This window comes from Sphaeramia orbicularis, chromosome 21 (genome assembly GCF_902148855.1).
Source record: "Sphaeramia orbicularis chromosome 21, fSphaOr1.1, whole genome shotgun sequence".
NCBI classification, from domain to species: domain Eukaryota; kingdom Metazoa; phylum Chordata; class Actinopteri; order Kurtiformes; family Apogonidae; genus Sphaeramia; species Sphaeramia orbicularis.
In genome coordinates this window covers 9,845,596-9,917,684 of record NC_043977.1, presented here as the reverse complement: position 1 = coordinate 9,917,684, position 72,089 = coordinate 9,845,596, and the positions used below count along the sequence as shown (strand labels likewise).

Sequence of the window (72,089 nt, the reverse complement as noted above, 5' to 3'; positions counted from 1 at the left end):
AGGCATGTCTTCTTTCACTTCTGTGGGCGTGGGTTTCACGTCTGACTTCTCATCTTCAGAGTCTGAGTCAGAGTCGGAGTCGGAGTCGGAGTCGCTGGATGAGGAAGAAGATGAGGCATCAACCGCAGGATCAGTGGGTTCAGTAGAAGCAGCTTTGATTCCATCATCTGAGGTGGAGGCAAGAACTGGAGCATCTTCTACAGCAGCTGGAGGGGCTTCAACCACAGGGGCTTCAGCTACAACTAAGTCCTGTGGTGCAGGTTCTGCCGGAGGTTCAGCTGCAGCTGCCGGAGGTTCGGCTGCGGCTGCAGCAGCTGGAGGTTCGGCTGCGGCTGCAGCAGCTAGAGGTTCGGCTGCAGCAGCTGGAGGTTCAGCTGCAGCTGCTGGAGGTTCGGCTGCGGCTGCTGGAGGTTCGGCTGCGGCTGCAGCTGCTGGAGGTTCGGCTGCAGCTGCTGGAGGTTCGGCTGCAGCTGCTGGAGGTTCGGCTGCAGCTGCTGGAGGTTCTGCTGCAGCTGCTGGAGGTTCGGCTGGAGCTGCAGGTGGTGGAGGTTCGGCTGCAGCTGCTAGAGGTTCGGGTGCAGCTGCTGGAAGTTCGGCTGCAGCTGCTGGAAGTTCGGCTGCAGCTGCTGGAAGTTCGGCTGCAGCTGCTGGAAGTTCGGCTGCAGCTGCTGGAGGTTCGGCTGTAGCTACTGGAGGTTCGGCTGCAGCTGCTGGAGGTTCAGCTGCAGCTACTAGAGCTTCTGCAGCTGCTTCAGCTTTAGCTGTGATGGGTGGTGCTGCGGCTGCAGCTGCGACTGTTTCTGCAGCAGAACCTAGAGACTGTGATGGGAAAACTCCAGGGTCTAAGAGTTTAACTGGAAAGGCAACTGTGGTCTTGTAGGCGAGCAGGTTCGCTCTGTCATCTGGAGGAGAATGGTAACAAGAGCAGTTAAACACATTTACACTGAAATGACATGAAATAAACTGAAAATCACTGAAACTTGACCCAGAACAGGGCTGCACCTTAACCATCACCACATTCTTCTACACCAAAAACCTTAAAAATACTAGAGAACAAACTTCTGTATTATTTTTCCAAATAATCATTTTCTTTGCTACATGTTCCTACAAGAGAAAGACTGAAGGCTATAGATTTAATGTTGATCTGAACTTGAAGATTCAAGCCCCGTGAACGTCTCAAACAAAAATGAGCATCAAATCTACAACAGTTTTTCCAACAAAAAGTCTCAAATGACAGTTGAAAAAAGCTCAGTTCTGATCTTACACTTCCACAGTTTGATCAACTGATCTGAACTACAACTCCCACCTCAGTAACACAGGAAATAAAACATGGCCAGATAAAATACACTCATGACTGAACTTTGAGCTTTTTAATCAGATTATCTGGTTAAATTCAGCCTAATTCAGTATAATATTACGGTGCAGTTTCTCCATTCCCTCACCACACTTGCCGTTGCCATGGTTACTGATGATGCACACTTCCTACAGCTCACATCCTTGACATTAACACTCTCATTTGTCTTCCCTCTGTTCATTGTAGAGACAACAAAACCCTCTGCTCAGTGAAGATACACAATGACTCCACCACTGCAGCGATGAAGAGCTTAACGTGGAGAATAAAAACTTATCAAGGCTGAAGGAAAAAATACTGCAGGGCTACAGCTTATATGAGCAGCCGCAAAAAAACAGAAAATAACGTTATGAGAAAACAATGTACATTTATCATTTACCAAACTTTAACACAATAAATAGCACAAACTCATTTAAACACTAACAATCTGACTGGAACCAGGATCAAGGCACTTTTTACACTGAAAGGAAAGTTTCATATTAGCATTAAAATGTAACACAAAGGAGAAAAACAATAGAATCACAACCAGCTGACAGATCTGAACGCTTCATGAGGGGAATCATCCTTACTTTTGCTTGCAGCCTTTGTCTTTTTCTTTGCCGGGGGCTGTTCGGCCTGAGTGCAGAATGATGCAGCAGAACGGTTCCTCAGGACGCCCAGGCTCTCCAGCCGGAGACACTGCAGGAAACCACCAGAACGGTGAGGAAACCCCCCAAAAAACCCCCCAAAAAAACCACTAAACTCCAACCAAACCAGTGATGAGAAAGATTCAGATTTCTTGATTGTCATTTAAACATTACATCATAGATGCACTGCAAAACAAAATGACGTTGCATTGGCCACAATAAAAACACATAGATAAAACACTATGAATACAGTAAACAGGATAAATAATCTGAATTTAGTAAACGAACAAATGTGGATTAAAAAAACACAAAGACCCCTTCTGAAAGCAACACAACCAAATTAATGAGCATGAATATTCTCCCCAAAGCAGAGATGAACTAACTAAGACTTGTGATTCACTCTATAAAATTCTATAATGATCATTATTGTTTGTGATCAATGGCTCTAATTATCATGATATAAATGTATATTGTCATAACTAATGAAAAGAATAGAATGTCATTATTATTCCTGTAATTAACACAAAATTAAGTGTCATTCAGTCTGAGCGTCAAATAAAATCTACTATAAAATACAAATAAAAGCATTTGTAATTCTATAGTAGGTTTTATATTGTTACTGATAGGTAGAATTTTTTTGTTGTGGCATTTTATTTTCTTTATGTTGTCAGTAGTTTTTAGTGTTCTACTTAAAGTGTTCTATCTCTAGATTTCTGTAATGTTCTCCAGTGTTGGTCATGGTTTCACCAGAAACATGAGTTTGAAACCACAGATAATCACCTCTGAATTTTTCATCTCAATGGGTGAGAGGACATTCAGTCAAAATGAACTAAATAAGATCTACGTCACCGGATCAGAGACTAATATGTCATAGAAATTATTTCAGTCACAAAAACTGTCTGGTTTTGTCAACTTTCACTCAGAAGCAAAAACCACCCTATAAACCTAAAGAAATGATTATTTTACTTGAGCTGTGATAATTAATAGGCTAATATTGACTGATAATATAATTTTTGACCATAATAACAAACGTAAAGGTGGTTGAATAAACACAATCTGTGCTGTTATGAGAAGGTAAGGTCACCACAGCTCACAGAAATTCATCCCTTTTTTATCCATCCAACAAATTTGAGACCACGTCCATTTACACTAAAAATAGAAGATGTATAATATCTAAATATATTCCATATTTTTGCAGAATGTAAAGAAAACCTGCACAAGAACGTGTTTTCCTGTCCTTTGAGATTTGATCCATTATTTACTTTTTGTAGAATAGAATAGAATAGAATAGAATAGAATAGAATAGAATAGAATAGAATAGAATTTACAGTCATGGTGAATGTCTGGATGAATGTGAAGTAAATGAAATTATTATGACATAAAATCAGATTAAGGTGGATTTTCTAACATTAATATGACATTGGCTGTTGAGGAGCTGATAGATGTAACCAGGGTACCAGGGTCTCAGTCAAAAAATCTCACAGATTTTATACAAAAATCTGAACTAGGATTTATCTTTGCTGTCTGATCTGATAGAATTTATTTATTTTTATTTAACCTTTATTTATACAGTTCATCTCGTTGAAACACAAACTCTGATTTACAATAGACACCTGTTTGAACAGAAATAAAACATTTATTTACAACAAATATCCTTTGTGTTGAAAGCCAGTCGAATCTTTAGTGTCCTTTTACATTTTATTCTCTTAGTGTCAAAGTTGGAAATGATTCATTCACATTAAACGCAAAACATGGTCCAAGGTCCAAACTGTGACCTGTTTCACCTAATATGTGAGTTTATTTTTAAGTTAAAAAGACTCACTCACGTCTACATCCCATCATTAATAATATAATCTCAACAACATAATCTTCACTCCATATTAGTTTTATCTAGACCTGTTCTGTTATTATGAATTGAATCTGTGGTTCCAAAATGTTTGAGAACCTCTGCTTTAGCTTTAGCATTAGCTTTAGCTCTATGTTTTTAGGATTAACCTTCTAAAAACACGAGAAGGCACAGTAAGGGTTAACTTCTGCTGACATTTTATCAACTAACCAGTCTTTTAAGAACCTTCCTCGTGCGTTTTAAAGGTCGACAATAACCTGTGACCGCACAGGAACCTTTAAGGTCGGATCCACCTGTTCGGTTCCTTCGGTTCTAACTTATTTGAATCAAATAAGACTAATGAACATGACACAGCATCTGTAACTGAGCATTAATGAGCACACATGTGTGTTAAATAATGGTTAAAGGGTTTAGTATTCATATAAGTCGTATTTAAAAGGTTTAAAGTTAAGGAAGCGACGTGTCTGTCCTTCTTAAGGTGGAATGACCGTCAGTACGGACCGTCCGACCTCCGGGAGGGACACGGTTCACCCGTTTTACCTCACAGACCTTCATTCCGGGTCAATATGAGGATGAGGAGTCTGAATAAAACACATTTTACTGGTTTCTGGAGCTTTTACCTTGAGAGAACCCAGACGCCCTAACCGCAGCAAGGAGGTCGCCATGTCGTGTTCCGGTGTTATGGTCCGACCGGAAACAACGACGGAGAGGAAGAGTTCCACCGCGACACGAAAAAAACAAAACAAAACAAAAAGCGGAAAATATACAGAAACCAACAAAAACCCAGAACTAAAACCTACGTTTACAAAACAAACATATATAAGGCGTGCATAATCAAAAGGGCTGCTGCTGATTTACACCTTTTCATTAATTACTTAACATCAGTCATCAGTTTCATTATTCCTTTAAAAAAATGGCAGTACATATGTCTGAACTAATAAAGAAAAAAACATTTAGTCCTTGTATTAATAGATTAATTTTAAACCAGTCTAATAAACCTGTGGATTCATTCAGTTTTGTGTTGTGACCTGTAAAATCCTCTAGATGGCGCCGTGTGTTCACTTCTTTAACCAGGTTAAAGTTCACTGAAATTAAAGGAATGAGATGAAAGTACTTTCACTGCAGAGGTTTTCGTTTATTAACATTTTATGAAATTATAGACTTTTCACTAGATTATCTTGACTTGATTTCTTCAGGTTGACACTAGATTTATTTTTTCAGTGTCAAAGATAATCAATGGATTTTATGTTTTTGTCCATGAACACCAGACAAACCATGATTTAAGTTTAGTTTTGTTCACTGAAACTATATCAAATAAATGTACGTAATTGCCCTACAAATGCCATGCTGCTGTTTCTACTGTTTACTACTTTTAAAAATTGTTTTGTTACTGTTTTTTCAGTTCATAGAAGTCCAGTCAACGAGAGGATAAATGCTGCATTTTGATATTATATTACTATTTAAGAACTACATAATGCTCAAATATATGATATAAATAACATAATAAAGCCACTTATTTTGTAATTATGCATCATTTAACTCTTTCTTCTTTTAAATATACAAATTCTTATTCTTTCTTTAGTTTCATGTACAAAAATAAATAAATGAATAAATAAACAGTTAAGCCCTGTGTTTTTGTTTTTTGTTTTTCCTTAGGCGTTTTGAAGTGAAGTCATTGAGGAAAATGGAAAAACATGAATAAAAATGGATTAAATGACATAATCTTTTTGACTATAGTGGCAATTTTGTATAACTCAATTCGCATTAAATACCTGTCACATCCATAATGGTGAAAAAACTACAAAATACAAAATTATTAATCTGTATTCATTTCTGCGTGATCCATGTACCATCACATTATCCAACAAATCTGTCCAAAACATGTTCAGTAATTCTCTGACAGTTTTATTTTACATATTTAGGATTTTATGTTTTATAAAGGATACATGTAATGAATAAATGTACCTGTAGAAGGCGCTAAACACATTAGTTTTATAGATTAAAAGTTTAATTCTGTCTGAATGTTGTTCAGTCTCATGTTCCTACAATATTTTGTGATTTCTCTTTGAATCCAGGTCAGTAACATTATAAATAACACTAGAGTTATTCGGGTGTCTGTGTAGTGGTGCGTTCACGGTCACTTCCTGATGTCAATCTTTATATAGTCCATTCTGCTCATTTGTAAACGGGTGGAGGTTTGGCTCAGTGGCTACTTCCTCATATTGTCCAATGATCTCACCCTGTCGGTCCGCGGGCCTTGGGTACGATACCACGGGCGCTGCCCTCCACCTTTTAATTCTTTTTGCTCCCCCCAGGTTTAGTGGATCTGAAACTCTAAAACCTCTTAATCTTATTACATTTTACAAACACATGCATGTGTCTATTGTGTATATGGATTTAAGTCAGTTTTTAAATGGTATTGAAATGTTTGATATTTGTAGTAAACTGAATATTCATCAAACCTTCAAAACTAATGTTATCGACTGAATAAGAGCAGATTTTGAATGAAATATATGTAGAAATGTCCTGTTCCACTGACAACAGGTTGGAGAACAGGTTCATTTTATATACACAACGTGGTCAAAGACTTTTTTAAAAATTAAATAAAAATAAACAATAAAAATAAATAATAAAAATTAAGTCAAATACAAAAATTATTTTAAAAAATTTGGAGAAAAAAAAAAAGCAAAACAACATAAAGCAAAATGTCCAAAAGATAAAAATAACAATACCAATATTTAAAAAAAAAAAACAACCTAAAACTAAGTTCAATTAAAAAAAAAAAAGGAAAAACTGACAAAACAAAAACAAATCCCACACCCTACTTCAGCCTTTAGCTTTGTTTACACCATGAATAGAATAGATAGAATGCCCTTTATTGTCATTGTACTGAATGTACAACGAGATTGGAGAATAAACAGAATAAACTGTAGCCTCATTTTAATTATCTAATGTGATGTCACAGCATGGTTTAATTGACTGTTGACATTTATATGTGTTTGGACAAAATAAATCTATTAGTTATTGCATAATACAAAACAATAGGAACAGGAAAATGCCTCTGAAAAATCATAAAAACCTGGATGTTTCCAAAAGTTTGTTATATAAATTAAAACTAATTTTATCCATATGATTAAGTGTCTTGGAGTTTTGACCATGTTTCTGGAAAATAAAACCTCAACAGAGAAACAAGCACCTCAAATAAGCATAAAAAAAGTGAGTTCATCTGCCACTTTTCTCGCAGAATAATATTATTTTGTTGTATTTTCTCACATTTCAAGTTTATTTAATCTATTTCTTCCCTGGATCTATTATGGATATAAAGATACAAAACTGTTAGTTTTATTTTGAATTTTTCCTCTTTATTCTCCATTTCCTCTTATTTTTTTTTGCATATGCCTTTCTTTTGAAGTATGATCTAACCTCAAACTTTACTTTGATCAAAGTTTTAAATGTTTCCAGATTAATTTTATGAGTTTTACCCAGAAACATACGTTATATTTTCATCTTTCTTTAAAAACCAATATTACTACTACAGTTATGTACGGTAATTTACCATCAGCTGTAAATAATCTGCTAATTTAGAATCATTCGTTGTATAAAATGTAGCTAAGTTTCTGAAACTGAAAATCTGTCCGTATACAAGATGACAAATGTCTTGTTTCTTTCTCGTAAACATTTCTAAACTATATTCTAAATACTAAAACTCTAGTATTATGTTCATTCATCCTGACGTCATTGACAGATAAAGACAAAGTCATGATGGATATATTCGACCTTGACTTTATTCAGTTTCTCCATATTCAGCTTATTTCACAGCTCTAGACGCCAAAAAACCTACATCTAACTAAGCTTCAGCTCAGTGTCATTTACAGCTAAAAGAAAAGCTCTAGAGGTCAGAGGTCAAAGGTCATAGCGGCAACTGGAAGCAGACAAGGAAGCAAAGATGTACAAGGATGAGGCGACGGTAGAAAAGGTCAAAGTGCTGACGTTCACTTCTGGGAAACCTCGTCGAACTTGGGCTCTGGAATCGAAAAACACAATTCACTCATTATAGATGATCCTTCACTTTGGATTAGACTGAATTTTATTGATCCCTCAGGAAATTAATGTTCCAGTAGCAGCACAACAATTAATGTACACATAAAAAAAAGTAATTATGTTATAATATGCACAGTGCATCTGTGAAGAAGGAGAAGAAGAAGACTCATCTTTCATTCATTCATTCATTCATTCATTGTGGTAGCTGTTTCCTGTTGGTTCTTCCAGTTTTACCTGTGAATGTGAACTCTGGGAACGATGCCAGGTCTCCTCCTCCGTACAGTCTCTGTAGTTTGGCGATCTCCTCGGCCAAAGCCTTCTGATACTCTGGACCGGCATCCACCAGAGCACCGGTCGCCCTGAAACAAACACAGGCGTCACAAAAAGAAAACAAAACGATGTCCTGGAGTTTAAAATCAAACCTAGACAGACACAAATCAAACCAAACTATGAAACAAACGTTGACCGCTGGTTTATCTGCAGATCAATTATCATATATTATCAATATTATCATCATATTATTATAAAAACACAGTTTGGATGTGACCAATCAACTGAAGAAAACACCTGGAAGTTTTAGTATCTTCATGTGACTGATGTTTTGTCTGAGAACATTAGTTTTTAGCTGTAGATTGATTGATATAAAAAAAGAAAAGAAAAAAAGAATAATACAAAAAAAGAAAGAAATCAAGAAAATTGACAAAATAAATTAAATAAAATTAAGAAAAATACAAAAAAATAATCCAGAACCTGATAAAAACGTACAATATATTCAATGAAATTAACATAATATTAACTAGTCAAATAAACAATAAACAAAAAAATGCTCAAAATAAGGAAAAAAAAAATAGCAAGGAAATGAAAGAAAAACAAAATAATCAAAAGCATGAAGAAAAATTGAACAAAATCATCAATTTAATGAAAAAAAAAATTTAAGTTAAAAAAAAAACATAATACGTGATAGATTTAAACTTTTTTTTTTTCCAGTTCATTCACTGTATTGTACAGGTTATTACATCTTATTATTCTATGTATAAACTGTTTATTCGGATATTGATACTGTTTTTATTGATAATTCTTTCTGTACGGTGTCCTTGTGGGCCCAAAAAGGTGCCTTTAAATAAAATATGTTTTTATTTTATTAGTATTAGTTTTAATCTGGAAGATTGTTTTTGCTGGATAATTTTTTTTTAAAGAGAAACCCTACTCATACTCCTACTACACCAGCTGTATGAGATACAAACAGCTTTGGTGGGAAATAACTTAATTCATATAGCACCTTTAAAAACTGAGTTTACAAAGTGCTTTGACAGACAAAGTAGAAGGGTACAACAGCAGGGTACAACTGAAAAAAACAAGATGCAAGAAATGAAACACTTACTGGCTTTTTGAGGAGTATTCACGTATGGAGTCTAAGAAAAGCTTCTGAATGGGGTCCATTTGTCCTGAGAGGGAGCAAAGACACATGAATTAACTCCCCTTAAAGACAATATATTCAGTCCATGCCTTTGGGTGTGAGCTGCCCATGAGAAGAACGAATAAACCCCATCATGCACCAGGCTGGTGGACGGTCGGCTCATGCTAAACTACACATTTACGCTGCTGCTGTAAAGTAATAAAGGCTGCAACCAGTCGAATAAAGGAAAGTCCAATCCACACTGATGCAGACACGGTCCATTAATTCAAGTCAAACACAGCAGCCACAGTGCAGTACATGTCACCCAGCGCTTCAGTGAAAGAACAGGAAAGAAGGTTAACAATTACACATTATCCATCAGAAAATACATGTGGGTGCATTACTTTTACCGTGCAAACCCCTAAACAAGACAAAAAAACAAGAGGAAAGAGGTTTGGTGTAAAATAATAAGATGACAGAGGTTTTTCTCCTTCACCAGTGAGATCTGCAGCTCTAACTTTACCTTTACTGTAAGAAACACCAGGAATAAAAAAGAAAAAAAACAAAACAAAACAGAGCAATAAAAAAATGAAACCATAACCGAGCTGAGGATTAATCACCATGTGAGGAAAGAAGGCTGGAAATAAAACTGTGGATCGGAAACATTATGGCATTAAGGTGATAACAAAAACAGAAAAATTAAATAAAAAGATGAGGAGAAGAGATGACTGTGACATATGCACGATAAAAGAAATGAGTGCAATTAGTGAACAGGAAGAAATTAGTGAGAAAAGAAATGTACAAACAGGCTGAAATGCAATGGAGTCGACACATGCATCATGAGGACAGAGGCGGTACAGACACGAAACGGTGACTGAAAGTACGGTCGTTTTCTGTGCTTTAGTTTAAAAAAAAAAAAAAAAAATCATACACAGACCAACGGCAGCAATGAATCCAACCTCAATCAGCTACAATAACATGTCATAAAATCTACAGGTAGAACATTCACAGCACCACCACAGTTATTTCCAAAGTTCATTTGCTATATACAAAAGAAAACAATGTTTCATGAAGTTTACCGTCACTTAACTACAATACGCAGCTTGTTAGCATCGCTTAGCTACATTAGCAAATGTTTCATATAGTTTACAGTTTATTACATGACCATAAAGTCTATTAAATCAGATTACTATATCAAATAAACATAGTAGATTTTGCTTAAACTTAGCTAAACCAGTCTATGTTTCATGAAGTTAACCATCATCTAGAATTCAGATGGTTAGCATCCTTACATACATTAGCCAAGATGTGTCATGAAGGTTGCTTTACTTAATTACAATAGCTGATTTGTTAGCACATTTTTACAAAGCAGTAAATTTAGACTTAAATCCATGTAGTTTTAGTTACTTAATTGTTTTTTTTTTTAACTGTGACATATATTTATAGTTTACTTGCTATACCAGATAAATGACAGATTTAAACTTAGCCACGTTAATTAATTTGACATCTCTGTTTGGTCTATCAGCTCACATGCTTATTCAGGTAGCTAGCCTACAACTAGTGCCACTGTACACAATTGTGCTAACATTTAGCAAGTAGCTAAAAATGGAAGTGTTTATCTTCTCTTGTGTTTCCAGTCCCTTAGCGTTAGCTTAGTGAGTTTCACCCTTCACTTATACCTGAGCTTTATTAGACAGTTGAGGAACTCTAAAACAAAGACAGTTAAGCTAAAGAAGGTAAAACATACACTAACAGTACTGTCCGTAGGGTGAATTCATTGCTGATCAGTCTTTTTGTGGGATTTGTTGAAAAAAATCCACAGCACAGAAAACTGACCAAAGTGATCAAAACTACAGCTACTTGAAACAGGAGCCGTGGCGTCGTGATGGGATACAAATGCATGACTACGGCAGTGCTAAGAAGAAGCTGCACAGAGATAAAACAAAAAGGAGTGTTTGTGTTTGTGATGTCCGTATCTTTACAGTTTACCCTTAAAATTCATCACAAACGACTACGGTCAGTTCAAATAAAAGGTGATGACATGACTGCTGGTAGACTGGAGGGTCCACAGAGGAAAGAGAAGGGTTGAGGGGAGGGGGGAGTGTGTACCCTCAGGAGACTCCACCGGGGCGTCCATCTGAAGCTCCTCTCCTGCAGCTTCAGCCACGACTGGAGCAGGATCCACCAGCTCCTCTGCAGGGGGGGCAACTTCAGCTGCAGTTTCAACAGGAGCCGCTTCAGCTTCAACAGGGGCCGCTTCAGCTTCAACAGGGGCCGCTTCAGCTTCAACAGGGGCCGCTTCAACCACAGGCTCAGCAGCAGCTTCAACAGGGGCAGCTTCAGCTTCAACAGGGGCCGCTTCAGCTTCTACAGGGGCCGCTTCAACCACAGGCTCAGCAGCAGCTTCAACAGGGGCAGCTTCAGCTTCAACAGGGGCCGCTTCAGCTTCTACAGGGGCTGCTTCAACCACAGGCTCAGCAGCAGCTTCAACAGGGGCAGCTTCAGCTACAGGCTCAGCAGCAGCTTCAACAGCAGGTGCAGCTTCAGGTGTCACCTCAGCAGGTGGTTCTGGTGCAGCTTCTACAATAGCTTCTACAACAGCTTCAGCTGCAGCTTCAACTACTGGTGCAGCTTCTGCAACAGCTTCGACAACAGCTTCAGCTACAGCCACAGTTTCGGCCACTGGTGCAGCTTCAACAACAGCTTCAGCGGCAGCTTCAACTACCGGTGCAGCTTCCGCAACAGCTTCAACAACGGCTTCAGTGGCAGCTTCAACTACTGGCGCAGCTTCCGCAACAGCTTCTACAACGGCTTCAGCTGCAGCTTCAACTACCGGCGCAGCTTCTGCAACAGCTTCTACAACAGCTTCAGTTGCAGCTTCAACCACTGGTGTGGCTTCTGCAGCAGCTTCAGCTGCCGGTGCAGCTTCAGCAGGCGGCGCAGCTGGTTCTGGCACAGCTTCAACAACAGGAGGTGCTTCAGCTGCCGGAGTTGCTTCAGGGATGGCCTCAGCAGCAGGTGTGGCCTCTACCACGGGTGTTGCAGCTTCTACCACAGGTTCAGCTGAAGCAGAGGGTGTGGGTTCTGAGGCTGGCTTTGCTGCAGCTTCAGCTGCTGCAGCAGCGACAGCTGAAGAAACTTTTGTGGGAGGTTCAAGTGTCTTGTGCTGGACAAGTTTCTCTATATCGAAGTACGTTTTAGGCTGGGTTTGTTCTGGTTCGGAGAAGGGTAAGCAGACAAGATGGATTATTTTTTCAAAGACATACTGTGTGTTTACGGCTGAAATATGAATCAAACACCACATTTACCAAAACCCAAACATGATGAGTTGAAAAGCCAAAGATATCCTGGAGTGTGAGATCAGGTATATATTATAAAAAGTATGTATGAAAGGGCTTTGACTTAGCTAAAAAATGCAGGGTTTTTGTTTTAAAGAAAAGAAATAAAAACCTCCTGACAACAACTTTAACATTAACAATTACCAAGTTATTTTAACAACGTAATACCATAATCACACTGACACAGGTGTGACATTATCTTCAAAACCTGTGGAAAGAAAGTCAGGAGTGAAAATGGTCCGACGTGCAAAGGAACTGCATATTTATTAAAAGTATGTCTACTCATACTGGTTATAACATAAAGTTGCTACACAGACATTGAATGATCTGTTATTGTATTTTTTCTTCATTTAACCGTTGGCTGTATTTTCTTAATTCCTTGCTCCTTTCATCTTTCATTAGTCTGTGGATCACCGTTTCTGAAGAAGTATTTGTATTTGGTCACTGCTGCTTTAGGTGTTGGTAACACTGGCTTTTTTTTAGACTTAGAGGTGCCCAGGAAGCCTTGGTGATCTGATCCTCAACTGCCTAAACTGGTTCTAGGAACATCACCTTCCTGGTGGAAAAGATTTTGCCTGAGTTGGTGCGAGAGGTTGAGCGATACCGATTAGATCTAGCCGGGTTCACCTCTATGCTCTGCAGTGGCTTTGGAACCAGTCTCCCACAGAGGGTTTGAACTCTTTTCTATTCTGAAGTTGTCTGGAGGGTGAGAGGTGCAGAGCAGGCGTGGGTAGTACTTGTAGTACCTCAGGTTATGGAACTTGACTCAAACAAGTACTAGGAAACAGTCAGGTGACTCAGGAGGGAGAAGCAGGACTCCACGGGTATTGGAAGGACTACTTTGAGGATCTTCTAAACCCCGTCCTCACACCTTTTGTGGATGAAGCAGAGCCCTGGGCAGGCTTGCCCATCATTCAGGCTGAGGTCTCCAAGGTAACTGGACAACTCCTTGGTGGCCGGGCCCTAGGGGTGGATGAAATCTGTCTTCAGTTTCTTAAAGTTCTAGATGTTGTGGGGTTCTCTTGGTTGACATACCTCTTCAACATCACATGGAGGACAGGGACAGTACCACCGGATTGGCAGACCATGGCTGTGGTTCCCCTGTTTAAGAAGGGGGACTGGAGCGTGTGTTCCAACTAACTCCTTGGGAAGGCCTACACCAGGGTACTGGAGAGGAGAGTTAGACCGACAGTCCAACCCTGGACTCAGGAGGATTAACATGGTTTTTGACCCAGTCATGGAACACTGGAACATGGAGCACTCCTTACCCTCTACAGGGTACTAGAGGGTTCATGGGAGTTTGCTCATCTGATCCACTGGTGTTTTGTGGATTTGGAGAAGGCATTTGACCATGTCCCCTATCCTGTGGGGGGTGCTTTGGGAGTATAAGGTCCATGACCCAATGCTATGGGCCATTAGGTCCCTGTATCACTGAAGTCAGATGTTGGTTCGCATTGCCGGTAGGAAGACAGATTCAGTTGCACTGTCAATTCGCTAACATTAGCTGACTAGCTAATAACAGCTAATGGTAGCTAGTAATTTATTGACAGTTTGCAAGTTCAGACTGAGAGGTTATAACAAATAAAGTTATTGCATTTCATTTTATCTTTAGTAAATCTATTGCTGTATCAATTATTTCTACGCTAGTTTCTGGAACCACATAACACTTTTCAATGTCCTTTGACTGAAGGACAGTAAAGTTGAATAAAAAATGTAGACAATCCTGTACTTCAATGGCATTACAGACCATTTTAAACACTCTTTACAAAAAAAAAAAAAAGGATTTAATATGAAATCCTGTTTCACCATAAACTGCACGATTTTACCACAATGATAGAGAATAAGTTTCATTTTGTGCAGAACAAACTGGGGTTCTGTTATGGATCAGGATGTGAGACTAGTAAAGGACAAGGGGTGAAAGTCACTAAGCTAACGCTACTGCTAATGTAATGGAAAACAGAGTTAACTGCTTAATGTTCTGTTAAACGCCAACAAGTCATTTAAGCTAATGATTAACATCATACCACTGACTGTGACAATAGTTATATAAACTACATTTAATGAATAAAAACATTAATTTGAAGGGTAGCTAGCGAGATAGCCTAATTAACTAGCCATGTCACTGCTAACATTAGCACAGCTAGCTGTTATTATAGCTGGAATCTTTATGCATTATTTTGGCAAAGGAATTAAGCAATAGTAGTTATGCTTATGGGTCAGTTTGTAATTACTAATGTAGAATTCCTGATAGAACATCATTGTAGACAGTCGTGTGTTGTGACTTCACAACCTCAATACAACCGTCTGTCAAGAAAATAAACTGCTTTAAAAGTAAACAGATGCTGAGTGTCCAACTTCCACCGTGATTAAGATTTTGGCCTCTTCTGTCCAACAGTATGATCTGATATTTTATTTGAGGTTGTGAGTACATGCAGCTGAAATGGGTTTCCTCTGCAGGGTGGTCGGGCTCAGCCTTAGAGACAGGGTGAGGAGCTCCGACATCTGGGAGGAACTCCGAGTAGAGCCGCTGCTCCTCCACATTGAGAGGAGCCAGTTGAAGTGGTTCAGGCCTCTAGTGAAGATGCCTCCTGAACGCCTCCCTGGGGAAGTGTTTCAGGCATGTCCGTCCGGGAGGAGACCTCGGGGCCGATTCAGGACACGCTGGAGGGATATCTCTGACCCGGCCTGGAAACACCTTGGGCTTCCCCCAGAGGAGCTGGTGGAAGTGGCTAGGGGGAGGGCTGTGTGGGCTCCTCTGCTGAGACTGCTGCCCCCGCAACCCAGGGATAAGCGGAACAGTTCGAATATCATTATTTGTGTGTTTTTTATATGATTTTTAGCTTCAGTACATTCTACGTTTTAGAAGAAAAATAAAACAAACAGCAATCTGTAAGTTGTTTAATAACTTGATCTGCTGATGTTTCATTATCAGTGTCTGGACAATGATGCTTATATGATGCATATAACATCTGTCAAAGCTGTAAGTTACATTCTGATTGGTTCTACAACACATGCAATGTCAAAGATCCTCCTATAGGGAAACACCTTAAACAGAGAAACAGGCTTTAAGAGTCTGGTGTTTATGATAAAACAAAGGTTTTAACTCTTTAGTCTCTGTGTTCCACTGTGGCCCGGTGTGTTTTTCTAGCCTTGTGTCACAGTTCAAGTATGATCCACCTCAGGTTCAGCTCATGTATGATCCACCTCAGGTTCAGTTCATGTATGATCCACCTCAAGTTCAGTTGATCTATCATAAAAGCAGCAGTGATAGTCTGAACCTACCTGGCGTGTTCTTCTTTGTGGACTTCTTGGATCCCCCAGATTTGGAGCTGAAGGTGGCGGCTGTAGACGTTCTGCTCAGAGAAACCCAGCTCTCAGCCTGCAAACACTGACAGAACAAAACACCTCAAACAGAGGCTGAAGACACCATCACACGATGGAAATGAAGAAAAACAACCAGGTTCAGTGAGTTTCCCTTAAGTCGATGTGCGAGTCTGTACTCGTACCGTCAGCGGTGTAAGAGGTTAACACAGTCCGACTTTAATCTAGTCTTAAAAATAACTCCACGTAAACACAGGTGAGTTTTTGTGCATAAACAGGTCAGTAGAAACAGGCCTTTTATATAAATTTCCACTTTCTACCACATTTCATGTATTTATTCCATGTATTTCACAGTACTTTTTCTACTAGAGCTGCAGACATTAACTCATCAGTCCAGTTTACTTCTTTTCTCTGTCATGATGATAAACTGCTTCTTTCAATTACATGTGACATTATCTGAATATAATCTTATCTTGTATATATCCTATATTACCTGCATATATCCTTATTTGTTGTACATACATCTCATCTGCAGTATAGAGGTAGCTTTTGTATATCTCCATACTTTTAGTAGTACTTTAGAAGTATATGTATATTTAATATTTTATTCAGTAGCTTTTTGCACATGCCTACATTTTTCTTTAGTATTTTGTGTGATATTTTTATAGTCTTTTTTGCACTAAGTGCTTTTGCTACTAAACTGATTCTCATTGTTCCTGTGACGATAAAGATCTATTCTATTCTATTCTATTCTATTCTATTCTATTCTATTCTATTCTAGTTTTAAACACATCACTACACTCTGGGAAAAGAACTATAGTATAATAAGAGTACTAACACTATTTTACATAATTCTTTTGTAATGCATATTGGTACTTTTAACATAACTGAGTATTTGTACACGAATGTATTGGTACTTTTACTCTAACAGGAATATTTTTTATAGTACAACATGGATCCTTTTACTGCAACAGAATAATTTTAGAACATTGAAATACTACTTCAGCTACTTTATGGAACTCTTATAACACATTATTGATACTTGTATTGTAAGACAGTTTTTTGATTTGTACTTTTTGTGAAGTAAAGGGCCTGTTTGCTCGTTTCTACCCTTCCAATGAGCTCCATTCTGTCCTCAAACACTAAACTAAGCAGAATGTGGTGGACATGAATGATGTTCTTGTGTCAAAGTGACATTCCTCTGGTGTCAGGCCTGTGTCTGCCTTAAGCCTCACACATGCACTTCAACCAAACTGTGTGATTCAGCTCATATCACTCACTGTTATAAACTCATCATAGGTTCAGAATAAACAGTGAAATAACTCATAAATAACAGATTGATGTTGATATTGTACATGTTTTAGATTGTTTTACCTTGACACAATAACCCAGTCGTCCTATCCTCAGCAGGGAAGCCGCCATGTTTCTGTGCAGCTAAAGCTGCAAAGCAAAACAAATGACACAGACACTAGTAAATCAACATAATAATAATATTAAGAACAGCATCAGTCGACATATTTAATCTGCAGTAGATTATTTTATATGGAACAGCACAGGGAAACAGTGCATGAAAATACAGGATGAAGATGAACCGATAAACATCGTGCACATACAGTGGCAAATAAGTTAAACACGTGTCGGTGGTTTGACCCGTTACCTTGTGGTGAATAAGGCTCCGTGTGTAACTCCTGCTCGGTTCTGCTCGGTTCTGCGGGAGCTCCTTACAGCTGCGTGGACATGGCTCAGTCCAGTTTAGCACCTTTTATGTAACGCATGGACTCACAGTTCACGCCCCCTGCGTGACTAAAGCCCTGTGCGTGGGGAATCCGACTGTCTTCACAAGCCACTAATCTGCTCTATATTCCGTATTTGTGCGAAGAACATGATAAAATGAATGAATGAATGAATGAATGCCTGACTGAATGAACTTTACTGTGAATATGGACTCATTAACTCGACTTTTTGTACAAATTCGACACGTTTCAGTGGGTTTTAAAGTTGTGTATTTCACCTGTTATATATTGTATTTATTTGTTTGAGTAAATATTCGCGTTTCGAAGGTTAAATGTTCGTATTTTGTGCATAAATCTCCGTTTTTCTCCTCACAGACAGCTGTGTGTACATTCTGTACTTTTTCGAGGGGGCGTGCTCTCCGATGTGCAACGAGCGGCGTCACATGGCCGGCGGAAACAGCCGAAGTGTTGTTTTGGTTTTCGTTCTTTATTTTTCGTCATTCGTTCATTCATTTTCATATTTCCTATTATTTGCTTTATTTTATTTGTGTATTTTAGTTCAATGGTCATATGAATATTTATTGCTTTAGCTGTTGAACATTTAATATTTAAGTTTCAATTCCATTAAAATATTAAAATAAATTAATAAAATTCCTCCATATTCTTTAAAACTGGTACTGACTTGTCTCATATCTCAAATGTCTGTTTTTTTTTCTATTCAAATTTAATAGCGATTAGATGAATAAATAAAGTTTTCTCAAAAAAAAAAAAAAAAAAAAAGAGTGTCGTCTGGTCAGTCACGTCATTTCTCGCGAGATAAGCGGCTCCCACGTGTGTCCGGTCCCATATGATCCAAACATCAGACATGTCTGCCTCCGTGGGTTTCTGTTCACGCTGGTTCATCTCCACCTGCGACCGGTGGCTCGTGGCCGTTGACAGTAAACAGGACAGGTGAGTTTAACCCTTAAAACACGGAGGGTCGGACGGCACGTGACCCGATTCACGATCAGTTCATCAGTTGTGATGGATCACATGGATCGAACATCAGACTGAGCAGATAATGAAATAATAACATACTGATAAATACTGAGAAACGAGTTTAAAAAAAAAGAAACATATCAACGAAATATAATGATTTAATGTCTCAGATCTGAATCAATTCATGTTTTTATTCAATTTGAGTTTGATAATGTTAGAAAATGAACTTATGGATGTTTTTATCAGCAATGTTAATAAATGATCAAATATTTAAAATTTTACCTCATACTTACTTTCTTGTTCTTCTGGTTCATTTGGGATCATTTTTGTTGCGGTTTTAGCAAATTTTTGTAAATTTGTTTTGCTCATTTGGTTGATTTAATGAATCTTTTTGATATGATTAATTTTTCATTTTGTCCAGTTTTTGTTAAGCTGATAGCTTTTTGATTATTCTTTTTATTTTGACAATTATTGACCATTTTATGTGTTTGTTCTCTTAATTGATTGTATATTTTTTTCTCTTTGTTGTTGATTAAATATTTATTATTTATTTATTTAATTTTATGTGATTATGTATTCTTGTCTAATATTAAAAATAAGTTACAAACTACTGTATAATATAAAGCTGGAACCAGACTTATATCAATATTTCTGCATATTTTGGTTCTTGAGCTTCACAATAAACTTTCTTTGCCTTCACAGAGTGTTTTAAGGCCACTTGTCTATTATGTGTTTAATATTTAGAACATGATGAATATTTCAAGCTGAAGATGTAGTTGGCCTCAGAAATAAAAGTGATGGGAGAATTGTTCATTTAGTTTGTATAACTTTAAGAAAAGCAATGAAATGTATAAAATGAATCACAGATAAACAATAAATGTATTGATCTGTGATTAAACCTCTGTCCTGTCATTTAATAATGTTCTTTTTTTCTTGTATATTTTTTTTCTTGTTTTGTCTTTTTTCTTGTCTGTGTCATGGATCACTCTGATAATATATTTACCAGAGTGTAAATGAAAAAAAAAAAAAAAATTAAATTCTAAAATACTGACCTTAGTAAAGTGCATTGTTTTACTTCTTTTTTCTTCAGAGAACCATTTGTGTTCGACTGCAGCACAGCAGAGAAGAAACCAAAGAACCCATCGACTGACGGGTAAAAACACCCAGGATGAAGCAGGATGACGACATTTGTGTAGAAGCATATGAGTCTGAACGTTGTTTGTGTCGTCAGTGATGAAGGCGGAGCCGAGGAAACAAGAAGTGACAGAATCCTGGCGTTCGCTGTGTCTCCATGTGGAAACCTGGTGGCCCTGACCGACGACAGCAAACGTCTCATTCTGTTCCGATGTGAGGCGTCGTCATGGCGATGCATCAGCGTCAGGTAAGGTCACCTGAGCGACCAATGAATGAGCTGCTCTGAAACAGCTGATGGATCAAACATGGAGATCAATAAGACAGTGTGGACAAAAGTATTGGGACACTCATGCTCTGTGAACTCAGAAGTTTCAGTGCCAACAGGATCATAAAGTCAGAGAACAAAGAATTCACACAGAAACACTCAGAGGTTTTTCAGACGATGTGGCAGCACAGATTTATATGAAAACCCATCGATCAGAAATGTCAGGTCCTACAGTTTCCTGATGATTAACTGTCCCAATACTTTTGTCCATGTGTGAGTCTAAGGATCCTTTATGTTTTGAATCCACAATGAACATTATTTTGTTAATTTTCTTTCTTGTTTTCTTAATTTAATGAATATTTTTTGTTCATTTTGTTTTTTCCTTTTCATTTTTGTTCATTTAATAAATTTTGGTTTATTTTTTCATTTTATTGATTATATTAATTTCCTGTTCATTTTGTTGATTTAATGCATTTTTTTTGTTCATTTGATATTTTTTGGTTCATTCTTTTCATTTTGTTGATTATTCTATTAGTTTTTACTGTGTATAGTCTGAGGGTTTGTATACAATGGAGGGACATTTTGCTGGGATCTGGCATCTCATTAACCTCATTCACCTCCTTAAACGGTGGATTTCCATGTTGTGCAGGTTTGTGGTGAGGAGATGCACCTCTCTGGCGTTCAGTCAGGCCGAGGATCAGCTCCTGGCGGCCGATAAATCTGGAGATGTTTACTCGTTCTCGGTGTTGAATCCAGATCAGGACGGCGAGTTGAAGATGGGTCACCTGTCCATGGTGTTGGCGGTGGTGAGAAAACCAAAGCACTGATGGAACCGGCTGAACAGACGGAAAAACCAATCAAATCTACTTCATAATGTTTTCAGTTCAGGCCTCAGTTTCATCCACATCTGGGAAACATTTAACAAACATCTGAAAGTATGTACAGATGCATAGAACATGTTTCATAGGTTGAAGATAATAATTCTAACCATTTTTTAAGGATGTGAAACAGAAAAAGTCACCGTTCGTCTCCACAACTGTGACTCCAGTGATTTTCTGTAAAATTTTTACGTGTATTCATCCTTCACCCTTTGCATCTTCTATTCGTCATCATCTTGTTGCATCTTTCATATTTTCTTCTTGAATCCAATGAACCTGATGACTCCTGTTTTTAACGTCAGACGCTGTCATTGGACGATCGCTTCATCATCACCTCGGACCGAGACGAGAAGATCCGCGTGAGTTGCCTTCGGTCGCCGTACAACATCCAGTCCTTCTGTCTGGGACACAAACAGTGAGTCCAGGACCCGCTTCATGTTCAGACTAATGTTAGACCTGGACCTGGACTGACCCGGTCTCTTCTGTCCCAGGTTCATCAGTGCTCTGTTGGTTCCTCCAGGTCATTCTCAGCGTCTCGTGTCCGGATCAGGGGTAAATCTACAACAATGGGATCATTTTGGTTCAGTTTTCTACATTTGATGAATTTCTTTGGTTTATTTTCAAAATTTTTGACTATTTTATTCATTTGTTTGTTTTTGTTTATTTTTTGCTCATTTTTATTAGCTTACCGGCCGACAGGCCGTAAGCCATTGTCATCATCCGGCGTCTGTCGTCGTTGTCTGTCGTCCGTTACAAAACTTTCAATCGTCTTCTTCTCCGAAACCACAATTCCAATTGACTTCAAACTTGGTATACAGCTTCTGTATGATGATGTCAACAAAAGTTAGTGAAATTATTTGGATCCGGATCTGATTCTGGATTTGGTGCCACTTTGAAAAATTTCGCCATTATAAGAGATAGGAAGTGGATTGATACAATAACTCAGTAAATATAAATGATATCCAGTGTAAATTTCTACAGTCCAGCCCTGATGGGGAGATGACCAAAACATAATGTCCACATGCTGATCAGGATCTTCTTCTGGATCCGGGACGTTATGGAAAATTTAACATGGGCTCTTATGGGGAAAACATTTCAATCATCTTCTTCTCCGAAACTACAGTTCTGATTGACTTCAAACTTGGTATACAGCTTCTCTATGATGATGTCAACACAAGGTATTGAAATTATTTCTATCTGGATCCGATTCTGGATTTGGTGCGACTTTGAAAAATGTTCCCATTGTAAGAGATAAGAAGTGGATTGAATCAGTAAGTATCAATGATATCAAGCTGGAATTTGAATTTTTTACAGATCTGATTGGAATATGACCAAAACATGGGCTATTTCTGTAATATAATAAATACACATAACTGGGTGATAATAAATGGCATCTGGATACATTTCCCAAAGCTTTTAATTTGGCCGGTAAGCTACAGGGCCATTGGTCCTATTTTTGTTCATGTAATGAATATTTTTTATTCATTATATGTTTAATTTGTCATTTTCATTCAGTTTTTGGTCATTTGATAGACTTAGACTTTTGTTTTATTATTTTCATTTTCCTATTTCATTCAATTTTTTGTTTATTTATCCTCATTTTTTCACTTGATAGATTTGTTTTACTTTTTGGGTTCATTTTAATTTATTTTGTATCATTCATTTTTGTTTGTTTTTAGTAATTTAAATAATTTTTGTTAATTTTGTTCTTTCTTTCCTTTTTATTTTTTCGTTTTGGTGATTTCATGGATTTTTTTTGTTAATTTTTTGATAATTCTGTTCATTTTGTGTTCATTTTTTGCAACTTTTCTTAATTTAATAACTATTTATTATTCTGTCTTTCTTGTTTTTGTTCCATTTTTGTTTATTTGCTAAATTTTGATTTATCTTTTTCATTTTGGTGATTATTTTATTAATTTTGTGCACATGTAGTTGGTTTAATGCATATTTTTTTACTGCTTATAAAGTAATTTTCTACATAATCTTATAAAATGCAGGGACATTTTGCGTTTGTTGACTGTTGTGATTTGGTGACATTTTAAACTCCACCCCCTGATCTGTAAACATCTACGCCCCCTCCCTGACCGATGACTGACCTGAGGTCTGTTGTTCAGGACGGGACACTGAGGCTGTGGGAGTTTGAGTCTGGCCGTCACCTGCAGAGCGTCGACCTTCGAGACCTGATGGATCCAGAGAAAACAGACAACGACAATGAGAAGGAGAAGGTAAGACAACACAACAACAACAGGAAATAACCCCCCCCCCCCCCCCCATCATCCTTCCAGTGTCTGATCCACTGAGGGGTGTGTTTGATTTCAGAGGCTGACTGTTGGTCGGATCAACATCTCACCTGATGCTCAACTCATTGCCGTCGTCTGTGACAAGTAAGAGTTGAGGAGGAGTAGGATGTCATAGGTGTGAGGTCAGAGGTCACAGGTGTGGGGTCACAGGTGTGGGGTCAGAGGTGTGGGGTCAGAGGTCACAGGTGTGGGGTCAGAGGTCACTGTGTTGACCACCTGTACAGTGTATTTACTGGTGTCCTGTCTGTCCTCAGAGTCTCATTGGTCCAGTTCTTCAGTCTGGACCAGGACCAGCTCAGTCCTCATAGCAGACTGACCCCACCCCACCAACCCCTGGATGTGACCTTTGACCCCGAGGGCCGGCTGTGGGTGCTGATGGACTCTGACCACTCCCCGTTACAGATCTACACCCACAGATGTGGGTCGTGGCAGGTACATACATTAATGAGTTTCAGGTTGATTAATTTAATTAAAATGAGTGATTTTAGTTGAGTTTGTCTTTAGTTTGAATTTTGCAGGTTTTATGAGTTAAAGCCTCGATTTATAGAAACTGAAAAAGGTTGAACAGAAATCAGCCTTTAAACATAGATGTAATGATTTAATTTGATTATAATTATTGTTTTTGAGTGGTATCACTTCTCATTGTTTACTTAATTTTTTATTTGTGTGTTTGTTTGTTTGTTTGTTTGTTTGGTGTTTCTTTAATCGTTTTATATCAATCAATCAATCAATCAATCAACCTTTATTTATAAAGCGCTTTTCATGCACAGATGCAACACAAAGTGCTTTACAGAATTAAAAACAATTACACAATAAAAACAGAATAACAATTACAATATCATTTGTTTGTTTCTTTATTTGTGTGTTTGTTTATTTATCCCAGTGTGACACTGATAGTCCTGACCTGACCAGAGTGAGCGCTGCCTTCAGGATCCACTGGGATAAACTGGACGGTGAGTTATTATAAACACACATCTCATGTGACCTTTGACCTCTTGGCACCAGGGGGAGAAATAACTTGCAGAATCACATGACTGGTTGCCGCTGACGACAGGTTTTGATGTAAATGTGAGAAGACAAAACGAATCCAATTTTTATGCAGTAAACCGAAAAAAAAGAAAGAAAACGTTTTTGTGGGTTTTTTTGTGTCAAAAAATAGGGTTTGTTTACATTACAAACATGTCATTTAAAGGGTTAAAAATATAACAGTTATTGAGTATTTGGTGTTTTTGTTTATGAATCAAGCTGATGAAATACAAAAGAAATGTAAAAAAAAGTTAAAAACAAACTGTATGAAAAACAGTCTGACATTTCTACGACACTGTGCACATTGTACTCTTTAGTTGTTTAACAGGACCTCTGATATCAGAGGGATAATTCAACCTTTTTCAGTTTCTATAATTAACTCATAAACTAAAGACAAACTGGAATAAAACGAGTCATTTAATCTGAATAAAAGCTTAAAACCTGTTAATTAAACTAAACTGAAAAACTCAATACGGAACAAATATAGAACAAATTGAACCATAACAGAAGGGTTAGTCATCAGTCATCAGTCCATCTGTTGTGTTTTTCTGACCGTCGTTATGTTTCCTCTGATGGTTGTGATTGGTTGTGTTGCAGCCTCCGTCCGGACCGCCAGTCGCTTCGATCACCTGTACGTGGTCAACTACGACAATGTGTCAGAGTATATGAAGAAGAAGCAGCAGCGACTGGATCAGCAGAGTCAGAAGAGGAACCTGGACCAGAAAAGACGACCGGACGCCAAGAAGATGAAGACGCCGACGGCCAACTCCTGAAACAGAAAACGGACCAATCAGAGTCAGACAGGACGGAAACATGTCAAAAAACATGTAAAGAATCACACAGAGATTTAGTTTGAGTTTTATGTTTGTATCATTTCACATATTTTTATTAATAAACTGATCTGATGTCAGTCTGAAGTCTGTGTCTTCATGCAGTTCATATAAACACTGAGGTAACATTTATGATTAAGGACATGTTTTAGTTCTGTTGGACAGTAGAGGAAAAAGGGTAAAAATACACAATCGCAAATATTTGAGTAGTAGTAGTACTATTAGTAGTAGTAGGGTTAGAGGTGGTAGTAGTAGTACTAGTGGTAGTAGTAGTACTAGTGTTGGTGGTGGTAGTAGTAGTAGTGTTGTTCTTCCCTCTGATCCGTGTGTTTCACTGTTAATATTTATGATTAATGACATATTTCAGTTCTGTGTTCATATGAAGAGTCAGTAGTACAGTACAGTAGTGGAACTAGAAGCACTCGGAGAGCGCAGACCTCCGCCAAGGCTGATCGGTGCCCCCCCCCCCCCCCCCCCCCCCCCCCGTGGGCCCCCCTACCCCCGATCACCACCAAAATTTAATCATTTCTTCCTTATCCCATTTCCAACAAACCCTGAAAATTTCATCCAAATCTGTCCATAACTTTTTGAGTTATGTTGCACACTAATGGACAGACAAACAAACAAACAGACAGACAGACAAACAAACAAACAAACAAACCCTGGCAAAAACATAACCTCGTTGGCGGAGGTAATGAAGTTTTCAAACACCCTTAAAATTTGACACCATCTCAATTATCCTAAAATATTTGTGTAAAAATGTTTATGTTTCTAAATGTGTGGCTGCATCAGACAGACAAACAAATGCAAAAGATTTTTACCTCCGCCAAGGAGGTTATGTTTTTGCCGGGGTTTGTTTGTCTGTCTGTCTGTCTGTCTGTCCGTTAGTGTGCAACATAACTCAAAAAGTTATGGACAGATTTTGATGAAATTTTCAGGGTTTGTTGGAAATGGGATAAGGAAGAAATGATTAAATTTTGGTGGTGATCGGGGGTGGGGGGGCCCACGGGGGGGGGGGGCACTGATCAGCCTTGGTGGAGGTCTGCGCTCTCCGAGTGCTTCTAGTTTGGGTTATTATTAACAAGAAAAAAAACAACTAAATCACTGTCAGTTTCATTGTGTCATGTCCTGGGTGTGATTCCTTATCCATTCAACATCCAGTTTTGAGCTCGATAGAACTGAGCATGTGCAAAAGGGAACAAGTGATTGGAGAATGGCACAATACTGGACACAGTTCAATGACTTTAGATGGAACAAAACCTTTTTTCACTACTGTATGTTAGAGTGGTGCAGGATTTGTATAAGAAGAGTATGACAGTAGTGAGGTGTGCATCAGGGATCAGCTCTGAGGCCCTTCATGTTTACCATAGTGATGCACAGATGAGGTTCAGCAGGAATCTCCATGGACTGAGATGTTTGTGGAGGAAAACCTGGAGAGGTGGAGATATGGACTGGAAAGAAGAGAAATGAAAGTCAGGAAAAGTAAGAAGTATTAGGAGTAGTAGTAGGAAGTAGTGAATGTAGTAGTTTGAGGAGGAGGAGTAAGAATAGTAGTAGTAGGATTAGGGAGGTTGTAGTGGTAGTAGTGACATACTTTAGTTCAGTTTATGTCAAAACATTTTGTTTGTTTTTCTCTTTTCTCCTTCCATTTCATTTTAAAATGTCTAATTTTGATCAGTTTCTGTCACTGAGGAAAAAAAGCAGAAAATAATTCAGATTAAGAACCTGAAAACAGAATGTCCACTTATTTCTACTCAAAACAATGATGATTAATTAATAGTTGATGACTGATCAATTAATCCTTAATTTGTCTGAAAATAAGGAGTTTTTTAAATGAAAATATTAGATTAGATTAAATCTCTTAATGGGAGGATGTGAACCATCACCTGAAGATCCTGAAACCTGGACCTGGATTTGGAAAATGTAGATGTTTCTTCCATTAAAGGAGTTAAATGTCCTCTTTAATCTGCATTTTAAGACTCACTGGTTCATTATTTCACATCAGATTAAGTTCAAGTTTGTACTGAACATCCATGAAACACTGAGGATTATTGATGACGTCCATCAGTTAAAGACAGAATCCAGGACCTGAAATACGACGTCCAGACTCAGACCTAAGCTGGATCTGCTGATGCTCAGGTTGTTCAGAGACAAATAGTCCAGACACGTTGTGTAATTAAAGTAATCATTTTATTTTTTGTAGAAAGAACAAAAGTCACTAAAAATCTGTACAAGCTGTAAAAAAAACAACCACATGTCAAAAACAAAGTCCTAAGTTGTTCTGGGTGAAGTGTGCTGTACAAATGCAGACGTTCCCTGAAGAGGTTTTAGATTGTCCATGTGGTCCTCCAGTCCATCAGGAGTTTGTCTAAAGCTGCTCTGTCACGTCACAAAGCTCCACCCCCTCCGCTCGCTGCCAGAGGAAGCTCCGCCCTGACCCGAAGCGGACGCCGCGACCCGCCCAGACCAGATTATCAACGTCACACTGCTTCACTGTGGTGATCTACGCTCAACTGGTGCTGGAAGACAAACCACAGGATGCAGAATCAGAGACCAGGTCTGAGGATCCAGGTCTGAGGCCTCTGGATCCAGATCTGGATCAGATTGACATGTCTGCAGTGAATGAGGAGTTGAGCTGATGAGTAGTACCAGTATCCAGGTGAGCATATTATGTACACTTTGCAGTCCATGTTATAAAAGGTCAGTAAATAGGATTTTATTCATCTTTTTTCTTATATCCTTCAAATAATGATAATCTATTGTTTTTAAATAATTTCCTGAATGTTGTAAAAATAAAAACTACAATAAACACACAAAAACTACATTTTGTGAAGAATAATAAAATCATTTTATAAATTGTCATTGATTCTTTAACCTTCCGGTATTGGGGTGAGCATATTATGCACACTTTGCACTTCATGTTATAAAAGGTCATATTATTATTTTTAGTTGTTTTAGGTTACAATTCAAAAGTTGTTCATTTTTGTATGATTTTTAAAATTCTGACCCATCCACTAAAATCAGCACATTGTAAACAGTGTTTAATTCCTACACTAACACCATTCTACCAAGTGAGTACAAAATGCACACTGACACGTTTTAGCATTTAACATTTGACCTAGAACAAAAAAAACACTAATGTGATGTTAGTGTTAATCATAGACATATGCCAGGATGAAAAAAAAAATAAAAATAAACCCAAATCCAATCTTTATGTAGAATATTTTAAAAAAAGAAAGAAAAAGTTTTTGTGGTTTTTTTTTGTGTCAAAAAATATGGTTTGGTGATTAAAGGAACTCTGGAGGGTTAATATCACCTGAATGTTCATTTTATGTAGAAATGTTCTAGTACTGAGGAACTTCCACATCCTGAAAATGTTCCTCAACGTCTGATCTAAATGTCAAGCACATCAGAACATTCTCTCACTGGTTCTGGTCACATTGTCATAGAAACAGATCAACTGAATTATCACTAATTCTACAGACGTTTTAACAAGGTTATAATGATCATACATCTGCTTTTCTCTATTTATGGATCAACACACAGCTGAAATATACAGGAAACATATAAACAATAATAAAAACTACTAATTCAGAATAAAAATATTATTATTATAGACACTGTACTGGATCACCTGTACATAGAAAAAAAAAACAAAAAAACATATATATATATATATATATATATATATATATATATATATATATATATATATACATACATATACATACATACATACATATATATATATATATATATATATATATATATATATATATACATATACATATACATATATATATATATATATATATATATATATATATATATATATATATACATACATATACATATACATATATATATATATATATATATATATATATATATATATATATATATATATATATATATATAAAGAAGAAGAACTGAAGAATGTTTGGACTTTTTTGTGCGTTTTTAACACTAAGGACATATATTACATCCTGTAATTATTATATTTTTATAAAGAGTCTTATAAAATAAATTTCAGCGATTTCTCTACTGTCATAAAAACTGAAGCCACTGAAACATTTGACCTCAGATTTCTCTACAATCCAGATAAAATATAAAGTATTCAACTGAAGATACAGATGGAGTTTGTACATTATTTTCAAAAGTGTAAATATGTCTGGAGCAGATTTGTTTGTCTGAGTTATTTTAATATTCTGATGATATTTATGTAAAAATGTAGAAGATTTAGTCAAATATTAACAACAAAAGTCATGGAAACAGCTCACCCCTCGTTACATTTACTTTTTAAGACTTTTTCACATCAAAAATGACCTAAAATCATGAAACTGCAGAATAAAAAAGTGACTGTGAATATGTGTGACCACTAGAGGAAGCAGTGAGACACAACTTCAGATGTTGATAGTTGAAGTCACTGACATTTTTGTACTATTTTTACATTGAATTAATAATTTAATGTATATATATGTATATATATATTTTTCTATTTTAAGGACTTTTTTTTTTTTAGATTTTTTAAAATAAATATTCCAGTTATTTATGTTGAAAAGTCAAACATAATATGACCAAATTGACCAAATCTAAGGGATCAGTTTAGACTTAACCAGTTTTTTTTTTGACATTTTCATGTTGTTTCTCACTTTGAATCAGATGCATTTTACACTGAAACTAATAAAAACTGAACAAAAAACCTGACGTTAAAACCTGAACTGACCTTGGAGGTTGAACAGACAATGTCCCAGTGGATGAATCATTTCTGTTCATTCATACCTTATCAAACGTTTACTTCTTCTTTCCTCCCATGGTCAGATTCTCACTTTTTTTCTTCTGCACCTGAAGGACATGAGGACCCATCAGTCAGAATAAAACACACACAAAAACTCAGATAAAACACAGATAAAAACAGATGAAACCAGATAAAACAAATAAAACCAGGTAAAACCAGATGAAACCAGATAAAATAAATAAAAACAGATAAAAACAGATGAAACCAGATGAAACAAATAAAACCAGATAAAATAAATAAAACCAGACAAAACTAATAAACCCAGATGAAACGGGGTCTGACCTCGTTCATGGCGTCATCGATCTGTTTCAGTTCCTCGTATCTGTCTCTGGATTCTCTGAGCGGTTGAACCATCGCCTCCTCGATCTGAGGAAACAACTGGACACAAACACAAACTGCATCAGAACCAAAACCAGATCAGAACCAGAACCTCTGGGTGCATCAAACACCTTTATCTGTCCAGGTTTAGACTCCGTCCATACCCGGGTCTGGGTGATCCTGATCAGTCTGCTTCGATTAGTATCTGTTCAATCTGTTTTAGTTTAGATGGAGGACGTGTCTCACCTTCATCACAGTCTCGAACATGGGGATGAGGACGAACTTGATGAATCCGATCTGGGCCGTGGGTTTGGTCACCTTCTCTCTGTCCATGAACGGAGCCACAGGAAGTCCTTCAGTCTTCTCCCGGTCACTCTGAGACCATGACAGATGCACAATCAGAACCAGAACCAGAACCAGGACCAGAACCAGAACCAATAAATAACAAGGATTAAAACAGGACGGAACTCAGTGAACATATGAAGAACAGAAAAACACTGAGGACTAGCTCCATGTGATTCAGATGAGGAATGAGTTTATTTATTTTTTTCTATTTGAATTGAATTGTATGTTTTACTTCTGTTTATGTCACTGAACATTAAATAAGGATCGACCTCAATGATCTTCACATTTCAATAAAATAATATAAAACAGTAAAAACAACCCGTTAAATGATGATCTGAGTATTGGACACGCTTCTGTTCTGTTTACACTGAACATCTATTATCATCATTGAAAAATTTCACAAAATAAGGAGTGAAAAAACATTGTCATATAGTGAAATAAAAATGAGGCTTTGTAAAAAAAAAAAAAAAAAAAAAGATAGAAAATGTGCAGTACATTTATAAAATTAACAGAAATAAACTCAAATTACTGAAAAAATTATTAAATTATTTTAGTTTAATTAATTTTTCATACATGATCAATGAAAAATTCCTGAATCACAAACTCCAGATTATTTTTCTGGTGACGTTTCCTGCTCAGTAAAATATTATATGACCTGTTTATTTGTGTAACTATATTATTATATGTGGCATAAAGGTTTGGTGAAAAGATAGTATTTTTGCATCATATTCTTGTTTTCAAGTCATGAAGCCACAAAACAATCGATTGAAACCATAAATCATCAAAAACCTTATATTTTTGGCTAAATCACAGACTCGACAAATACCAAAATTAGAAAAGGAAAATGGTAAAAATGATACGTTAAATGTTCGATAAAAATAGCATTTTACAAAAAGAAAATGACATATAAGTGAGTTGTATATCCACAAAACAAGTAAAATGAAGTGAAATTATGGAGAAAAAGTTTAGACTTTTCACAATAAATGTTTTAAATTTTTAACTCTCAAATCTGTATAAAACACTACGAAAACTGAAACTAACAGTTGGTTTTTGATATTAACTGATTTATGAACTAAATATTATTTTTTATTTATTGTTGTTGATAATTGGTTTTTTGTGGATCCAAGGAACAATAGTCTTTAATGATGAAAATTGAAGTAAATAATAATAGCTTACTAAATAAATAGTAAATAAACTCTGAAACTATTAAAACCTTAACTCAACTAAACTAGGAGTAGACTCTGACCTGCATGAAATACTCCTCCAGCAGACAGTCGACCCACGGTTCGGCCACTTCCATCGGACGAACTTCGTTGGAAATGTCACAGCATTTGATGAGCACCATCTTCAGCTGGAGAGGTCAAAGGTCACACAGACACAGGGTTTGGGTCACGTGAACCCAAGAAAGGACTCCCATTATAACAGGGCTAGATTTATTTATGTTGTTGTTCACTACTGTTTTTATTACAGTTATTGTTTTGCTATTTTCTTGTGGTATTTTTTGTGTGTATATTCGTTGTTGTGCTGCTATTGGAACCTCAATTTCCTGAGAGATCAATAAAGTTCTATCTAACCTAATCTAATCTAATCTAATGTGGGTTCAATCATTTACACAACTGGAAATGAAGTGGAGATAAAAGATAAAATGCAAAAATACGTTTCACTGGTAAATAATGATATGAAATATATTATATCTAAATAATAACCAGATATTTAACAGATACTGAACTATTATTGGGTTTTTTTTCTTTTATTTCTTCAGCCTGTAGCATTCTGATTGGAGGATCACCGGTGAAATGCATCCTGGGAGTTGCAGTCTTACCCAGTGTGTGCGTCTCATTCTGAATGTGTTGAATGTAAATGTGTGTCTGTTCGACTGTCCTGGTTGTGTGGTTTTTCTTTTTTTTGTGTGTGTGTGTTGTGTTTTTGTGGTTCTTACACAGGTGACGTGTTCCTCGTCTGTGTAGTCGAAGTTGTCGACTTTCTGTTTGAAGGAGTCGAGGATCTCGCCGTGTCGCGCCATGTCAGTGGCGAGGATCAGCGTGATGGTTCCCTGAAACGACCCGACACACAAACACCTCATGATGTTAGAAACAAACCTCAATGTCATTAAACGCATCAGGAAACAAATGAATCATGTAATTACAGATCCATCCTGATTGTGTGATGATGGTTGTTGTGTTGATGCGTTTGTCGTCACTCGTTGTTTGTCTGTTCAGTCAATTCCTCTTTTGTTATTTCTGACCCATTTAAAGAAGAGTCAGACCTTTAATTATAGCAGTTTTAAATCAGTACAACACAAACCTCAAACACTGTTATTGTATTAAAACACTGAGGTCTGAAAAACAGGTTAAAACCACTTAAATAGATTTTAATTCACTGTTTCCATCAGAAACAAACTGCACTGGACATGAACACAGGTCAGAGATGAGTCTAGGGATGTTAAATTAAAGAAAATAACCAGGAAAATGAAGAAAAATGAATAAAATAGTAAAGCAGAGAAACCAACATCAACAAAACATTCACAAAACAATTAATTAAATGAATAAGATAACTAAGAAAACAATAATAAAATGAACCAAAACTAAAAATAGACATATAATCACGTTCTAATCATTATAATTAACAATATAATTGGGAAAATAAATAAATAAGCGTAAAATAACCAAGAAAATGATGAAAGATTAATAAAACCATACAGAAAAGAAAGCCAAATCAACAACAAAAAAATTCACAAAATAATCAAAAGACCGAAGAAAATAATTTGGAAAAAACAAAAATAACAATGAATTAAGAAAAAAAAAAGAGTAAAATCATCAGTGATCAAATAAAACAGAACAACATATGACATATAAAAAATATTATTGAATAATCAAGAAAATGAGACAATGAACAAAAAATAAGCAAAATTAAGAAAATCTGGACATGAACCTGTACATTAACATCTCATCTGTCGTACGCTAATGTTTCACCTGTTGTACGCTAACATCTCACCTGTCGTATGCTAATGTTTCAGGTGTCGTGCACTAACGTTTCACCCGTCGTACGCTAACATCTCACCTGTCATATGCTAATGTTTTAGCTGTCGTACGCTAATGTTTCACATGTTGTACACTAACATCTCACCTGTCGTATGCTAATGTTTCAGCTGTCGTACGCTAACATCTCACCTGTCATATGCTAATGTTTTAGCTGTCGTACGCTAATGTTTCACATGTTGTACACTAACATCTCACCTGTCGTATGCTAATGTTTCAGCTGTCGTACGCTAACATTTCACCTGTCGTGCGCTAACATCTCACCTGTCGTGCATTAATGTTTCACCTGTCATACGCTAACGTTTCACCTGTTGTACATTAACGTTTCACCTGCTGTACGCTAATGTTCCATCTGTTGTACGTTAATATTTCATCTGCAATATGCTAAGGTTTCATCTGTTGTACATTAAAGTTTCACCTGTCGTACTCATCTCACCTGTCATATGCTAATGTTTCATCTAACATTACAGTAACATCTCACCTGTCGTACGCTAACGTCTCACCTGTCGTACATTAACGTCTCACCTGTCGTACGCTAATGTCTCACTTGTTGTACGCTAACATCTCGCCTGTCGTACGCAATGTCTCACCTGTCGTACGCTAACCTCTCACTTGTCGTACGCTAACGTCTCACCTGTCATACGCTAATGTTTCACCTGTCATACGCTAATGTCTCACTTGTTGTACGCTAACATCTCACCTGTCGTACGCTAACCTCTCACCTGTCGTATGCTAACGTCTCACCTGTCATACGCTAATGTTTCACCTGTCGTACGCTAACGTCTCACCTGTCGTACGCTAATGTTTCACCTGTCGTACGCTAACGTCTCACCTGTCGTACGCTAACGTCTCACCTGTCGTATCTGTTTGAAGGCCTCGGGGTCGAAGTTGGAGAAGATGTTACAATCGGGTTGAGAGAAGATCTGAAAGGCCACGGCACAGTGATGGTTTTCCAGAGGAGAGATGTCATTATAACGAACCGCCAGCTCTGTCCTAGCGTTAATCTGGTACCTGGACATCAGAAGAACAACCACATGTCACAGATCTGACCCTTTAATCAGTATTTTACCACATCTTCACTCTGTTTGATCCAAAATCCTGCTGTTGTTTGCGTCTTGTTCAATCTTTATGACTAAAACCATGAACAACCATCTGTTTCCTCAACTTACACTCAAAACCAAATATTATCACCAGTAATTATTTGAAGTATCGAATTATTGACAAGAACTGGCGTCAAAATTCTTTAGTATAAACAAAAATCTGTGCATTTCAATCTAAACTTATGTAGGAAAATGGAAAATAATCACATTGTCAGGTTCATCTGTGCTGCTCTTCATGTTGCATCTTTTCCCCTGTTTCTTACGTGTCGCGTTGCTTTGCGTGTTTCTTGTGTGTTTCTTACGTGTTGTTGAATCCTGGGTGATCCAGGTCATGACACACAGCCGCCGTCATGAGAATCAGAATGTCCACCTGAGTGAACTTCTCCTGAAACAAACACAGGAACCGGAGTCAAAGATCACCATAGTAAAGTACAGTCAGAAGGAGGAGGAGCCAAAGGAACTCCTCCTCCACAACCTGAACCAATCAGATGGGTTCATGTCTAGAAGATGACAGATCTGACGCAGGAGACGCTATAGGTTGTAGGATTAACAGTGGCGTTGCCATGGTTACCTGGAGGCTGCAGAGCCAGATCATACTGTACATCATCTGGGTGACGCAGAAACAGTGACGGAAGTTATGGAAGGGGTTGTTCCTATAGTTGTCATGGATACACAACTGGAAACACAACAGACACACAGTCCTTTGGGAAACAGTCACTATAAAACAACATACATCCATGTTCAGTCTAAATGACTCCACAGACTGTGACATTTTTTTAATGGATTATATTTTTTAAAATGTAAAATGTAGGAAGATATGCATCTTATTTTGTTGATATTTTGTTCATTTTGATGTGAAAGACAGTGTAAACAATGTGAAAATTACCCCAAAAATTGGCCAAATAAAAAGAGGAGGAAAGTAAAGAAAAACAAACTAAATAACTTAAATAATGAGTAAAACCTCACCAGCCATCTCTTCAGTGTGATGGGGTTGATGTTGAAGTCTTTGACCAAACCCAGGTCATGGTACATATGTTCCAGACAGCTGAGCATCTGCACAACAAACATACTGAGAACTGGACCAGGTTCTACTGGTTCTACTGGTTTGTTGGTCTACAAGTCTACAGGTCTACTAGTCTACTGGACCAGGTCTACAGGTCTTGACAATTTCAAATATTACATAAATACACAGAAATGTATTTATATATTTTATATATTATATAAATTATATAAATTATCCATTATTAGACTTAAACTAACAAAAATACTACAAATGTCAAGTGTTTCTGAAGTCAAACATATAGATAAACTTCATTTTTCCATATTCCAGGTGTAGTTTATTTATATTATCTGTTTGTTAATTAGTGTTTCTTGATGATCATTCTCACCTCGTTGGGTTCCCACTGCCAAGCATCGAATGCAGGTAATCTAAGAGCTTCTACTGTCTCCTTAGACAGATGGTACTACACACAGAGGCAGCAGACAGACAGACAGACGGGGGAGAGACAGGTGTGTGGTGAGACGGGTCAGTCTTACCTCGTTGTCCTCCCACAGCCAGACGTCGAAGGCGGGTTTTTTGAGTGCGTCTATGGTCTGTTGTGACAGGATGTACTGCAGACAACAGAGCTCCCATTAACCCAGAACACCCCCACCGCCTGGCTGGGGGGGGCACGAATATATACACCCCCACCGCCTGGATGGGGGGGGGTGTATATACTGTATACTGTATGTACCTCTACAAATGCTGTATACACCTCTAAAAATACCATATATACCTCGAGAAATACTATATAGATCTCTAGAAATATTGTTTAGGCCTCTAGGAAATACTGCATATACCTCGAGAACTACTACATATACCTCTAGAAATACTGTATATAACTCGAGAACTACTACATATACCTCTAGAAATACTGTATAGACCTTGGAAAATCCTGTATAGATCTTGAGAGATACTGTATAGACTTTGAGGAATACTGTATATACCTCTAATAATATTATTTAGACCTTTGGAAATACTGTATATACCTCTAGAAATACTGTATAGATCTTGAGAAATACTGTATAGATCTCTAGAAATATTGTTTAGGCCTCTAGAAATACTGCATATGCCTCGAGAAATACGATATATACCTCAAGAAATACTGTATAGACCTCGAGAAATATTATTTAGACCTTTGGAAATACTGTATATACCTCTAGAAATACTGTATAGATCTTGAGAAATACTGTATAGATCTCTAGAAATATTGTTTAGGCCTCTATAAATACTGCATATACCTCGAGAAATACTGTATATACCTCAAGAAATACTGTATAGACCTCGAGAAATATTGTGTAGACCTCCAGAAATACTGCATCTACCTCTAGAAATACTGTATATACCTTCATAAATACTGTACCTCTATAAATACTGTAAATACCTCTAGAAATACGATATATGCACCTCTATATATACTGTATATACCCCTCTAGAAAAACTGTACATACCTTTATAAATACTGTATATACCTCTAGAAATTCTGCATATACATCTATAAATACTATATACATGAATTTCCACAATAATGTTTCTTTTTTGACATATGTTTTAATCTAATGTCAGTTCCTCTTACAGTTCTGTTATACACTTCTGACACCCTCTAATATAAAATCATCATATATCAATATTTTTCTACATTTTTCTGTATAAAACTCTTAAACCACTTGGGGGGGGGTGGTATATACACCCACACCGCTTACCAAAACTACCACATGTTCAATGTCCAAATGTTCTACTGCAGTAAAAACAGTGTGGACGTATGCAGACTCATATGTTACTATATGGAACGCTGAGGTGTCATCAGGTTTTAGTGGTGCGTTCACTGACTTCTATCAGATTGACCTACTGAACAGGCAGATTTCTGAGAATAAACCATAAACCTCTGGTCTCCATCTACACCTTTGGACTAAAAAGAAAACATCTGCACAAACATGAGGGGGCGGGGCTTCTGTCTTCACCTGATGTCACCTGAGCGTCAGAGGAAATGCTCACCTTTGGATACGAGGGGACGTCTCTGCGAGGAGTCAGTTTCTTATTGTCCTCTAGGAAGTTACTGCAGGACCAGAAGAAAAACATTATTCACACTGAGAATAAACAGAGATAAAACCTTCCATCTGCATCTTCAACCTCCACCAGCATCAACTCTGACTTAACTTTGATTTAGTTTAGTTGAATTATTCATATTAACACTGTTTCCTCAGTCTGATCTATTAACATTGTCTTTAAAATGTGTGATTTTTATGTAACTTACAGCAAACAATGAAGGGTTTCTATTTATTTATTCCAGGTTTTTATGTTTGTTTGTTTTTTATTTATAGTCTATTTTTAGCTGTTTATGTCCCGTTTCATTCATTCACATTTCTTTTTAACTTGTCTGAATGATGATAAACTAGAAATCTTGAGTCTCGACAGATGATTTAAAACTCTGATAAACTACCATGACTGTGACTTTCTTTTCAAATTTTAATTAACTTTTTTTTCATGGAAATTTTTTATTATTACTATTATTTCAAATTTATTTTATTTCAGTCTTATTTTATGTAAATTTTTATTTATTTATTCATTTTGTCAAGACAATTTCTTGATTTAGAATTTTATGTTTTGTTTCACAGTGATCGCCTACTGTTTTTATACACTGTATAAGTTATGTTGTTAATGTTGTTTTGTATCTTGTCTGAAAAACTTATATAAAAATATTGTGAAAAAAACTCTGATAAACATGTTTCTGTTCCAACTAATACAAGTCAAAACCTACATACTCATTTTTAAGTCGGTCGATGAAACCTCTGAAAATCAGTCCAGTTAAAGGTTATTTCAGACACTGTAGAACATCAGCTGAAACTAAAATGATCATTACTGTATAAATAAATCAGTTATTTCTGTGTTAATATGTTACATTTCATGCCTTTGCATTGCTTGTTTTTGTGTGAAAACAATTGAAGTATCGTCTCTAATGATGCTTGTTAAAAGGACAAGTTGTAATATGATTAAATAAAAATAAATAATACACAAAATGGTGTAAAGCAACTGGTGAGTTCAGTGCTGTATCCCATATTGACTCTTACGATGATTTTCTCGAAAAATTAAAGTAAAAAGCGTCTAATATTAAATAAATAAAATAAAAATAAATGTGTTTATATAAGGGACAGATAGCTGTAATTAGTTCTTAAATCCTTGTATACAGATTAAAGGTTTAAGTAAGAAATGCACTAAATATTTGGCATTTATTTCACTAAATATTGGTGTTTTGTGCATATATTTGTGTATGTGTTTTCTTATTTATAACATGTCTCTTACACATTATTTAAATATTTGCATCTTTTTCTTCATTTCTTCTGTACATTTTATATGAAGTACAGATGACTGGTCACATGACATAACCCCAGTGGATTGTGGGTATTAAAGACAGTTTCTCTGTTGTGTTTCCTGTTGTAAATAAATCCATTCATGCTGTTGTTTTTCAGTCACCTGTTGTTTCTCGACACCATCTCCTCTCGTAGTTTCTTGATGTCGTTGCGACATTTCTCTATCTCCACCACCTTCATCCCCTCCACTGAAGACAGAAACATTAAATGTCTGTTAGAGTCAATATTTGACCTCAACTTACTAAAAAAATAAACAAAATGAAGAAAATAACAGAGAAAAGAAAGAAAATAATCAGGAAAATTAAAATTAATAAGAAATAAACAAAATGAAGAAAACTTTAAGAAAATGATCATGAAAATTAAGAAAAATTATTAGGAAACAAAATGAAGAGAAATACTTTTTAAAAAATCAAGAAATCAAAAAAAAAAAAAATGAAGAAAAAAGAAAATAACCCATAAACTGAGAAAAACATTAACTAAAAAGAAACAAAATTGAAAGAAGAGTAAGTAAATAATTAAGAAAATGAAGAAAAAATTCATAAAATGAGGAAAATGAACCGGATAAGTGAAACCTGAGTTTTTGTCTGAGATATTCTTTATATTTTCAGCAAAAACAGGAGAAAATTCCTCATTATCAGTCGATTCACTATGATTCTATTATTTTGGAGGCATTGAATGTGATTGAAGACATTGAACATGCTTCTGTGTTGTCATTATTTATCATATTATTATTATTATTATTTATCAACATCATTTATTTATTTAAACCCTCAAAAACACAAAGAGGCAGATGCTGATGAATTCCAGAAATTAAGACACTGGAGCCACATGTTTAAAAAAAAAAAAAAAGACTAAAACACTGGTTGGATCAGTTACAGACGATAAAATAAAGATGAAATTAATGGTCATGTGTATAAATGTATATCAACATTATTATTATTATTATTATTATTGAACCTGTGATCAAACTGACCGTGGGCGACATGTATGCATCATGACCTGAGGGGGGGCTTGGGGCTTGGGGTGGGTGATGATGAGTCACATGGTCAGTCCCATAGTTACATAACCTCAAGACCCATATGTCAGGCACAAAGCAGATGCACATAAATGCCACTTCAGCTAAAGTTCTCGTCTCCACAAACTGAAGGATAAACTGCAAACAGCGTGATGCCTTCACTGTCCTCAAACGCCACAGCAGGGCATGATGGGAAATGACCAGAGCTCCATCAACCCTCATCAGATCGTCTACATCCTCGTTACTGTGTCATAATTATCTGCCTCCATGCTTAAAATCTGTCCTCTTATTCTTACTCTTCTGACTCGGTGCTCTGCCACTTCATACGAGCACGCAGATTGCCTGGATACCTGGTCGCTACGGCAACAGCGTGGCACCCACACAGATCTGCGTCCTCTCATCACTTCGGTCGCCATGGTCACCTATTCTGACGGGGAGCTGGAGCATAGTGAGAGGCGACCTTTCCGAGCTGGATGATGCACAGACTGTTCCTGAACACACCGTGGCTGCTGATTAAAGGTTTACGGCGCCATTCATCCATCGCAGCGAATCATCGACTTCCTGACACTTTATTTTAGAACTGAAAGTCCATCATATCGAATAAAAATAAAAGTTTTTATTGCTCATATTCATGGTAGAAGTCCACCATTAGACGATTATTTAAATATATTAATGATAGTTTTATTACCGTTGATAATGTTTAATTTCTTCAAGATTTTATATTAATTAATTAATTAATTAAAAAAGATGTAGTATAGAACATGATGCAGAAAACATAAGACAAAAACAGCAGCAAAGGAGAGGGTGTCTCTAAGACCCTAGAAATGTAGAAATACTTGAAGTTTGTGAGGAGGTAGTTTTGTAATTATTACTTAAGTAAAATTTGTTAATGAAGAAAAAGAAACAAAAAAGAAGCAAAATAACCAACAAAAGGGGGAAAATGAACAAGAAATTAAGAGAAAAAAAAGAAAATAATCAAGAAAAACAGAAAAATTTATATAAAAAAATGAAATAACTAAGAAAATGAAGAAAAATTAATAAAACAAATAACAAATAAAAACAGGAGGAAAAGTGGCTTCAAAAATCAAAAATAAGTCTTTTCACGTGAAGAACCAGGACTCAAATATAAACTTGTCCAAACTGAAGTGACTCTGAATCCACCTGTGGATCAACAGCACAAAGTGAACCGAGGTCACGTTGTCATGGCGACGTGGAGTCAGAGTAAAAGAAGTAAACATCAGCCTGTCGTCTGTTTGTTAACATCGCTGAGAGAACAAGGTTAAAGCTGTAAGTGGAAGTCGGAGGTTTCCACGGTTACACATCATCACATCAGCTGTTCATGTCAAGGGTTTATTTTCTATTTTCTCATCGTTTTAGCTGCAGTGTTTGTTAGTTTTTGTAAGTAAGATTATTTCATTATTATTTTTTTGTTAACTTTGCACATTATTTTATTCATCTTCATTTTATTTATTATTTTCTTCATTATGTTCTTTTTTTTTTGGAAAATTTTGTTTAATTTGTTCATCATTTTGTATATTTTATTGTTTGTGGCAACTTCCAAATTAAATCACTCTCTACATTTCACCTTTATTAATTGATTTATCTCCATTTATTATAATATTATCCTCTGTATTTTTCAGTGTAATGTCATGTATTGTCTATGTTCAATTCACTGATCATGTAGATGTTCATTAAAGATCAGAGTAAATTCAAAGCTTATATCAAAACAGAGAAAACTGAAGAAAAAGTGAATTTTTCACTAAAATATATCATTAACTGAACATTGCTGAACATATTTTTGTCAACATCATTTATTTTGAAAAATCTCCACACTCTTCACACTCTCCACACATTACTCCTCCACTGTGTACCTGCTGCACTTAACTGCAAATGTCACGCTGCCATAAGTGGTATCGGTGTGGTTGTATTGCCATGGCTCCATGTCCTTGGGCAAGACACTTCACCCTCCTTGCCTCCAGTGCTGCTACTCACACTGGTGTATGAATGCGTGTGAATGTTCGGTGGTGGTCGGAGGGGCCATAGGCGCGGATTGGCAGCCACGCTTTCGTCAGTCTGCCCCAGGGCAGCTGTGGATACAAATGTAGTTTACCACCACCAGAGGGAGAATGTACACACGCTGAGTATCGGACCCGATACCCAATACTGGTATCAGTATTAGTGCATCCCTATCAATCATCTTTGACCACAGATCAGAACAAATTAGTCCAAAATGGTATATTAGTTTGGTTCCTGAATCTGAATCCTCTCTAGTGTAAACTTTTAGAAATTACTTAATATAGTTTTAAATCACACACTTTGCAAAATACTGTTTAAATTATGTGGAAATCAATGCATTTCTTCAGAGGTAAATTTCCACATACTTTTGTTCATTTGTGTATGTAGACATATTGTCCATGTACCTGCAGCTCTGTTTCTATTGACCTTTATCTTTAATCGTAGCCTCAGTACGAAGGATGAAGCGATTGCGAAACGCTGATTAAATGTTCCTGTGGGTTATAACTCCACCAGAACACTGAGACCTATTTCATAAAGCTGAAGGTGCTGAAGGACAGGACAGTACCGGGACAAAACAACACCTTTATTGATCAGTTTTATGTCTTTACAGCTTCAGTCGATACATGATGCCAAGATGCCATCGCTCAAACGGAGCTGAATGCGAAGCGCTGTGATGAGGAACAAACTTCCTCCTTGCCTCATAAAATGTTGAAAAGCCGGAAGCAGTTGGATATCTGCTGTTGTGTAAGTGTGAGGCCGACAACACGCCGGCGTCCGCTCTGATATGGTCAATGTTCAGCACATTCCAACAACACGCTGAGGTCGACGGCCTCTGCAGGCGCTAACAGAGTGCAGCGCTTCCACTTATCTAATCGCCGTCTCGTAAACGGGAACTCGGGTTCAGACGACATGTAGCCAAGGCGTGCACTTATCTACACACTAACACTACACACTACTGTATGGACGACAAACTGCACAGACAATGGACACAAAATGTGACCAAAAGATACAAACCACTGATTAAACTTCAACTACAACTCCCATGGTGCACTTCACCAGCAGACAGCCAATCACAGAGCTTCAGGCTGTGTTCAATTATGACGTAGAAACTGAAAACACGTGAATCTGTAGCTAAATTCAGTAACCATGGAAACAGCTTCAGTTACCAACCGCAACAATGTAGCAAAGTTTAAAATTCTCTACAGCTGCTTTAGTGGTTTCTTCTACCCGGCAACAGCAGCTGATTGGTCGAATTATTCCAAATGCAGGTCAGGTCAGAAAGGGATATAATTAATGATTCATCCAGGAGGAAAATGACATTTATATGTTTACAGGTGGTGATATAAGGAGAATCTATTCTATATCCAGTCAATTTTCACATTAAAACCCAACAAATAAACAGCAATTACAGGAAAACTCCACACATTATATATCAACAAATAAAAGACACATAGTCGAATCTAACACTGAGTACAAATACATGACCATAAAAATCCAATAAATGGAAGGAATCAGATATCTGTAATAATCAAATCTGATGCACTTCAGAAATGCAATACTCAAAAAATCCTCATGGACCGTTTCAGTCCATTATGGGATTTCTTTTGGAATACGTGAGTACATAGTGATGGTAGAAACAAACTTCCTGTTATTGTTTTCCACTCATTTTATGAATTTACCACTTATGTTTTCTATGATTTTTGTTCTTTTTTTTTCCCCACATATGCACAGATGTAACAGAACTGAATAAATCAGATTAACCTGTATACATGCATGAAGACATGGGAGTATTAGGGACAAATCCAGGTGTGTTAATCTGATTTATTATAATCAGATTACTGCTGTTATTTGATAAAACAAATCAGATTATACTGTTTACATGATCAGTAATAATCTGATAACTCCAAAAATAAGATATTAATCAGAGTTTTAGTGTGGATGTAAACAGGTTCAGTGGTGCATTCACTGTCCTTTTTAACATCCTTGACAGAAAATGATAAATAAATAAATAAATAAATATATCATGTTTGATATTCCATGTGTATAATCTGCATCGGACATGCAGCATTTTATCTTCATTGCATTGTTCTTGCTGTTTGGATGTGTATTTCTTCTTCTTCTGATTGGAAAATCCACTGACTAGAGTCTCAGTGATGATTTCAGGAACATTAAGTGCAGAGTCATGATCTGAGCTTATGACACCTCTGATAATTAACAACCTGTTAATAAAGTGTGAACTCTATGTCCATAAAGATAAGCAGCTCTGTGGTACCTTTATACCTGAGTTCAGATGAATTCAGGTCCACAGGAGGTTTCTGTCCTGAACCTGAACCGTTCATTGAATCTCAACGTCCACCTGTGCAGTTATATAATCATAAAACACCGCAGGATTAGGGTGCAGTGTGTATATAGTGATAGTATGGATTCAGTGAGTCCGTTTACATCCACACTAATACTCGGATTATTATCTGATTAGTAGAAGTATCAGATTATTATTGATCATAAATCTGTGTTTCATTACGGAGAATGGGATCCCTCGGCACCGCCTTAGGCCCCATCATTTATACGTTTACATTATTGTATTTTCAGATGTAGGTCTACAGATGTACACTGATGACACTGACTGATTCTGTTCAATTAATAAGAAACAATATTTTAATATAAATTTATATAAATTATACTTAAGGACAGTTGAAAAAAAAATAGCTTGATGAGTCAAAAATGGCACAGTTTCAATATTTAATTACAACATAGTAACGTACATTTGACTTTTTAGTAATTTTAATGTTAATGTTATATTTTTGTGTTGAAAATATGTCAGCTATACACATTGGTAATCCATGCATTTTCACATCATGCAGCCACTGACTACAAATAAACTCGTATTAAATCATGTGTCAACTTACGCTCGACTCGTTTCTCCAACATGGTGAGGCGGTTGGTGACCTCGGTCTTCAGCTCGTTGATCTTAAACGCCCTGTGAACAGACACAAAAGTGACATTTAACAGCTAAAACAGGGGTGGATAACATGGCCCGTGGGCCAGAATTGGCCTGTCAAAGGGTCCAATCTGACCCGTGGGATGAAAAATTACACTGGAGAAATAAACATCCAATGGTGTCAAACTAGTTTTAGTTCAGGTTCCACATACAGACCAATATGATGTCAAGTAAAATAATAACATAATAACCTATAAATGTTTCTCTGTTTTAGTGCAAAAAATAACATTAAATTATGAAAATATTTACATTAGCAAACTATCCTTTAAAAATGAAATGTGAATAGCCTGAAATATCTAAAGAAAATTAAGAGTAATTTTAATAATATTCTACCTGTTATTAAATGTTTTGTGCCTTTGTAGATCTGATCCATAAGGTATACGTGTAAATAATAAGTTGAAGCATAATACTGTTGAAATTGAATATATTTTTCTTAAGAAATTCCAGTTTTTTCAGGTTCAGGTACATCAGGGGGGTTTTTTGGATAGTTTATGTAAATATTATCATTATGTAATTTTTTTTTTTTTTGCACCAAAATAAAGAGTAATATTTGTATTTGTCTTTATTTATAGGTTATTCTGTTATTATTTTACTGTTGTGATCCACTTTAGATGATACTGGTCTGAATGTGGAACCTGAACTAAAATGAGTTCAACATCTCTGATCTATAAAATAACTATGTAGGTCAGAAGAGGAAAATGAAGAATAATCAACTTTAATTAATTATGTAGACTTATCAGGACTGTGAAGACAAAACCATGTCAGTGAAATAAAGTGGAAAATCGTAGGTGTGTGAAACATAAAGAGAAGTTTTACCATTTCAGGCTCATATTATGGTTTAATGACGATGCTTTAAACCAATAGAACAGAACTATTCCACTGATCTAAAGGAGGCGACGTGTGAAGATATGCAGGTAGTAAACACATAAAAAACGAGACTTAAAATAGCTGAATATGATGCAAACAGGAGAGTCAGTACAGGACTGAACATATGACCGATTATATTACAGTAAGTATTAAAATTATTGTTCTTTTCCAGTTTTAAGGCTGATTTTGGGTTCTGTATCAGTTGGTTCAAATGGTTTATAAAAGAGAAAAGCCTGTTATGTATGGTTTTAACTCTTAAAAAAAGCAGAACGTTTCAAAAAGTTAGAAGTAGAGCATTTGAAACTATTATAATAATAAAATGTTTGTTCAGTGTTAAGTAAAACAACAAAACCCTGAAACATTTACAGGCGTTTTAATGGAGAATGTGAACAAAATAAAGACAAAACGTAATAGAACAATTTATTTCCCAATAAATTACATTATGTTTTAATGTAAAATGAATGTTTTCTGGAGCTTCAATTTACTAGTTATTTAACTGATTAACACATCTGTAAAATATCACAAAACAACGAAAACAAAGCAGGTCATGATTCAGAAAAACTTCAGCTTCACAGATGTTTTATTTTATATCTGAGAATAAACTGAATATATTTGGCTTTTAACAGCTGGAGGAGATTAAAACCAGCTGCCAAAGGGATTTTATATCATCTTTAATTTGATAAATGCATGTTTTTTCACTTTTAGAAGCTTTTTACAGATTTACAGTCTCCATCTGCTGAACACTTAGTGTTTTGAACCAAATTATAGATGCAACAGAACATTATTTTATTTCTCTTCATGTAGACAGTTTTTTTTATGCATTTTAACTCTTAACTTGCTGATTTATCTGTTGATTATATTTGAGTGAAATGCTTGGTTTATAAAATGTTAGACAGTGTTTGTTTTGCAGATTTATAGATTCTTAATTGTTGAACCAAATGACTTGTATTCATGTATTTAAAGTCCTTCTAATCACAAAGAGGCAAAAAAGATATTAAATGATCAGGGCTGAAAATAATGATTCTATTCTCAAGTGGCTCAAAAATTACATTTTATGCTGCAACAGATTAAAGAAAAAGTAGGATCAGGAGCAAATTTGTTTTACAAATGAAATATATTAATTTTACTGTCATAGAGGAGGATGAAAACTGAAAATATTCATATTTAAGGAGCTAGAATCTAGACTTTTTAGATAATTTCGATTTTTTTTTTTTTTTTTAATTGCAAATGACTCAAACTCGTTATCAGTCCCCAAAATAATTAACTGATTGTTTAATTGTTACAGTTAAACAATGTTAATGCAGATAAATACAGATTACACTACAAATGTAAATTTTATGCAAAGATTAATTGATTAAATAATCCTCAGATTAAACAATCACTCAATATAATGTTTTTCTGAGTTTGGCATAGATTAGATTGAACTTCATTGATCTCTCAGGAAATTAAGGTTCCAGTAGCAGCACAACAATGAATTTATATATATAAGAAAAATATTGCAAGAAAATAGTCATAACAATAACCATTATAACAGTAATGAAAAAACAGGCAACAGCACATGAGAAAGTACTAGTAGAAATAAATAATAAAGTAGTAATAATAATAATACATATTAATAAATAATTGTTATATTAAAAAATATGCACTATACATATATATATATATATATATATATATATATGTGTGTGTGTGTGTGTGTGTGTATATATAAAAATAAAATACTCACAGGACAGGATAAAGATTACAATAAAGTGATAATAGTAGTCCTAACGATATGTAAGTAATAATTCACCTAAGTATGTAAGAAACAGTACTACTACTACTACTACTACTACTACTACTACTACTACTACTACTGATAATAATAGGCAATAGTAAGACTAAATTAAAATGACAACAAACAAACATTGTCCAACGTAAAGTGCAGTTTGACAGATTTCTATAAATACCTCCAAACAGACTGTGATCGTTTCCGTGCAGATAAACAGCTGTGGTGTGTGAAAGCGTTATCGGTGACTGGATGAGCGGTGGGTAACCACGGCGACCATCTGCTTACCTGGAGAACTGCTCTGCCACCTGCGTCAGTACATTCTGAAACAGTTCCTCTTTATCTGCAGAGACATGAGTGTGGAGTGTTACATACTGACACACACACACAAGCATTCACAGTAACACAAGTGACGCTGCACAGAAGGTTATGTAAGCCAATCAGAGAGCGGCAGGGGGTCAGGGCAGCGGACGGCAGCGAGCGGAGACCAGATCAGCGAAGTCGGCTCCTTTGCCGGGTTCGGATTCATGTGTGAACGAACACCTCCGACACCACTTCCCACTGAGACGCCGTACCACATTGGATAAACGGCACCGTGTTTGTGGTCAAAGGTCTCCTCCACCGGCCAATAAATCGGCAGCTACCAGAAACTGTAAAACTAAAAAAACACAGCACTGTCTGCCGCTTTGTACATTGTGTCTCATGTGGACACTTTGGTGCAGAGGTTAAAGGTCAGAGCTGTTAAAAAATTCCTCTGTGTGACTTAATGAGCTCATGACAAAGGCTTATGGGAAATATGACTTCCACAAGAACGTGAAAATACATCTACAGATGCATCTGTCCAGCTATTCTGTTAAAAATCTGTAAAAAAAAAAAAAAAATCAGGAAACAGCAAAAAAACCAACAATATTCTCAAACTGGTGATAAGTAAAATCATATTTCAACAAAACTTCAGCTTCATAAATGTGAAAATATGATGATTTTCCCTCATCGCTGACAGTGAACAGACTATTTTTGGCTTTTAACCAGAGATTAAAACCGGCTGCCTTTTATTTTTAATTCGATAAATGCATGTTTTCTTCAGTTTCAGAAGCTTTTTACAGATTTACAGATTCTCCATCTGCTGAACATTTTTTGACCTGAATGGAAGAAGTAACATTAACATTATTTTATTTTGCTTCATGTTAACAGTTTTTAATGCATTTTGACTCTTAACTTGCTGATTAATTCATTGATTATTCTCTCAGTTTAATGGTTGGTTTATAAAATATTAGAAAATGTGTTCAAGTTTTCAGTGAATGACTTGTTCTACGTCATAGAGGAGGAAGAGAAGTCATATTTCAGCAAAACTTGAACTTCATAAATGTGAAAATATGATGATTTTCTCTCATATCTGACAGTAAACTGACTTTTATTATTTGATTATTAGTGATCACCAAAATAATTGAAAGCTGATTGATTAATTATTACAGTTTCTTTTAACAAATGACATAAATTCAAGCATTTAAAGTCATTCTAATCACATAAAGCAAAATAATATTCAATGATCTGGGCTGAAAATAATGATTCTATTCTCAAATGATAAAAGTCCGCGGACACACTGAAGAAAAAGTTGGATCAGGAGCAAATCAGGACCAAAAATGTGTTAAAATAATGATGTGCATGCATGACTTGGATCAAGATCTAAGAAAGGTCTAGACCTTCAGCAGCAAAGACCAATCCTTATGAAGCCTCGTGGACTTCTCTGGGCTCTGAGGGATCTAGGATGGACCAGGACTCAGTGGAAACCCAAAGGACGAGCCATACTGGTACCAACAACAAGTCCAGAAACTAGGGTCCGTCCTGGTCTGGGGTCAAAGGTCATTAAAGCTGAAAAGTCCAGGGAGTTTTTGCACCAACAGGGACGTCCTTGCAGGTTTCAACTAGACCACAGAAAACCAAACATTCCAAGAGGAGAGTTCTGGTCCTGGACTGCTCTAATGTGGTCCACACTGGTCCATAAAGGAGAATAACACATAACACAAGACCACGAAGACCCTGGACCTTAAGACTGAGACTAAATGAACCTGACACCTGTGTTTTCAGTCCATGAATGTCTGTTAGATGTCCAGAAAAGATGTGAAAACTTTACAAAGTTATTCTTAAAAAGAAAAACAGGCCTGGTTTCAGCAAATACAACAAGGTTTAACAGATTAGATTTAGTTCAACTGTTTAGTTTAATGTTGACTGCCTAGTGTGTGTATTTCAGTCTGTTAGTCATTAAAAATGTGTTAAGTTTTATTCTGCTTTAACCTTCAGGAGTTTTGTTAACGTTATCACTGAGGATGTACTGCAGACAGACATGCAGTAATTCTCATTTTACACAGATACTAAGTGTATTAGGGTTTATCTGGGAGCTTTTCTATACATGAAATAACAGTAAAATAACAGCAGGTGTTGTGTTTTCTACAGATTATAAAGGTCTTTGAAAAGAACCCATGACTTGGACGGATTTATCTCAGGTTTCAGTGTCTTAACGGTGTAATAATGAATCCAAAATGCTGTAAAAATGCAGAGCTTTTAGTCTAATAACACACAGAATAACCCTTCAGAAACCAGCGAAAACTAGAAAGAAACTGGTTGAAAATCAGCTACATTTTACAGATATTTTTAGCGTCATTGGGCAAAATTTCTAACAGATTGAGAGAAATTAAACATTTAATCTGATGCAGACTTTGTCCAATCACAGGTGGTTTCAAAAATGTAAGAATATGCAAAGAAACAAAAAAACAAAAAACAATTGTGGTATAAAAATATTCAACTATGGTAAAGGCACTGATACCATATGATAAAAATAACCTGTTATAACTGAATGGGGTTGATGACACATTTGTACATTTTGGGTTTGCATAATTCTGTCACAATTTATGCTTTTCGGAAAAATTCCAATGGTTATTCTCCAAAACCTGATTTAATTTAAGAAGGGGGAGGATTTAAAGTTCTTCTGCAGATGTTCATGTCCTTTATGTGTTAAAGGTGAGAGGAAGTGGAAGTTTTCAAAGGTCGTTGTCCAGGTTCAACGCTGTCACTGCTGTGATGTTCAGTCATAAACCCAGTGCAGTTATATGACTGTGAACTGCACCGGACCTGGTATTTATGAGATCAACAGGCTTTTATAGGTGTTTTTCTCAGGTGTGTGTTTATGTGGATCTCACACCAGCAGTAACACCGACGTCCATGTCTGTCAGGGTCATCATCCTCCTTATTCAAAATATCTGACCATTCTCACTTGGAAAAACATCCAACAATGTCCGAACTGTGACTACACCCAGAAAATGAAGGGATTTAGTCATTTTAAGATCCACTGTTGCAGCATCCCAGAATAAATATCCAGACTGATATTCTAGATCAGGGCTTGGCAAACTCTGCTATCTAAAGAACCATTTTTGGACAAACATTAAAAAATCTTTCTGGAGCCAAAAAAAATGTGCTTACAATGTTTTATCTCAAAGTGTTGACTGAAGACCTGTCATTTGTCATTATTGGGTTGTGCAGCAAAAAATGACAGATGCGAAAGCTTTATTTGCAATGAAATATACGGATGGATGCCTTCAATATCATAAAAATAGAAAAGTAGTACTTTTACTACTACTACTTCTGGATTCATAGAGTTTAATTGACAGAGTATAGTCTACAGTTTTACAACTGCATAACATCATTATGACTTTATTGTTGTAACAAGAATACCAAAGTGTTATTCATTTCCGTATGTTTTTTGACAAAGCCACAAGGAGCCACTAGAAAACAGCTCAAGAGCCAAATGTGGCCCCAGAGCCACAGGCTGAACCCCTCTGGTCTAGATCTACAGTGGATGGCGTTAGACTGATCTACAGTTCACAAAGTGTGGAGACAGCTCTAAATATGGAACAACAGCAAAGGTGATACTGGAGGTAATTGTATCTGGTTGAAAAAGATCGTATGGACGCGCAAAAAAAAGGCAAAGCTGAGTTGAATAAGTGTCTGTAATAGAGGAGCTTTTATTCTGAAAAACAGACCATATGTGTGTGTGTGTGTGTGTGTATGTGTATACATATACATATATATATATATATATATGTATATTTATATATATATATATATATATATATAGACAGTAATGGAAAAAAGGTGTGGCTGCATCAGACAGATACAAACAAATGCAAAGGCTTTTTTTTTTTTTTTTTTTACATTATTAACAAGAAAAAGCAACCAAACTAAACTGTTGTCAGTTTCATCATGATCATTATCTTGATGAAACGTTCAGTTTTTGACCTCAATGGAACTGGGCACGTGCAGAAGGAGCATGTGACTGGAGAATGGAACAATACTTGGCAGAGCTCAACGACTTAAGAGTGAATCTTAATATCATAAATCACAAATGCATGCATGCGTGAACAAAAACTTTTTTCCACCACTGTATAATAAAGTGGTGCAGAACAGTATGACAGTGGTGAGGTGTGCATCAGGGATCGGCTCTGGGCACCTTCTTGTTCGCGGATGAAACTGAGTGAATCTTAATGCAAAACACCACAAATGCATGAGGTAAACAAAAACTTTTTCCACCAGCGTATGTGTGTCATCATTGTTACTCACCAGCCAATTGTCCTCCGGTCACTGGAACCACTCTGTATGGTGACCTTCAACACAACACAAAACAAAACACACACAGGTCAACACCGCTGAAACAGCCCGTCATCCACTGTCTGAGCCTCCGATCACAGACTGAACATTAACACCTCGATAACGTTTGTCAAGTGGAAGTTTTCAGATTCTTCCCTCAGATAAGATAACGTCTGCAAACACACGCCCATTAAGGGTCGCCTCTAATCAGCAGGAGTTTACGGCGATGGGAGGGGCCACGCGGATCACTGCCTCATTACTGAGCGTCTGCATTGAAGGTCAGATCTGGAAAATTACAGCCCAGAACCTGAAGATCAGCCTCATCTGGAGCCAAACCGACTCCAACCCTGAAGGACTGGAGGAGGTTTTTGGACAGAAATAGAGCTGGGGTCGGGTAAGGACATCAGGTTGGATTGAAGTGGAGATGAAGATGATGAAACTCCAAGTCTAGACTGTGGAAAATAACCAACCCCCTCCGATACTTTAATAGAAACAGAACATCTGTAGATCAGTCACATCAATCAGTATCAGCAGGACTTAGCTCTGATGTTAAAGCTGAATTTACTGACTTAAACAGAAAATAACATTTCCATTTTGTGTTAATTTAATATTCAGGTCAGTTCAGTTCAACAATTATCCACTTTCTAATAATAAAGGTACTTAATCTACAAAATGGTAATGGTCTAGTCTTGTGCAGGGGTGTCAAACATCCGGCCTGTGGGCCAAAACCGGCCTGCCAAAGTCCAATCCCTCCCATGGGATTAATTTGTGAAATGCAAAAATTACACTGAAAATATTAGTTTAGGTTCCACATTCAGACCAATTCAATCTAAAGTGGATCAGACCAGGAAAATACTATCATAATAACCTATAAATAATGATGACAAATTTTTCTCACTTTTTAGTGCAAAAAAGTAAAATTACATGAAAATATTTACTTTTACAAACTATCCTTTCATCAAAAACGTGAATAACATGAACAAATATGAACAACTACAAATGTCTTAAATAAATAATAAATGATAAAGAGACAGAAAATTGTAAACTTACACTTATTTTTCGAAAGAAATTTCAAGTTGTTCATGTTATACATATTTCTTAAAGAACAGTTTGTAGATGTAAACGTTTTCATAATGTAATTTTATTTTTTTAAATCTAAAACACAGAAAAGTTTGGAGTTATCATGATCTATCAGTTATTATTTTATTATTTTACTGGTCTGGCTCATTTGAGGTTATATTGGGCTGAAAGTGGAACCTGAACTAAAATGAGTTGACAGCCCTGGTTTAGTGAGTGCATTTCAGTCTGTTACAGTCATTAAAAAAGTGTAAAGTTTTATTCCACTTTAACCTTCAAGAGGTCTGTTAATGTTACCACCGAGGATGTACTGCAGACAAACATGCAGTAATTCTTGTTTTACACAGATAATAAATGTATTTTATTTGGGAGCTTTTCTATACATGAAATAACAGTAAAATAACAGCAGGTGTTGTGTTTTCTACATAATTTAAAATTCTTTGAAAACTTTGTATTTCTATGTATTGGGCATATTTGGGCAGATATATTCATACATTTAGGATTTGCATAATTCTGTCAAAATTTGTGCTTTTGGAAAAATTCCCACAGTTTCTAAAAGCTGACATATTTCACTTAATACATTATGATAATTCCACTTACACATTTAACCCTAAACCTTATCTGAAGCCATAGAAACAGCCTAATAACTACCAATGAATACATGTACATTCACAAACAATTTCAGTGTTTTTTCCCCCACTTAAACTCTAAAATCAGATTCAGTTTTTGTGTTTTAAACTCTTACAACATGCAGTAAATTGTAAATAACTGTGAAGTATTGAAAGTTCTGAGTATTCTAGAAAGAAATGGGCAAAAGCACTTTCTCACAGGACATTTTCTGACCTTTTAATAAACAGGGTAAGCAAAAATAAAGTTAGTGGACATTTAGAGGCTCAGAGTTTAAAGAGTTAAATTATAAAAATACTCAATTATAGTAAACTATATAGTATACTGTTTGATAAAAATACAATTATACTATAAATATACTCCATTTTCTGATAGAAATCTGCCAGAATTTGTCAATTTACAGGTGTTTTCTTAAGATAATACATTAATTTACAGCTTCGCTTTTCCATGATATCATGAAATAACATCAGGTTCATTGATGTTTCTATTGATTCAGTTTGTGGATCATCATGTCTGATTTGCTAAAAACCTGAGGTGAAGAATCCACCCACTGTCTCCATCCCAGAGGAGGAAGCAGGGCATTCTGGGATCAACAGTCAGTCAGTGTGAGTGGATGATGCTGGTGGACGTGGTTTCCTTTACCTCTCAGTGTTGTGAGGCATAGTGGGGTCGATGGACACCATGGCTCCGGTCGAGTCCAGCAGAGACAGATTAGTGTTTCTGGATCAAACACAATCACACAAAGGTCAATAACTCAATAAACAGATGATTTATGTTTTATGCAAATGAACGTAGGTGACGTCAATGTAAGTGCAGCAGTTTACATCGGCAAATACACTGTAAATATGTAACTAGATATTTTCTGTTTTCTGTCTTTCCTGCAATTTATTTTTGTATTTATATGCTGCTGTCACCTGTGAAATTTCCTCATGGTGGGATCAATAAAGTCTTATCTTATCTAATCTCATCTTATCTTATCTACTACAGCTGCTTCAGAGTCGTACGTATTTATTTTCTCCGAGAAATTATTCAGTTATATGTCTAAAAAGTTATTTTTATTTATTATTTGCATGTTTCATGCTCATTTTAAGCTTTTCTTGTTAAGTCTTTTTCTTTCTAAAGTGCTTGGCTGTTAGGTTAAAGTTAAAGAAAATGAAAAATGAAAGAATAAATTGTTTTTTTCCATTTTTTTGTAAATGATGGATTACAGTAGTAGGTGATGCAGATATTGTATTAATAGGCTGATTTTATAATTCTGTTTGAAACTACAGTAAACACATAAGTATTTTGTTAAAGAGGCAGAAAATATAAGATTGTTCTTCTTGCTACTTCTTTCCATCCATAATGTGGTCAATTTATGGACATGTAAGTAACAGATAATATAAAATATGACTTTATTGATCCCATTGTGGGGAAATTTCAGTGTTAACAGCAGAAAAAAAACCCACAAAAAAGTGCAGAAAAGACTGACAGAAACACACGAGTGAAACATGAAAGATAAAGAGAAATCTGCTACTTAGATTAAATCTTATCTTATTCTATTATTATTTCTATCATAAATGTCATTTATATTAAATTCTATATTAAATCAGCTTTTATTATGTACAAGCAAATTTTCTTTTTCTGTCTTTAATCATATGAATGAAATAAACTAAAACTAACAAAGAACGCCAGAAAAAATAGGATATGAGGAAATAAATGACTGAGTTTATGTGATATTTGTAAGTCACTCTTTTGTTAATATTGGCTAAATTATGTCTGAACTAACTAAAGAAAAACCTCAACTTGTGTAGAAAACGCAGGTCTACTCTGACAGAGAAACATTCAGAATAAGCCGTTTACACCCTTAATTAAAATGCTTCTGTTTACATTTAACTCTACATAGAATAGAATAGAATAGAATAGAATAGAATAGAATAGAATAGAAAAGCCTTTATTGTCATTGTGTGTGAATGAAATTAGGCTGAGTTTCTTCGTTTTTCTGATATTTCCTCTGATCCTAAATCCTGCTGATCTCCTCCTTCATGATGTTTACTGTTTCAGGATGTTTCTGTCTCTTTGCGTTACTGCTTCGTCTGATCATAAATAGTGAAACATGAGGACGAAAGTGGAGAAGAAAAAAATGTTGTTCTACCGTGAGACGCCAAGTGCCGTGCAGAACAGCTCCTTAATGTCACATGGGCTGCAAAAGCGACTGAACACCACCTGAAACACAAACCCACACATCAGTCATATTAGTTCCATCACAAACCACAGAGATGAACTGAATCTGACGCTTTATTTCTGGTCTAAATAAACAGGTTCAGCAGCAAAAACACAGGAAGAACATTAAACACAGACTGTATGTAGGAAAATGACGGTACAAACTTCATGTCTCCAATCTACAGCCAGTAGTTTGCATTTTTTGTTGCCAAAGAATTAGCTTTTTGGAGGTGGAAATTACCATATTTGAAGAAAAGGGGAGGAGCTATTGAGGCATGAGGGGTCAGAAGTAAGCTAATGCTAATGTGCTAGCATAACGACCGTAAACATCACCAAGTTCTACATCATGTTAGTGTAACTTACTAACCACAGATCCAAACAAATGAGTTTCATTATATAAAAAGAAGTTCTGAAAATCTGCAGCAAAATGTCAATCACACCTGTCAATTAAAGCCCAAACCTGGTTAACAGAGGAAGTATCTTTGGATCAGTTATTAAAAGGTCCAAATAAAACCAATAAGACCAGAGTCAAACCTGCAGAAAAACACTGACTTGGCATTTTGGTTGATGCTGTGTTGGCTTTTCGGAGCAGGAAAATACCATATTTGAAGAAAAGGGGAGGAGCTACTGTGTCATGAGGGGTCAGAGATGAGCTAATACTAAACGCTAACTCACAGACTATGTAAAACTGTAAACATCATCAAGCATTTGGATAAAAAAGCCATATTATATGATGTTAGTGTAACTTATTAACCATAAAACCACACACATTGGTTGTATTAAATAAAAAGCAGTGAGATGTCAATCACACTTGTCAGTCAAAGCCCAGATCTGATTAATGGAAGAAACATCTTCAGATCAGTTATTAAAAGGTCTAAATAAAACCAATAAGACCTGAGGCAAACCTGCAGAAAAACACTGACAGCATTTTTAGAGGAATTCAGTGTAAGTCTATGGAGCAGGTGCTTTATGGAGCAGCCTCGAGTAGCCATCAGTGGTACTACACTTTAACAAACTAAAGCACTGGATTCACTGTGGAATCAAAGTCCTGAACATCAGCATTAAAGAGACAAAATAAAAACAACACACGAACCATCATTTAAAGACATAAACAGATCAACTACACACAGACGTGGAACCACAACAGGAAAAACACTTCATCATTCATGTAATAAACACAAACACCTTAATGTGTGAATCCAGACGAGTCTCCTGAACATAATGACTCTTAAACGTCAGGTGTGATTATAATGAGTCCTCATTAACAGCATCAGTCACCACTGTCTCCTGCCATGTACAACAACCACATCATCTTCCTTAACACTGATTCACCAGTAAAACCCATGGAGTTGGATCAATGACAGTGGATGGACACATTTGGATTATGTTCAGTTAATGATAGATTTGACTGAAAAAGTCACTTTTTCTTCCATTTTCTCTGTTTCTGACATAATTACTACTGAATTTATTGTGAGCATTTATAAACATCTACACGATCAGTGAATTAAATACACGAAAACACATGATTTTCACAGAAAAAAATGCAAACGTACAGAGGACAATATTTCAATAAACTAGCGTGTTGAATTGTTTGTCCATCGTGGATTCTCTGGGATTTTTTTCTTCTTCTTTGATCGAATGTGGAGAAGTTGTAAATACTTTGGGTTTTGGTATTTTTTTCTCATTCCAGTGCCTTGTAAACAAGGTCAGACTGAACGTGACAGTTTGTGTTAAGGAAAGACAATGACCCAGAAAGATAAAGATACCACTTATCTGTTCATCTGTTTATCTACTGGAAGACACAAAAACCACCAACAGCACCAGGAAATACTGTAAAATGAAATGTACATGTACAGGAAAAGTACTAATGATGAAATCTACATGTACTATTGCTGGAAAAATACTGATACTGCAGCAAAAAAATATACCATTATGTTGCAAAAATGGTCTTTTACAGTAAAAGTACTTATACCACATTACAGCGGTACCCTTTTATGCTATAAAAATACTGTCTTATCTTTTACAAATACCCTGTGGAGGTAAAAGTTCTGATACTGTGCTATAAAAACACCTCATTATGTTATAAAAATATTCCGTTATGGTAAAAGTACCAATGCTGCATTATAAAAGAACACTGTTGAGTTACAAAAACACTCAATTACCTTATAAAGATACTTAATTATCTTTAAAGTACACATACTGCATTATGAAAACACCCTGTTGTGGTTCATGTACTGATACTATACTATGACAATACTTATTATATTATAAAGGAATTCAGTTATATTATTAAAGTATTCTGTTCTGGCAGAAGTACTGATACTACATTATAACAACACCCCACTACATCTTACAAATACTGTTACGATACTACATTATGAACATCCTGTGAAAAGTACTGACATTATAAAATGTGGCACCATTGGGTCATAAAAATACTGACTTTCTAAATAAAAAATACACATTAACAGTTAAAGTGCTGATACTGCCTTGCAGAAACACCCTGTTGCAAGTAGAAATACAAATACTGCATTATAAAAAGTCCCCAACTTTATTAAAAAATAGTTATAGCCTTCCATTATGGTAGAAGTACCAATACTGTGTCATAAAAACACCCCTAATATAGTAGAAATACCAATACTGCATTATAAAAAGTCCCCAACTTTATTAAAAAAAAAAATAAAACACTGTTATGTTATAAAAACCACCCGTTATGGTAGAAATACCAAAACTGTGTCATAAAAACTCCCATTATAATAAATAAATAAATACCAATACTGCATTAAAATAAAGCACCATTACTGTACAAAAATCATGTTATGTCACAAAAACATTCTGCTAGGGTAGAAGTATCAATACTGTGTTGTAAAAACATTCTGTTATAGTAGAAATACCGATAATCGATTTGAGTAACTGTGGCGAACAAAAATTGCAAAAAAAACTGCAGAAATTTCCCAATTTGTTTCCAAAGTGAGAACATTTCTTCTTGAACAAATGAAGTTAAATGAAGTGAAATGAATTTTAAATTAAGTGAAAACATTAATAAATACTTGTGTAAACAGATGCAATTCTGACAGAATAACAATAGTTTCTACAATGATTTGATGTCATTATTAGCTGGAATCTGGACTGATGTAATAAACACCTACACATGTAAATGAATGTAGGAGTAAATGTTACAACAAGTGAAACAAGAAAAGCAGTCGGAGAGCGCAGACTTCCGCCAAGACAGATCTGCCCCCCACCCCGATCATCACCAAAATTTAATTATTTCTTCCTTGTGCCAGTATCAACATTTCCTGAAAATTTCACGAAAATCCGTCCATAACTTTTTGAGTTATCTTGCTAACAAACAAACAAACAAACACACATGAACGCACGCACGCAAACACACAAAGCAAAGTGATCACAATACCTTTTGGCGGAGGTAATAAAAATTGCCGATTCTTCATAAAATTTCAATCCAAGCCAAAGATCTTTTTCTTTAGTGCAGAGATTTAATAAAGACACAAACAATACATTTAATAAATAACAAACTAGAGAAGATTAATAATATTTATTGTGATAAATGTCATGATAGTTGATGTGAACATATTAGTCTGTATCGTCCAGAAATAGTTTTATATTTATTGATTGATTATTTGGAGTTAAATGTTCAATTATCTGGTTTCGTCTTCAGACATTGTCAAATTATCTGTCAACTACATCAGATGTTTTTCTATCAGGACGTGAATGTGAAACCTCGATATCTGATCATTTATCGTATGTCTGTGTCCAAACCTGTCGTGACCGCGGGACACGTTTCTGTTTCACGTGGAGTTTTCAGGAAATACACGACGGTATGTTTACAGATCCCAGCGGAGATAAACGGTCCATAAATATGACAGTAAATGCATCCACCTCCGTATACAACCTTTTACGGGCGTCATTCTCTGGGTCGACGGAGTAAACAGATGTTGGCGCTCATCAGCAGACTAATTATGGAATGGATCCGTTGCAGTTTTTAATCAACAATACAGTGTTAAGTTTTATGACTTTCCCTTTTTATTATTGTTTATTTCAGATTCTATTCTTCACATAGAAGAAAAAAAGATGGATTGTCTTTTCAAATATGTCTGAATGATGCATTAAATTCTGGAAACTTTTTTAGTTCAATAAAAACTGAAAATCTCTCCATTATGTGTCAGTTTTTCTGGTGTTTAGTTGAGTTAACCTTCCAGTTTCCAGGCGAGCATATTATACACACTTTGCACTTCATGTTATAAAAGGTCATATTATTTTTCATAATTTGTTTTAGGTCGAATTCAGAAGTTGTTCATTTTTGCATGATTTTTTAAATTCTGACCCATCCACTAAAATCAGCACATTATAAACAATGTTAAATTCATACACTAACACCCTTCTACCAAATGAGTACAAAATGCACACTGACATATTTTAGCATTTAACATTTGACCTAGAACAAAAAATAATAATGTATATTAACCAATGATGGTGTTAATCATTGACATATGCCAGGATAAAAAAAATAAAAAAAATAAGTATTCCAATTTTTATGTAGAATATGGGGGGAAAAAAGTTTTCTGTTTTTTTGCATCAAAAAATATGGTTTGTTTACATTACAAACATGGCATTCAAAGGTTTAAAAATATGATCTGATTGTCCAGAGGCCTTTACACCTTTTCAGAGAACTACGGTGTCTCTGCAGGACCAAAGTTTACAGAAATACAAACATTTTGCGGCAAAATTCCCCCAGAGATGAGTCATTTTCAGTCCCAAATAAACCAGTACATTCAGTTTATCCTCTGGATCCTGAACCAACACCTATAAACTCATCCTTTCCACTGAGGGAATCACAGAACTCAGACAGAAACAGATCCTGTTTTCAGATCTGGGTTCAACTGAGACAAAACACAACAGATGAAAACGAACCATCACCTCATAGTTTGATTTTAGGTCTATCGATGTGTTTAACCCTGAAACTTTTGCCTTTTCGTCGAACCAGTTTCAGATTAAATCCAGCAGCTGCAGGCATCAATTTATAACAGGGGGGTCAAACATACGGCCCATGGGCCAAAACTGGCCACCAAAGGGTCCAATCCGGCCCAAAATTACACTGAGGGTATTAACAATCAATAATGGTAAAATCATTTTAGTTTAGGTTCTACATTCAGACCAATATGATCTAAAGTGGGTCAGACCAGTAAAATAATAACAAAATAACCTATAAATAATGACAAATAAATATTTTTCCCTTTGTTTCAGGATAAAAAGTTAAATCACATGGAAATGTATACCTGTACAAACTATCATTTAACAAAAATTGTGAATAACCTGAACAAATATGAACAAAATAAACAAATATAAGCAACAATGAAAAAAATAAATAAATAAATAAATTAACAAATATAAACAAAATAAATGATAAACACAATAAAACATGCACAAAGAAAAATAATAACAATTTACTAACAATAATATAAATTTGAGAAACATCAACAAACTATTGTCAAAATTGTACTTACTTCTATTAAGACATTTTAAGTTATTCACATTTTTGAACCTTTCATCCATGTTATTGTTTATTTTGTTCATATGTGTCCACTTTTTTGTACATTTTTGACATTATTTATAGGTTGTCATGTTATTGTTTTACTGGTGTGATCATATTGTGCTGTGAAGATAAAATGTGAATAACCTGAACAAATATGAACAACATGAAATATCTTCAAGAGAAGTAAGTGCCATCTTAATTTTTATTCATTTTTAATGCATATTTTGTTGTTTTTATCATTTATTTTGTCTTTTTTGTTGTAATTTCTGATTATTTGTGGTCATTTTGTTCATGTTTGTTCATGTTTTGTACATTTTTATTCATGTTGTTTATTTTGTTCATATTCATTCATTTTTTCATACTTTTTATAATGTTATTATTTTACTGGTCTGGCCCACCAGAGATCATATTGGGCTGTGAATATAAAATCTGAACAAATATGAACAACATAAAAAGTCATAAGTGTAATTGTACCAATATTCTGACTGTTATTAAGTGTTTTGTGTATTTGCAGATCCACTGTGATCTGTAAGTTATAATGTACATGTGGAACTGATAAAGTAAGGCAGAATGTTGTTAAAATTGCACTTATTTTTCTTACCAAATTTCAGGTTGTTCATGTTATTTACATTTTTTTCATGGAGAGTTTGTACTTGTAAACATTTCACTTAATGTTATTTTACTTTTTTACTCTAAAACACAGAGAAAAGTTTGGAGTTGACATTATTTATGGGTTCTTATGTTATTATTTTACTATTATTTTACTTTAGATCACATTGGGCTGAATGTGAAGCCTGAACTAAAATGCGTTTAACATCTATGGTTTATTCAGATCATGAACAAATGTCTGGTTTCTCTGCGTGTCCGTCCATCACTGTCAGCTCTTCTAAACCCACATATGTAAATGAACCAGGTTTGGGTGCATTCAGGGCGTTTAGAGGTCGAAACCTGAGTTATTGTTCAACCTCAGTGTTAGGCAGCAAAGCACAACGTCCACACAAACACATGAGAACAAACGCTGTTCGTTAGCGCCGCTGAAGTAAACGAGGCTTTTCCACAGGTGGATCATTACGTCCACTCGGAGCTGACATTTACACTCACGTATCATTTACTGCAGATCATCAGGACACGACGGCACAAACAAAGGCCTCAAACAGACGACGGCGACAACAAAACACACCTGAAATGTCACCGATTTTCATACATGAGAAGATAAACACCAGACACCTGATCAGAAAACATTGGTTAATACAAAGAGTTTATGAAAAAGGCAACTTTATGAGGAGTTTCAGTAGTGTTTCTGAGGGTTTTATCTGCTTTAACCCTTTAAGGACTACCATTATAACAGGCCTAGGTTTATTTATGGGTGTTTTTTTGCAATAAAAAAGTGTCAGGATGCCTCTTTTTTTTCCCATTCTTTTTGCACCGTTTTTCCTGGAAGAACTTAACTTTCAATGTCTGGCCATTAATTATCATTATTATATGTAATAAAGGCTTAAAACAGTGTGTTACAGTAAAACAACTAGAAGCACTCGGAGAGCGCAGACCTCCGCCAAGGCTGATCAGTGGCCCCCCCCGTGGGCCCCCCCACACCAAGGAGGTTATGTTTTTGCCAGGGTTTGTTTGTCTGTCTGTCTGTTTGTCTGTCCGTTAGTGTGCAACATAACTCAAAAAGTTATGGACAGATTTTGATTAAATTTTCTGGTCTGCACCCCCCCCCCCCCATGGGCCCCCCCACCCCCGATCACCACCAAAATTTAATCATTTCTTCCTTATCCCATTTCCAACAAACCCTGAAAATTTCATCAAAATCTGTCCATAACTTTTTGAGTTATGTTGCACACTAACGGACAGACAAACAGACAGACAAACAAACCCTGGCAAAAACATAACCTCCTTGGCAGAGGTAATTAAAAATGGATTAGATTTTTTTAAGCATATTTATTCTAAAAACAACTGTAAATGTTCATAATCAAACTTTGAGACTATAGAAATAAACTTTCAACTATTTCAAAGTGTTCAAACATTTGAGTTTGTCTAGATCATTCTGTGTCCATGTTCTTCTTCTTATTTTTAGTTCTTCCTAGTCATTTTTATCCTGTGGGATAGCCTGTGTTCACTTTCTTTCTAGTTATAGACAGAGCCCCTCATTTCACTGACAAAAACATCCATTATCTGATTCAAATAACGACAGTGCATCTCTATCTGCCCTGGACAGCTACAGATTTATAAATTGAGGCTGTCAAAATTAATGTGTTGATGCAGATTAATCCATCATCATGATTAATCTGGTTAAAAATTTTGCAGCACAGAATGACTCTGAACGTCTCTGGCATTTCGGGCAGTTTGTCCAAGTAGAGTTAGCGTCAAGCATGAACAAATGGGCAGTTGATCCAGTAGTGACAAGCAGCAGAACCAACTCATAAAGATGGAAGATGCTAAACAACACGCTAGCTCTCTGGATGGAAATATGACGACAAAAAAACGTAAAGACGGAACAGTCGACAGACAAAGTATTATGCACACTCTACAGGAAGGAGTTTTCTTTTCACTGAAGCACTTCCATCTTAAAAAAACACATTAACACAAAGCTTACGTTAGTTGGGATTCTGCTAGCACTTCGGCTAAAGCGTCTCCCAGCTTGCGACAAACACATTAAGTGCATTTATATATCTTTCTTTCTTGCATCTGTTTGCTAATGCAAAATGAAACGCGATCAATACAGATTAAAAATGAATGATCTCTAATCATGATTAATCAAAATTAATCTACAGCAACCCTGTGATTAATCTGATTAAAAAGTTTAATTGTTTGACAGCACTAATATAAATACACATGCATTTAGCCTATATAATATTTACAGCTAAAATACAAGTATCAATGAACCATACCAACTGGAAAAATACAGATAAAAACTGCAGGAAAAAAAAAAGGCACTTGGCAAAAACACGTCAAATAACCCTAGTAGAACACTCCAAAACAACAATATCACTATAATATACAATTATTTACAAGAATTTGCCAAAATCTCGCTAAAATGCTGCTAAAAGTAGTAAGTGTTTGTTATTGACCACCTGTTGTTGTCTGCCCTGCTCTGGTCTCTACCATAAAGTGTTATAAAACGATGGAAAACTCAGAATCTCAGCTTTCAGATGCCAGTTGAATTTTGTGGATATTGGTTCAGGAGTTAAGGTAATTTGAATGCTATGTAAAGTGCAAAATGTAGCACCGGTGATACATTCGTTTAAAAAGGGTTAAAACACTAAAACATAAATAAATAAATGAAAAACTAAATAGGTTTGGGCAAAAAACATTATCCTGATATGATCTTATATCATGTCATGGCATTATTTTTATAATATACAGAGATCTTCATTCTGAGAATTCATTGTTATTAGTATAAATGTTTGGTGTTTAGGTTCATTTTGTCGACGTCTCAGCTGTTGTTGCGCATTTTAACACATTATCATTATATTAGATCTAATTGTCAACATTAACTGTTTCAGACACTAATTTTACATAGTTTGCACATATGTGAGAAAATTCTATATATTTAACAACAATCTGTTGTGATTTCAGCTCGAGGGACAGAACAGATCATAAGTGAACATACATTGCAGTAATGTTGCTGTAATGTCATTAAATCAATCAATAGGTGAAAGTTTATGCAAATTTTAGAATAATAAACATTTTTAGCCACAAGTGAAGGTGTCAGATGTATAAAAAAATCCAATCTGATAAGTTTTCATGTTAAACAGATGATTCAGGAAGAAGAAAAAGACAAAATATGAGAAAATGATTGTTTTCTTTGCTAAATTAAATGGAATCTGTGCAAAATCAGTGAATAATGATGAATAAGCAGCACATTGTAAAACAGTTTAAGTGCATTATTGGCTAAAACTGAAAATAATTTAATATAAATTAATACGGTGATGGAGAAATATATTCACAACACACACAGAGGTGGCATTTTATAATTTTTGCTTTCTCAATTTAGGAATTTTTGACAATTTTCAGAAAACAAACATTTATATATATATTTTTCAAGCCTAGTTTGAGGTTTAAGAGATCTGTTTCATTAAACCAGTAGAATTTGAGAGATTATTGAAAAAAATATGTGTAGATGGGTAAGAGAACAATACTGATGATTATTGTTATATATTTTTCTATCATATCATATACTTTTATGTCATATTGTGATAGTTTTTCCTTGAGATCATCAGCTGTGATTATTATATCATTTTATGTCATGACATGTTTTGGTTTCAGTGAATATTATGTTTATAGTGTCAAACAACATATTAAATATTGTATTGTTCTGTCTCATAAATGTTTTATTTTTTGTGTATATTTGTCGAATGTTTGAATGAAGTGTTTGTCATGTTAAGAAGATAAGAAAAATAATTAAAATATGAGTAAAATAGATAAAAATAATCATTGAATCACAGAATCAGCAGCGACTGGTTCTGATTCCATCTCCATATGATTTTCATCAATAATTTATTTACAACAATAAATAATCATCTGGTTTCTTTGACTCAGGACCAAAATTCAGCTTCTTAATTTGATATTTATTGTGATATAAGTGTTATTATCATGAATGTTTTTGGATCCATCTGTGATATATTATTTCCATAATTGAAAAACATATGTGTAAACAGGAAACAATACTGATAATTATGTTGACATATTTTTCAATCATATCACCTCATTTTATGTTATATCATGACAGTTCTCTTTGAGATCATCAGCTATGCATTTGATGTTATATCATGACTTGGTTGGTTTTAGTGATTATTTTGATTACATTGACAAATAATACATTAAATATCTTATTTTGTTGCATACATTTTACTTTTCTGTGTGTTAGTTTGTCGAATGTTGTGAAGTGTTTGTCATGTCATGAAGAAGACAAAAAGAAAAACAACAAAAATGAATAAAATGGACAACATCAGCAGCTGCAGGTTCTGGTTCCATCTCAGTGGGGTTTTTATGAATAATTTGTAACAATAATCCTCTGAATCTTCAGCTTTCACGCAGGACCAAAGTGCATCTTATCTTATGCATTTATCATGATAGCAGCCTCATTATCATGAATATTTTGTTTCCATCTGCCATATATCACGATATCAGATGGCTTTTTTTTTCACCTCCTCATACTGAGAAAACTCCTGAAAACCCAGAACTTCGTCCCCGTTCTGGTTTTCCTGCTTTTCTTACCGGATCCAGGACCTTCTGACTGTCCAGGTGAACATGTCCACGTACCTTCTGGATCCTTCCGTCCACGTCCAGGTAAATGACCCGGTATGAGGACGACGCGGAGCCCATGGTCCGCGCTCCTCCGCCGGTCGCCGGTGCGTCGCTGTGCCGTTCCTGCTTCGGGGGCTCCGCGGCTCCGCTCCGGTCCTCGTCCTCCTCCTCCCGCCGCCCTCAGTGACAGACCGGCCGGGTAAAGGCTCAGCGGGCGGACGGCATCGCACCTGTCCGTGTTTGTGTCCGTGCGTCCTGCGCAGATGCGTGCGCGCGCTCCTTTGGTGTCGTCTAGTCCAAAGCGGAGCTCATCTCATGAAGGATCCTGCGCGTGCCGCTCCCCCTCTCGCGGACCTGCAGCACTGCCAGAAGCCCAGACCCGGGGCCACGAGCAGGTGTAGCCGCCTCCGCCAATCACAGCCCGAAAGCGGTGATGTCATCCTGCCCACGCGCCCCGGGTTACCCTGAGCGCGGGCTGAGTCACAGCCCGGCGCGTGCGCGTCGGAGGAAAACACGGGCTAATTTGAGGGAAGGAGGGTTAAAAACACACAGAAGCAGATGATTTAATTTATTATAAAATAATAAAATAAATACACCCGAAAATAACCACAAACAGGCTTTAAATTAACGCTAATGGAGTTGTCAGATTTCCCAGCTGACCCCGAACACACCTGAACCTATTCATTTAATAATAGGATGTTTGGTTATTTTTATTCAATGCTGCGTGATTTATTTAAGGCTGTAAAACTTGATCTCATATTCTGAATTTATTCTCAGTTTGGCTCTAATTCTCCTTCATTAAAGATCCTTTTAACATGCTGATGAGGTTTAAATACTTCATACTCATTACATTAACACGAATACATGTTCCTTCAATCATTAAAACAGGTTTTAGTTTTAATGCATGTTAGATGAACTATCCATTAGTTTTATTTTGCATCACTGCATCATGCCTTAGTGAGTCCACGATCGGTAAATATCACCAGAAACAGACCAAAACTATGTAACACATAACAAGACAAAGAGAAAAATAATGCAAAAGGAGGAATAAGACACAACAACACACAAAAAACACAATACACAAAAAGATGCAACAAGATAAAAAAGATGCAACAACACAGAAAAGACATGATGAAAGAGAAAAAGGATGCAAAACCACGAAAATCAAACAATACACAAGACACAACAAAAGAAAATATACGACACAAAAAAGATGCAACAAGACAAAAAAGACTTGATGAAAGATGAAGACACAAAAAGAAAAAGACAAAATGAGATGAAAATGACGCAACTGAAGGAAAACTGATGCAAGATGGAACAAAAGATATAACAAGAAAAAGCAAAAATACACTAAAGAAACAAAAGATAAAAAACAGAGAAAACATGTAAATAGTTTAGTGAATAAATTCACAAGGTTTATCTAAGCATCGCTGCAGTAAAATGGCTGAATTTTGTTTTATCTAACTAATTTTACTGCATCATGTCTTACAGTTACACACATACAGTACAGGTGCATCAGGGGTGTCAAACATAAGGCCCGGGGGCCAAAACCACCCCACAAAATAGATCGATCTGGACCATGGGATGAATTCACAAAGTGCAAAAATTACACTGAAGATATTAAAACATGAGCTGAGACATAATATTGTTGAAACTGCACTTTTTTAAGATATTTCAGGGTGTACATGGTTGTTCAGTTTATTCACATTTTTATAAAGTAATTTAAGTTTCACACTAAAACAAAGACACATTGAGATTATTATTATTATTATTATTATTATTTAAAGGTTATTATTTTACTGGTCATGTTGGTCTGACTGTGAACCGGAACTAAAATGAGTTTGACATGTTTAAGTCTGAGCTCATTTAATTAATAATTCCATGCATAAAATATTAGAAGATATTAAAAATGTTCAGTACAAGTATGTGTTTAATTCCACCATTGATTAAAAACTGCTAAATATTTCGTTTATTCTCCAAAAACAGCAGTAAATCTATATAAAATCAACAGTAAAATGATGAGTCTGTGGTTAAAATGCAATCCTGTTTAGTCTTAAATTCATTTTTCTGCTGCGTCTTGTTTATCTGTGTCTGTTCTTTAGTCCAGCTGATCTGGACTTTTATTATTTATTTTGTGTTGTTGTTTTTTTGTGAATCTGAAGGTAAAGTTTTCTTTGCTGCAGTAAAATCTGAGATTAACCAGAAACTACTAACAGGATTAAAGAGATTAAAGAGAAATAATCTGGAGAAAAATGTCAACATGAAAGAATGAAAACCTGAAGCAACGGTTTTAACAAAGTAAATGAAGTTTTTCTCCAGTTTATTCAAAGCAGATCTTTATTATTCCGTCTAATTCTGTCCCTTTTATTCTATAAACTGTTCGTGGTGTCATATCATGTTCGTATCATGTTTGTTGTGTTTCTGTTCCGTGACGACGCATTTAAACCCCAGAGTTCATCAGGTTCAGCCCTTAAAGACCCAGTGATACTTTAGTGTCAGTTCCCCCAATGAATTTTTATCTCTAAGTGATTTATCCCCATTTATCATAATATTATTCTCTGTATTTTACATTTTTCAGTGTAAATCATTTATTTTTCTATATTTAATTCACTGATCATGTAGATGTTCATTAAAGCTCAGGGTGAATTCCCAAAAAAAACTTAAGAAAAAGTGACTTTTACAGTAAAATATATCATTAACTGAACATAAAAACAAACATCTATAACCTTATTTTGTTCATTTTTATTGATTATAATTGTTATTTTATTAGTTTTTGCTAATTTTTTTTTTTTTTTGTATTTTTCTATATTTTGCTGCCTATTTCATTGTTTTTTCTTCAATTTTGTTCAGTTTGTGACTTATTTTGTTGATTTTTGATTCATTTTTACTTAATTTTAGTGAAATTTTTGCTTATATTTTTTACGCTGTTATTTTGTAGGATTAGTGGATCAACAGGTATTAAACATTTACACCAGCAGATATTTGGATCTTTGAGGGTTAAGATGAATCTAAACTCTGGATCCTTCATCTGTGGAATTTGTGGCGTTGGTGTAAAAGTTGTCCGAGCCTCGTTTGAGGGTTTAGGATTATTGGTGTTAATGAGTAACTACACATCGAACATGAGCTCAGAGAGAAAGAAAAGTAGCAGAGGGTAAACAAAGCCAGTACTGTTACTGCAGTACTGCATACAAATACAAATACACACCCCGGATACTTATAGTTTCAGTGTTTGTGTTTTATTCTGTTTCCCTACATCTCAGAGGAAATACTGGATTTTTTACTTCATTTATCACAGCTTTAATCATAAATTACATAAAAAACAAACTTAATATGGTTTTATAATCTGATGCAGAACTGCAGTACTAGTACACACAGTACTCACAAAATACAAGATTAAACATATACATGTCAGGTGACTAAAACTGATCATTTAAATGTGAAATTAAATCTTTTTTTATTTGACCCTGTATATATCTTTGATGTATATATTTCTTCAATACAGAGCTGGCCTTTTGTATATTCTAGTATTTTTCTTTGTAGTTTTTGTCAGTATTTTTCAGTATATATTTTTCAGTATAATTTTTGTGTGATATTTTTATAGTCTTTTTGCACTTTAAGAATCTGCAGCTACCAAGATTTTCATTGTTCCTGTAACAGTGACAATAAACAACTATTCTATTCAATTCTATTCTATTCTATTCTATTCTATTCTATTCTATTCTATTCTATTATTATCATAGTTTTAAGGCTGATTTAGGTCCTGAGTGGAAGAAAAACACCAAGATGACACAAGATGAAAAAAAATGAGGCAAACACATGAAAAAGATGCAAAACAAAATAAAATAAAAAAGACGGAAATGACAAAAGAGATAAAAAGATACAAGAACATAAAAAAACACCTTAAAAGACAAAATAGATTCAACATGTAAAAGATGCAACACAATAAAAGATGACGGTTTTGTGATTTTAATACTTAATTCAATGCATTTAACATTTCATTAAGTCAATATTTTCAACATGAATATTTTTTTTTTCATAAAAACTGTTTTTATTCCAAGTCTGAGTTCTTCTCTAAATATCACAGTTTTACTTGAATGACTTTATTTTAAATATCTGATTATTTTGACTCTAATTCCACTTCATAATGAAACAGCTTATTTCAGTGTCACTTGAAGACATTAAATGTAAAAGTCCTGAGTTCTTCAATGTTCTGTGACTCTGTCCATCTTCACATTAGAACTGAAGCTTCACATTTAACAGGACATCTTCATTATATATATATATATATATATATATATATATATATATATATATATATATATATATATATATATGTATATGCACACTAACAGGAGTCAAATTAGACTTACATCAACATTCAGTTTTCTCCACTTTTATCCCTGATCTACTTTTTACATCTATTTGTGATTTTTCTGCCACAAGAATCTTCAAAAAGTGTCAAATAACGAGGATGAAATGTTTAGATTCAGAAGGATGCAGAATAAAAGATTAAAAAAAAATACCTGGAGATGTTTTTACATGTGTAGTCATGGAGCTGGAAATGTAACAAATAAAACTCAAATTAAACAAATATTAATGTTGTGTGTCTGTCGTTCCAATTAGTTCCTGTTTTTTTCCTTCACTTGTTTTATTCATGTCTTCATCATCTGTTCTAAAAGGTTCCTTTAGTTTTTCTACTTCTGCGACTTCAGCTGAAAACGTACGTTCCATAAATACACAAACCGTTCTGGATGAAAACAGTAGGTTCTGATTCTCCCTCGTGTTCTGCTTCATGTTCCGTTTCCACTTTGTGTTCTATTTCCGTTTAGTGGTCCGTTTCCATATTTCGTTCCCATTTTGTGTTTCCTTTCTGCTTCGTGACGTTTCTGCTTTGTGTTACGTTTCTGCTTTGCCTTCTGCTTCCGTTTCATGTTCTGTTTCTGCTTCATGTTCTGCTTCATGTCCTGTTTCGTGTTCTGTTTCTGCTTCATGTTCTGTTTCTACTTTG

General features: G+C 35.7%; 4 protein-coding genes across 11 annotated transcripts in view; 1 reads left to right on the top strand and 3 right to left on the bottom strand.

The window, feature by feature from the left end:
* Positions 1–4,558, bottom strand: part of ndufv3 (NADH:ubiquinone oxidoreductase subunit V3) — an 11,786-nt gene extending 7,228 nt beyond the window's left edge. For 2 of the 5 annotated variants that reach the window (XM_030125040.1, XM_030125042.1), the window contains exons 1-3: positions 4,444–4,558; positions 1,921–2,029; positions 1–902 (exon numbers count right to left, since the gene is read on the bottom strand). The exon at positions 1–902 is cut by the window's left edge. In XM_030125040.1, the coding sequence (XP_029980900.1) occupies positions 1–902; positions 1,921–2,029; positions 4,444–4,488 (1,056 nt within the window). In that variant the 5' untranslated portion in view covers positions 4,489–4,558. The remainder of the gene's footprint in view (positions 903–1,920; positions 2,030–4,443) is intronic. The other 3 variants (XM_030125041.1, XM_030125043.1, XM_030125044.1) reach the window with 3 other exon arrangements.
* Positions 4,559–7,583: 3,025 nt separating this feature from the next.
* LOC115412506 (fibrous sheath CABYR-binding protein) lies at positions 7,584–17,818 on the bottom strand. Of its 3 annotated transcripts, none has more exons than XM_030125064.1 (8): positions 17,577–17,818; positions 17,294–17,359; positions 15,881–15,986; positions 11,523–12,473; positions 11,370–11,480; positions 9,246–9,309; positions 8,099–8,223; positions 7,584–7,847 (listed from the first exon to the last, which is right to left on the bottom strand). In XM_030125064.1, the coding sequence occupies exons 2-8, from the start codon at positions 17,339–17,341 to the stop codon at positions 7,816–7,818; spliced, it is 1,437 nt and encodes a 478-aa protein (XP_029980924.1). In that variant the 5' UTR covers positions 17,342–17,359; positions 17,577–17,818; the 3' UTR covers positions 7,584–7,815. The 3 variants fall into 3 exon arrangements, with proteins under 3 accessions (XP_029980924.1, XP_029980925.1, XP_029980923.1); XM_030125065.1 differs by having other exon boundaries at positions 11,544–12,473; XM_030125063.1 differs by having other exon boundaries at positions 11,370–12,473; positions 17,577–17,817.
* Positions 17,819–18,448: 630 nt separating this feature from the next.
* Positions 18,449–25,150, top strand: wdr4 (WD repeat domain 4). Its single transcript, XM_030125070.1, has 11 exons — positions 18,449–18,603; positions 19,721–19,783; positions 19,862–20,011; positions 20,679–20,835; positions 21,210–21,322; positions 21,399–21,459; positions 23,022–23,132; positions 23,227–23,291; positions 23,462–23,639; positions 24,091–24,160; positions 24,831–25,150. Exons 1-11 carry the CDS (start codon positions 18,500–18,502, stop codon positions 25,004–25,006), a joined length of 1,248 nt encoding a protein of 415 aa, XP_029980930.1. The 5' UTR covers positions 18,449–18,499; the 3' UTR covers positions 25,007–25,150.
* Positions 25,151–27,246: 2,096 nt separating this feature from the next.
* Positions 27,247–67,424, bottom strand: LOC115412504 (high affinity cGMP-specific 3',5'-cyclic phosphodiesterase 9A-like). Of its 2 annotated transcripts, none has more exons than XM_030125062.1 (19): positions 67,097–67,424; positions 56,210–56,280; positions 54,718–54,795; positions 52,345–52,388; positions 48,022–48,076; positions 45,007–45,077; positions 39,173–39,257; positions 37,697–37,757; positions 36,199–36,273; positions 35,629–35,715; positions 35,234–35,338; positions 34,965–35,047; positions 34,417–34,573; positions 32,464–32,577; positions 31,771–31,875; positions 30,426–30,554; positions 30,144–30,239; positions 29,846–29,908; positions 27,247–27,582 (listed from the first exon to the last, which is right to left on the bottom strand). In XM_030125062.1, exons 1-18 carry the CDS (start codon positions 67,157–67,159, stop codon positions 29,858–29,860), a joined length of 1,530 nt encoding a protein of 509 aa, XP_029980922.1. In that variant the 5' UTR covers positions 67,160–67,424; the 3' UTR covers positions 27,247–27,582; positions 29,846–29,857. The 2 variants fall into 2 exon arrangements, with proteins under 2 accessions (XP_029980922.1, XP_029980921.1); XM_030125061.1 differs by lacking the exon at positions 36,199–36,273 and adding an exon at positions 36,051–36,125.
* Positions 67,425–72,089: the final 4,665 nt, after the last annotated feature.

Excerpts from the sequence above, each read along its gene's own strand:
- LOC115412506 (XM_030125063.1), bottom strand. The coding sequence starts at position 17,341 with ATGGCGGCTTCCCTGCTGAGGATAGGACGACTGGGTTATTGTGTCAAG. Across the intron at positions 15,987-17,293 it reads GACTGGGTTATTGTGTCAAG|TGTTTGCAGGCTGAGAGCTG; the intron begins GTAAAACAATCT and ends TTGTTCTGTCAG. Across the intron at positions 9,310-11,369 it reads CCCGGTGGAGTCTCCTGAGG|GACAAATGGACCCCATTCAG; the intron begins GTACACACTCCC and ends GCTCCCTCTCAG.
- wdr4 (XM_030125070.1), top strand. The coding sequence starts at position 18,500 with ATGATCCAAACATCAGACATGTCTGCCTCCGTGGGTTTCTGTTCACGC. Across the intron at positions 19,784-19,861 it reads AAGAACCCATCGACTGACGG|TGATGAAGGCGGAGCCGAGG; the intron begins GTAAAAACACCC and ends TTGTGTCGTCAG. Across the intron at positions 20,012-20,678 it reads TGGCGATGCATCAGCGTCAG|GTTTGTGGTGAGGAGATGCA; the intron begins GTAAGGTCACCT and ends CATGTTGTGCAG.
- LOC115412504 (XM_030125062.1), bottom strand. The coding sequence starts at position 67,159 with ATGGGCTCCGCGTCGTCCTCATACCGGGTCATTTACCTGGACGTGGAC. Across the intron at positions 39,258-45,006 it reads GTTGGAGAAACGAGTCGAGC|TGGAGGGGATGAAGGTGGTG; the intron begins GTAAGTTGACAC and ends TTCTGTCTTCAG. Across the intron at positions 34,574-34,964 it reads CACCCAGGATTCAACAACAC|GTACCAGATTAACGCTAGGA; the intron begins GTAAGAAACACA and ends TCTGATGTCCAG.